Source organism: Silurus aristotelis (assembly GCF_946808225.1).
Source record: "Silurus aristotelis genome assembly, chromosome: 8".
NCBI lineage: Eukaryota > Metazoa > Chordata > Actinopteri > Siluriformes > Siluridae > Silurus > Silurus aristotelis.
Window position 1 is genome coordinate 16636089 of NC_139581.1, and position 71768 is coordinate 16707856.

The 71768-nt window shown below is 38.3% G+C and overlaps 4 protein-coding genes and 1 long non-coding RNA gene across 6 annotated transcripts; 4 read left to right on the plus strand and 1 right to left on the minus strand.

Moving 5' to 3' along the window:
• The first annotated feature begins 620 nt into the window (after positions 1-620).
• vps53 (VPS53 subunit of GARP complex) lies at positions 621-26619 on the plus strand. Its single transcript, XM_083549258.1, has 22 exons — positions 621-874; positions 1392-1472; positions 3532-3581; positions 3699-3765; positions 8252-8338; positions 8656-8771; positions 8877-8996; positions 14770-14848; positions 15076-15219; positions 15306-15448; positions 15970-16111; positions 16235-16330; positions 16869-16963; positions 17680-17922; positions 18249-18396; positions 19686-19768; positions 19903-19981; positions 20139-20287; positions 20364-20433; positions 20641-20778; positions 24907-25011; positions 25384-26619. Exons 1-22 carry the CDS (start codon positions 788-790, stop codon positions 25555-25557), a joined length of 2496 nt encoding a protein of 831 aa, XP_083405384.1. The 5' UTR covers positions 621-787; the 3' UTR covers positions 25558-26619.
• Positions 26620-27647: 1028 nt separating this feature from the next.
• rflnb (refilin B) lies at positions 27648-30789 on the plus strand. Its single transcript, XM_083549267.1, has 3 exons — positions 27648-28538; positions 29208-29302; positions 29404-30789. The coding sequence occupies exons 1-3, from the start codon at positions 28314-28316 to the stop codon at positions 29720-29722; spliced, it is 639 nt and encodes a 212-aa protein (XP_083405393.1). The 5' UTR covers positions 27648-28313; the 3' UTR covers positions 29723-30789.
• On the minus strand, positions 29458-31633 carry LOC310730360. The gene is made up of 2 exons (XR_014534824.1): positions 31162-31633; positions 29458-31094 (listed from the first exon to the last, which is right to left on the minus strand). It is a non-coding gene; the product is annotated as an uncharacterized lncRNA (long non-coding RNA).
• A 413-nt stretch (positions 31634-32046) lies between these two features.
• exo5 (exonuclease 5) lies at positions 32047-37395 on the plus strand. 2 transcript variants are annotated; one of them, XM_083547629.1, is made up of 8 exons: positions 32047-32316; positions 32808-32892; positions 33463-33713; positions 33816-33920; positions 34026-34198; positions 34908-35667; positions 35932-37030; positions 37106-37395. In XM_083547629.1, exons 1-6 carry the CDS (start codon positions 32241-32243, stop codon positions 35361-35363), a joined length of 1146 nt encoding a protein of 381 aa, XP_083403755.1. In that variant the 5' UTR covers positions 32047-32240; the 3' UTR covers positions 35364-35667; positions 35932-37030; positions 37106-37395. The 2 variants fall into 2 exon arrangements, with proteins under 2 accessions (XP_083403755.1, XP_083403756.1); XM_083547630.1 differs by lacking the exon at positions 37106-37395 and having other exon boundaries at positions 32061-32316; positions 35130-35667; positions 35932-35990.
• A 22802-nt stretch (positions 37396-60197) lies between these two features.
• On the plus strand, positions 60198-67459 carry abhd15a (abhydrolase domain containing 15a). The gene is made up of 3 exons (XM_083549261.1): positions 60198-61254; positions 63593-63945; positions 66205-67459. Exons 1-3 carry the CDS (start codon positions 60721-60723, stop codon positions 66752-66754), a joined length of 1437 nt encoding a protein of 478 aa, XP_083405387.1. The 5' UTR covers positions 60198-60720; the 3' UTR covers positions 66755-67459.
• Positions 67460-71768: the final 4309 nt, after the last annotated feature.

Sequence of the window (71768 nt, forward strand, 5' to 3'; positions counted from 1 at the left end):
GACAGTGCTGTATAATTATTGCCCTGAGCCAGGATAGGCTTTTTATTGGATCTTTCAAATGTAGATTTCAATAAATAAAGTAGTTACTAGAAATGAACAAATAAATGCATAAAACATTTGTAAAAATCTTACAGCACTTAAATTATATAAATCCAGTCTTTTTATGGATGAATGGGATTTATTTCAAGATGTTGAAAGATTCTAATTTGTGGGTAGTTTTGTGTTTTGTGTTTAATTTATGTTGTTTCGTTTTACTGTGTACTGTACTGTGTATGTTTAAAAAGCCAACTTGTACAATAAATTTTATATGATACCTTTTGAATAAAAAATATGATATGAATATACACAATAAATATGAATACACAAAAAAAATTCCTTTATGGAAAATAGCACTGTCAAGTCCTTTTTTTTGTTTCTGTTGACAACCATGTTTTCAAGTGCAATAGTGAGACACTTCTTACACTACTCCTGAACAGTTCTTCTCTTGTTTGCATTTCAGAATGTAATGCAAATGCAACGCAGCGTGGAATTAATTTTAGTTTTATATAAATAAATACTCTGCGAACTGATTTTCACTGAAGAGCGCAAACGTGTTTATGGGTTTTGCTGTTCCAGGTGAAATATTTTGCTGCATGTCACTGTAGAAAGATGACAGGACGCGCTGCGACTCCGCTCCTGCAGGTGGCAGTAATAACGCTTGTAACAAGACCTGAGCTGCAGAAGGGAGCAAGACGAGCTCTTCAGCATCACCGCAGAGCTACAGCTAACTGTCAACCGGCTCGATACAATGATGGAAGATGAAGAATTGGACTTTGTGGATGATTTGGACGCGATTTTGCACCTTACTCCAGAAGTGCAGCTTGCCATCGAACAGGTACATAATTTAGTTGTCACGGTGTTTATGTGTGTGTCATCCTTACTACATTCTCCTTGGATAAGCTAAGCTAAGCTAGCAGTTACTCCTGTTATTGGAAAAACTCAGCTTGTATATCAGTCATTTTATTCACTAGAGTTAACAGTCATTCTGACCATAGCGTCGAGAAAATAAATAAATATATCAGTTAGTTTGATAACTGTCTAAGCTGTAGTCATTCATTCATGTCAGCTGTTTAGCTAGCTTAGCTATAAGACTAGCTAGTTTGATATTATATTTACTTTTGCATATATTATCTGGTTGCATTTAGACAGAAGCTACTGACAGTCACTTTAGTATCTATAAAACACACGAGACCTTATAAATAAATTAAGAAGTCAATTATGAAAGACAAGATCCAACTATGCCCAAGCTGTCAGTAATGCAGCTCGTATAGCAATCTAGTTCTCACATGTCTTAATACATATATAGATATACATAATATAGGTAATCTAATATTGTTTTTCTTTATTTGAAGGTGTTTCCCAGTCAGGATCCACTCGATCGAGCTGATTTCAATGCAGTCGAATACATCAACACGTTGTTTCCTACTGAGCAGGTGGGTCACGTGATTGTCTCGGTCTGAAATGTGCCCAGACTGACAGCTTGCTGAAACATCTCTTATGTTTGTTGAATTAATCATGTGGATCATTTAAAATGCAAACTGCCTATTACTGGTTATTATACTGGAAATTATTAGTTTCACTGGTAGCTGTTTCTGTTTTTGTTTAATCACTACCTCTGGAACATTCATTCATTCATTCATTCATTCATTCATTCATTCATTCATTCATTCATTTTCTCCCGCTTATCCGTAATTCGGGTCGCGGGGGCAGCAGTCTAAGCAGGCCCCCGCCTTCGACTGCTGCCCAATCCTCACAGCACCGTCCCTTACGGTCCCTCCTGCAGGTGGTGAGCCCATGGGAAGAGACAAATTAAATATACAGGATAGCAATTCAATATGGAGATAAGTGTTTAAATAAATGTGTAAAAGATCTACATTTAAATTAAGACCTGTCAATATATTCTAAGTTAAGGACTAAATAAAGAGCTTTCATCTTGGATTCTTAAGTCTGCAATTTTTTGAACCAGGCTCTGGGATCTGCTAAATGCTGTAAATGTAAATGTAATCTTAATCAGACACAGACTGTAATACTTCATTTGACCTCTTTCAGTTGTTGCTCAAACTGTTGCAACACATTTAGAAGCACACAGTTGTGTTAAATGTCTTTATATGCTATTGCATTACATTTTCCCTTCACTGGAATTAAATGGCCCAAACATGTTCCAGCATGACAATGATTTTTATATAAAGAGTGACATCTGTTAAGACATGTTTTGAGAAAGTTCGAGTGAACCCGATTGAGTGTTCTGGACAGAGCTCTGGGCTCAACCCCACTGAACATATTTTGGATGAACCAGTACACCACCATTAACTCATAACTCTTAACCTGACGCTGGTGCCCGACTTCACTAATGTTCCTTTGGGCAGATCCATGCATCAAAATCAAATGGAAAGCCTTTCCAGAAGACTGGAACATTTATTTTAATAGAACGGGTGTTTAACAGGAACATTTGTGGTCAGACGTACATCGCTCTGGTAAATGTCGAAAATGTTAATAGCCAGGAGACCAAAACTTTGGCCGTATGGTGTAGATGCATGGCTCAGAGAATGCTGTTTTACTGAGTGGTCACAAACAGGCATTTTATCCATGAAGTATAAATTTGTGTCTAGTATTTTGTTTTTAATGACCTTGGATAAGAGTATATGGCAAGTGATATGATATAGTATATGAAACTTGACAGTAATTTTGTTACAATGTGTATCTTGTTTTAAGATCATTATCTGGTATATGAAAGATACTACTAGAGTTGTTTCAGTGTAATACAAAGCAATGCGAGTCAGTATTATACAAGCTTTTGGCTGGTTATCCTGCTGGTTTTTTTTCACCAATTGCAAGGGAAAGGGAACATCTACACCTAAATCAACAACAGATACATTCTAGAGAGTAAAAATCAGATTGTACATACACATATAGTATATTACACTGTACGAGGCTTTACATTTTTACTAATTTGATAATGTAAGATCTGTTGTAATGTATCTCACAAAGAATTTCTTTCCTTTTTTTTTATTATTCTTGACATTTGACAATTCAGACTAATTTTATAGTCTGAGACTTTCATGGATTTTTAGGAAGTCATGTTTCTTTTATTGGGACTGACAAGCACTGAGGAACAACGAAAGAAAAATGCCCAGTGCAAAAGGAAATGATTAACATTCCTAAATAAGAGTATAATAGTGATCAAAAATGACTTGCATGTGTTCTTGGGTTTACTGATACAGAAACACATGTATTGATTTAGCCGTAATGGTTTACCAAGTTTTGTTTGATACACGTTGTTTTAATTTTTGTGCACTGATTTGTATCTGAGAATTACACCCCTGGTTATGCCATCCATTTTTCTTCCCATCTTTTTGGCCACTAGGTTGTGCTATCACTCATCATTTCCGCAAGGACGGTGCTTAATGTTAATGAGGCATCGGGGAAAGTTCAATGTTAATTGTATTATAGACTTTTACCGAGTTAAGCTAATCTTGATCTTCCTTCAAACAGTCCCTGGCAAATATAGATGAAGTGGTGAACAAGATTCGTCTGAAAATCAGGTAAGCTTTTCATTTGCTTCATAAAACGATTATTGTCCCTTAAACTGATCTGGTTACCCTGGTGAGTTGCCTGCTGCTGTCTTCACTGATTTATGTTTTTTCTTTCACCTTCACCAGACGACTTGATGACAACATCAGGACGGTGGTGAGGGGACAAACTAACGTCGGCCAGGATGGCAGGCAGGTAGGTGTCTCATGTCCCTGTTGCAGTAGTTCACACCTCAGTCCCCTGTGGGAAAGATTTGTAGGTAATACCTATGCAGTGCAGTGAAAAACAAATGTTGGACTTGTTGACGTGTACTTTCGGCTCTCTCATATGAGCGAGCTTATATAAAGGGGCCTTGACAGAGCGTGTTTGTGTGAGATGATGGATTGTATTTTGGGAGAGAAGTAAGATGAATTGCAGTAGCAGAGAACTGTTAGTGAAGCTTGCTTGAGGGCTACAGAATGAATACAGAAAGCTGCTTTAGTCTGTAGTGTTGTATGTGAAATCACATCCTGGTGAGCTGCTGTCAGGAGTCTTCTGTCTGCTCACACTCATCTTTTTTTATTTATTTATTTTTATATTTCAGATATCATATATTTTAGATAAAGATCCTCTTTAGAGACATTTAATAATAATTTTTGTTCTCTGTGTTCATCTAAGCTTGGATTAGTCAGAGCTGTCACATATCCAGTCTCTCTCCCTCTTTTTCTTTCTCTCTCTCTCTGGACGAAAAAGCAAATTTCTTTCAGATTCTCCTGTTTTTCGGCTATGCTGGCATTCCACATTGTGGTTTGGTGTCCTGCTGCTTCTTGGAGCTGGTGGAAAACCCTGATTTAACACAGATCCATGCTCAATCAGAGCAGCAGGCAGAGGTGAAATGTGACACCTAATTGTGAGGTATGAGCCGGTGCAAGTGAAGACTGAGAGGGGCCTGGTGGTCGTCCCATAACCAGCTTACTCTGAGATGTGGAAAGTCAAGGTTTTGGAGTCTCGGTGCTGGTATCCCTCCGAGATGTTTCCACCGAGCAGAAGGAAAATCCCTTCTGCAGATGGAAATGCTGGATTACAGATGCAGAGGCCAGGGGCTGATGGAGAAGAGATGGAAAACACACCATCTTGTTCTTTGTTTAGTCTGAGAAGAATTTATCATTAGGGTGGAGACTTGTGCTTCTGAATCGCAGTCTCAGGGGCCTGCGTTATGATAATCCTAGCTGTGTGGAGGTGGTGGGAAAACATGTGTCCTTAAAGTGCTCAGAGATATCCAGATTTAAAAAGATCTTTCTCTATGGTTTTGTCAGGAGAGGGTCGATGAGTTGAGTCAATGAGAGTTCGGGCATAAGGGCCAGATAAGCAGTGACTCCAGGGTTGTACCACAGTCACGTCACAGATGTTCGCCTTGTTTTAATGCCTTGTGGACATCTTGGAGTGAGAGAAAAGGAAATGTGTTGTCTGATTGTGGAGTGGGTTTACTTTTTGGAAGTTATGGGCAGCTGTGCATCCCAGGAGAAAGCTGATTCACTAAATACCTTGTTTTGAAGAAATGCTTCAGTTACCCTGTATTCATTACTGTGCATAGATACATGTTCTTCTTTTCCTGATTAATGCTTGAATTTGTTTTCTACTCACAGAGATGTGACATCTGTTTGGGCAACACCTTTGCAATTTTTCTCTACTATATATGTGCCTATTTTGTGCACTTTATTACTGTCACTGGTCACTCCCATTGTCTAACTCAGGAAAAACTGTGATGCATATTATTTTCTTTGATGCTGTTTGAACTTCTTTATAAGAAGCTTGCCATATTGTGTTGCCAGATGGAGTTGGGGGTAGGGGCTTCATATAAGGGTTTTATGGCTGTCACAGAGCGAGTTGGGATCAGGATGTCTCATCTAGTCTCTGGCATGTGAAGCTGCTTATTAGGAATGCTGAAGAGCTACCCTACAAAAAAAATATATATGCAGAAAGTGTGTGGTTTTTTTTTTCTGCACACTCAGCCCTGTCTTTCTGTTTCAAAAGGCATTTTAGATGTAGGTTAGGATGTGTTTTTGCTTATTTGACTATTAAAACTATTATTTTTTCAGCTTTATGAAACAGATTGTAATAGCCAATAATATCAGACGATGCAATTTTATATAGTCAGATAAAACTTACGGTTGGAACACTGTTTGCTTTATGTTTAGTGGAGTTTTGCTTAGTGGTGTTTTCTTAAGTTGTGAAATTGATAAGAAGCTCTGTGGAAATCCCTGCCTTGTGCACTAACGGCTGTTCTTGAGCAGTTCACGTTTGCTGAAAACGTTGGTGCATAAACAGTCAAAGCTGTTTATCAGTGACTGAAATAATGTATCTGGATCGCTTATAACAGTTAGCAAATGAGTTGACGAAATAATGATATTCAATTCAATTCATTTTTATTTGTATAGAGCTTTTAACAATGAACATTGTCTCAAAGCAGCTTTACACAGATAATGTGGTGATTAAAAGTAAATATGTTCTTTGTAAGTAAGTTTGTCCCTGATGAGCAACTGTGGCAAGGAAAAACTCCCCGGGATGGCATAAGGAAGAAACCTTGAGAGGAACCAGACTCAAGAGGGAACCCATCCTCATCTGAGTTGCACCGAATGTCCATTTGAAGCAGATATACAATGTTGCGGGGTACAGTGATGATGATCAGAAGCGAACTGTATTCCTGAGTCAGTGTAGCAGACTGTTGACATTAACTACAGTCCAGTCCATCCTCAAAGCACCCGTTCTTACTCCGGAATTTCATGGAACCACCCAAGGCGTTGATATATGGTCGCATTGACATTAGTAGGAGAATCACATAAAGTATATGTCTAAAAGCATTGTTGGAGACACACACAATTGTATAGGTTGTCTTTGGATACGCTAGGATAACATTTTAACACTAAACACTGCCCCTGTATGGAAAGTGAGCTTCATAAACATAGGGTTTACACGAGTTGCACTGGAAGATCCTGAATGGCCAACTATAGAGCTCTATACTCTATAGTAGGCCATTTATACTATACTATAAAACTGACTGCACCTCAGGCATCCTCACTTTACATCAGTACCTGACTTTATTCATGTCCCTTAGAGATGAATCCACACAAATCTCCACAACCGAACTTCAAACTCTAATGAAACATCATCTCAGAAAAGTGGATGTTATTAGAACAGCATTTGTGGGACTGAATGTGGAAGGGGATGGTCAGATGTCCACAAACATTTGTTCATATAGTATACCTGTCAAAGGCAATAGATATTCTGCTGCTGTATTTAGTTAATCAGTGTGGAATTATAGACAATTTGTTTTGCAGAAACCACAGTTTCTTGCATGCACTTGCACAGTTTATTGCACTTGCACTGATTTATACCGTAACCCACATGCCATGTTTATTCATTCCACAGCCCTGATTTATTTTAGAATAATGAAATACATATGTTCAATATTTGTATTATTTTTTTACATTAACATACTTATTTGAATCTAAACTGCTGCTTTGGGATGCATTATTTTCCTCAAAGAACAGTAACGTTTTAACAACACCGTTAAGTCTGTTAAACCCCATTCTCATCCGCCAACACAATATTTCTCCATGGATAAAGAAGGAAGGTACACTCCCAGCATTAAGACTCTTACTCTGTAAATAAATCCTTTAAAATGCCTGACCCCTCCTCATCTCTTTATCTGCCTATCTGCAGTGCTTAACTCCACAGAGGTTGGAAAATGTTTTTTCAGTTACTGTCCTATGTTTACTTTATCAGGCATGCCAGTAGTGGTATAGAGTGAGAGACAGCTGAGTTAGAGATTTTCACTGGGAAGTGTCCGGAAAGCCTTCAAATTGTTTTGAGCTGTGTTGCTCTTTGGAAAATGTTCAGTCAACTGCATGTGCGACAGAATAAGGCTGTGTCCTCTTGTATTTTGAGGAGGATTTTAAAAGTGGTAAATTCCACAGGGCAGCTGGTGCCGGCTGTTAGCATTCCATCTGTCTTTGAGACTAAGTGAGAGCCAACCATCCAACTCCTTGTCAGCTTAGCCCTGGGCCTGGTAAAATATACTAGCAGTAACTGCCATTATTAAAAACCAATGGGGGTCTGTTGAAGGGACTTGCATTGTATTTGGCACTGTTTATAACTGTTAGTCAGGATATCATACCACTTCAGGACTATAATGGGCACCTAGTGGATGGGTTAGGTGAGTGAACATGTGGCAGGCCTAAATGCAGCTGCTGTACACTTACCCTTTTGGAATGTGAGGACAAACTGTGGGTAAGGATTTTTCATCAATCTTGCCATTTGGTTCTCATCTCCATGCTTGAATAAGTGAAAGACACTCAATTTAGAGGGAGGAGAAGGAAAACAACATAATCATCATTCTTATTGTTTCTTCTTCTGATCTTTGACTCATCATATTCACCAGGGATTGCTGCTGATGAAACAGTAAATTGCTTAAATGTGTTTTAAAAATTGAATTTGCTGTCCAACATTCAAAATACATTATTAACACTAAAAAAGTTATGTTAATTAAAAGAATCAAATGTGCGTTTCCAATCAAACCTTTACAGCTATTGTTTTAATGCAGCAAATTGTAATGACAGCAGTGTGACTGCAGTGAAACCATTATGCCCTGTCCAAGAGCAATCACAGATGAAGCGTCTCTGAACTTCTGCCTCTATTTCAGGCTCTGGAGGAAGCTCAGATAGCCATCCAGCAACTGTTTGGCAAAATCAAAGACATCAAGGACAAAGCGGAAAAATCGGAGCAAATGGTGAGTAAAAATAAGCCTTACAGACAGGAATCTGCTCAGGTCTAAAAAAATATATATAAATATTTATTATGTCTCCCAACACTCTCACTGCTGCTGGCTAACTAGGCAGGAAATTGTGACATCCGGTGACTTTCTTAAGCTGCAGTCATTTTAATCCTTGAGTTATACACTAGCCATCTGCATGTTAGCAGTGAACAGGTCAGAGGAAGGACAAGGTGTGGCTATCGTGACTATAGGGACTGGAGAACAATGGGGAGCCGCCTTGGCCTGGAATATGCTAGAGTCATCAGCTCTGAGATGTTTGTTTCCTTGCCCAGGTAAAAGAGATCACCCGGGACATCAAGCAGCTGGACCATGCAAAGCGTAACCTAACCACATCCATTACTACCCTTAATCACCTGCACATGCTCGCAGGAGGTGTGGACTCTCTGGAGTAAGTGGCCTCACTGTTTGCTATCTACTGACCAGAGAAAAAACCATATAAGTTTAAAATGTTTATTTTTTTAAATTGCTTAATAGATCAAGTTATCTTTTTAAGGGCCATGACACGCAAGAGGCAGTATGGCGAAGTGGCCAATTTGCTTCAGGGAGTGGTCAATGTGCTGGAGCACTTCCAAAAGTATATGGGGATCCCTCAGATCCGCCAACTGTCTGAACGGTGAGCATGCCCTTACAATCCGTTTTCTTCTCAAACCCCATTTTAACCCAAGTTGAAGACAGATCAAAGGCTGTGCACATTACAGGCTGACCTGAATTTAACAAAAAAACAAAGGTCCAAACTCTACATTTTATCTTACGTGAGACATGACCTAACTGTATATTCAGGCTATCGGCATGTTATCTGGATGAGCTAAAGGGCAGGCAGTGTTTATATGACTAATTTTCTGGTGTAAATCGCTAAATTGAATGATGGTGAGGGTATGAGGTTCCTGTTTATGTTTACCACAGATGCAACACAGGAAGGAAATCTGTTCCACTTGCTCTTTATTATTCCAGTTTTTCTTTTTTTTTTTTTCGCCCTCATTCTTTTAACAGTGGAGCCTTGTCTCTGGCTGTGTGGTGTAGTCTTTGTCCCTACAGATCGAGAAACTAGTGAAGACTGTTAAGGCTTATTTCACTCTTATTCAGCATGTCACTAATACTCAGTGCTTTCCACTGCTTGTTTATGTGGGGTAGAATGATAAAGCTGTTGTTTCATAAGTAACGAGCAAGAAAGGGTGTTTTCATGTGGAAAGTGGTTCTACAGAATGTTCCAGTGCCTTTATGTTTATCTGGAAAAGCTTTGGTTGCCCTACCCTGTTCTTATAGTTGTCCTTCCTCACCCTAGCAGTCGCTTCAGATATGTACAATACATGCTTCTTTTTACAAACTGTAAAAGTAGTTGAAAATATTTTTTGTACTGCTGTAGTTATATGAAACCATTCAAACGCATTAAACAAGATGCTTTTTCTGGCTTTGTCCAAACTTTACTTCTTAGGAGGTGGAAAAGTTGCAGTTGGATGGAGATGCTGCTGCAACTGGGGGTTTACAGTGTAAACATATTAGCCCCCTTTGGTGGTTGGGTTGTGCTTTTTTTTATTTATTTTTTATTCTAGCACACAATAAGGTTTTCCATGCTTTGAATGCTGAGCATGAATTGTGGTAAAAGATCAATGCATAGAAGCTGTTGATTGTGTTCTGCATTTGCTTTTCCGGCTACAATGCAGGATTATTTATTCCGTTCCCGAAATAAAAAAGAAATTAAATGCTTTCATTTTGAGGCGTTCCATCACCCTTAATAGAAATGGATGAAATGTGTGGTAAAGACGTTTGATCAGGGACAGCAGCTGTGAGTGCCACCACACTTCAGACACTGCTGGGTTTTGAGAGTATTTGAGAAAGACTCAGATTAGCAGACATATGCCCAACTGGAGTTCAGATGGTGTCTGGGAAGAGAATTTGGGCTCCTCTCTTTCTTCGTTCTTGTTTATTCTGGAAGGCACTTGTTGTTCCAGTGATGGGATCTGTCCACATCCAGCACCAACAGTCAGTTTTTAAATGAAACTGGAATCTCGTATCCACAATGCTATGATACTTCCAAACCTCTTTTATGTCTTTTTTTTTAACTTGCCATGAGCTTGGGATTTCTGTAACTGGACAAACACACCACACAGTTTTACACACAGTTATGCAACAACACCCCCCCCCCCCCCCCAATTTGATATTCTTTGTTTTTTCACATTGTTTATGATTGTTCTGTTTTTTTTGGGTGTATAATGGAAAGCAGAGAGAAGCTGAAAGCAGAGGAACCTAATTTAGTTACCTTTGTTATAACTGTGCCAAGAAAATAAACATGCAGTGGATGCATTGGATGATTTTTGGGGCAGTTGTTATTTTTATAATTATTATTCATTGTATGACTCATATCAAGTGTGGCTTCTCCATTCTTGAGCATTGCTTTCAGGTCAGTACTGTTCTGAAGAGCCAGATTCGTATCAGATTAAATTTGGCTTTTATTTTCCAAATCAATTCGCATAATCTATTGGCCATCTTACCTCATCTAGAAATATGTGATCACGTGCGGCGAATGAATCTAAAAGCTTTTGTAAAGTTTAGTGTTCTGAACCCAGCCATTAGGGGGGCACAAGCCAGTGTACTCTTAGTGCCGGTCCCAAGCCCGGGTAAATGGGGAGGGTTGCGTTAGGAAGGGCATCCAGCGTAAAACATGTGCCAAATCAAATATGCGGATCACAAATGGGAATTTCATACCGGATCGGTCGAGGCCCGGGTTAACAACGACCGCCACAGGTATCGTTAGCCGACAGGGTACCGGTGGAAATTGGGCTACTGTTGGCCGAAGGAGGAGAAGGAGAGGAGGAAGGCGTCTACAGAGACGGCAGGAAAAGGAGCAGTGTAGGAGAGTAGAGGTTCGGGTTGGTACTTTAAATGTTGGTACTATGACGGGTAAAGGGAGAGAGATAGCTGATATGATGGAGAGGAGAAAGGTAGATGTGTTGTGTGTTCAGGAGACCAAGTGGAAAGGGAGTAAGGCCAGGAACATTGGAGGTGGGTTTAAACTGTTTTATCATGGTGTGGATGGGAAGAGAAATGGTGTAGGGGTGATTCTGAAGGAAGCGTACAGTAAGAGTGTAGTGGAGGTGAAGAGAGTTTCTGATAGGGTGATGATCGTGAAGGTGGAAGTTGAAGGGATGATGATAAATGTCATCAGTGCCTATGCTCCACAAGTTGGCTGTGAGATGGAGGAGAAAGAAAGATTCTGGAGTGAATTAGATGAAGTGGTAGAAGGTGTACCTAGGAAAGAACGATTGGTGATTGGGGCAGACTTTAATGGGCATGTAGGTGAAGGGAACAGAGGTGATGAGGAGGTGATGGGTAGGTATGGTTTTAAGGAGAGGAATGTGGAAGGGCAGATGGTGGTAGATTTTGCTAAAAGGATGGAAATGGCAGTGGTGAACACTTATTTTAAGAAGAAGGAGGATCGTAGGGTGACGTATAAGAGTGGAGGAAGGTGCACACAGGTGGATTATCTTCTGTGTAGGAGATGCAACCTGAAGGAGATTGGAGACTGTAAGGTGTTGGCGGGGGACAGTGTAGCTAGACAGCATCGGATGGTGGTCTGTAGGATGGTTTTGGAGGCGAAGAAGAAGAGGAGGAAAGTAAGGTTTGAAAGAAGAATAAGATGGTGGAAACTGAAGGAGGAAGAGTGTAGTGTGAGGTTCAGGGAAGAGGTCAGACAGGGGCTTAGTGGTGGTGAAGAGGTGCCGGATGATTGGGCAACTACTGCAGGAGTGATGAGGGAGGCAGCTAGAAAAGTACTTGGTGTGACATCTGGAAATAGAAAGCAAGACAAGGAGATGTGGTGGTGGAATGAGGAAGTGCAGGAGAGCATTAGGGGAAAGAGGTTGGCAAAACAGAAGTGGGATCGACAGAGTGATGAGAAAAGTAGGCAGGAGTACAAGGAGATGCGGCAGCAGGTTAAAAGGGATGTGGCGAAAGCCAAGGAAAAGGCATATGAGGAACTGTATAAGAGGTTGGACACTAAGGAAGGAGAAAAGGATTTATACCGATTGGCCAAGCAGAGGGACCGAGCTGGGAAGGATGTACTGCAAGTTAGAGCAATAAAGGATGGAGAGGGAAATGTGTTGACTAGTGAGGAGAGTGTGTTGAGAAGATGGAGGGAATATTTTGAGCAGCTGATGAATGAGGAAAATCAGAGAGAGAGAAGGTTGGAGGATGTGGAGTTGGTGAAGCAGGATGTAGATAGGATTAGTAAGGAGGAAGTGAGAGCAGCGATTAAGAGGATGAAGAATGGAAAGTCGGTTGGACCAGATGACATACCGGTAGAAGCGTGGAGATGTTTAGGAGAGATGGCAGTGGAGTTTTTAACCAGATTGTTTAACAGGATTCTGGAAGGGGAGAGGATGCCTGAGGAATGGAGAAGGAGTGTGCTGGTACCGATCTTTAAGCATAGGGGAGATGTGCAGACCTGCAGTAACTACAGGGGAATTAAGTTGATCAGTCACACCATGAAGTTATGGGAAAGAGTAGTGGAAGCCAGGTTGAGAGAAGAGGTGACCATCTGTGAGCAACAGTATGGTTTCATGCCGAGGAAGAGCACCACAGATGCCTTATTTGCTTTAGGGATGTTGATGGAGAAGTATAGAGAAGGACAGAAGGAGCTGCATTGTGTATTTGTGGATTTAGAGAAAGCGTACGACAGGGTGCCGAGAGAGGAGTTGTGGTATTGTATGAGGAAGTCAGGTGTGTCAGAGAAGTATGTGAGGGTGGTGCAGGACATGTATGAGGACAGTGTGACGGCAGTAAAGTGTGCAGTAGGTACGACAGACTGGTTCAGGGTGAAGGTTGGACTGCATCAAGGATCGGCCCTGAGCCCTTTCCTGTTTGCAGTGGTGATGGACAGGTTGACGGACGAGGTCAGACAGGAGTCTCCCTGGACTATGATGTTTGCAGATGATATTGTGATTTGTGGTGAGAGTAGAGAGCAGGTTGAGAAGAGCCTGGAGAGGTGGAGATATGCGCTGGAGAGAAGGGGAATGAAAGTCAGTAGGAGTAAGACAGAGTACATGTGTGTGAATGAGAGGCAGGGCAGTGGAGTGATGCGGTTGCAGGGAGAAGAGGTGGAGAAGGTGGAGGAGTTCAGGTACCTGGGGTCAACAGTGCAAAGTAATGGAGAGTGTGTTAGGGAAGTAAAGAAAAGAGTGCAGGCAGGGTGGAGTGGGTGGAGAAGAGTGACAGGAGTGATTTGTGATAGAAGAGTATCTGCAAGAATGAAAGGGAAAGTTTATAGGACTGTGGTGAGACCTGCGATGTTGTATGGATTAGAGACAGTGGCATTGAGTAAAAGACAGGAGGTGGAGCTGGAGGTAGCAGAGCTGAAGATGTTGAGGTTTTCGTTGGGAGTGACGAGGATGGACAAGATTAGAAATGAGTTTATTAGAGGGACAGCACATGTAGGATGTTTTGGTGACAAGGTGAGGGAGGCGAGATTGAGATGGTTTGGACATGTGCAGAGAAGGGACATGAATTATATTGGTAGAAAAATGCTGAAGATGGAGCCACCAGGTAGGAGGAAAAGAGGAAGGCCAAGGAGGAGGTTCATGGATGTGGTGAGGGAAGACATGCAGGAAGTTGGTGTAAAAGAGGCAGATATAGAGGACAGGGTGGTATGGAGACGGATGATCCGCTGTGGCGACCCCTAATGGGAGCAGCCGAAAGAAGAAGAAGAAGAAGAAGAAGTGTTCTGCTGAACAGCATGAATGCCAAATCGCAATTTTTAACGAAAGCAGCCTGCTTTCATTACAAAACAAAGATATGATGTTCTTGCTACAAATTTGTTCAAAAAAATTTCTTCATAGCTGTGTTCAATAAATTAATGAGTCAGTTTGTTTTGTTAAAAGCTGCTCATAGTAAGCAGGAGGCTTCTTTTCTTGTACGGGGTAATACATTTATATTTACGACATTTGAGAGATGCCCTTATCCAGAGCGTCTTATTTATACAGTTAGAGCAGTTGAGGGTTAAGGTCCTTGCTCAAGGGCGCAGTAGTGGCAACTTGGTAGTGCTGGGATTTGAACTTGCAACCTTTTGTGCAGAATGCTTCTTATCCACTGAGCTGCCACTTCCTTTATTTAATTGAGCTTTTAAAAACCCATTGTTCTAAAGGATTTCTTGTGTCATACTATAATAATATAGTATAAGTACATATTTAGTTTCAGTCCTATGGTGCTTCATGCTGATGAAGGGTGGGTTTGGAAGTAGGATGTAATGAAGAGTGGCCTTTTCATTACGGGGCTATGTGATAAGGAAAATCCCACTACTTCCCCCAAAAATGATCCTACACAAGAGATTTTCAATCTGTGCCTGCGTGGGTTCTTCTTTTAAAACTAGTATGTCTTTCTTTCTTTATTCATAGAGTGAAAGCAGCACAAAGTGAACTTGGCACGCAGATCCTAGCCGACTTTGATGAGGCTTTTCCTGCACAGGGATCAAAGGTACTGTAACAGTATTAAAAATAATAAATAAATAAATAGGAGTCATATAATAAAAACTTGAATAATGCTATATAAAATTATACATAATATACTAAATTTGATTGATTGTATGCATAAAAGTCTCAATTTAAAATAGTATTTTATTCCATATATTTTATGATTGTTGTTACTGTTATTATTATATTGTTATCATTTACTCATATAATATGTGTGGTTGTGTGTAACAGAGGCCTGGGGGCCCTAGCAATGTGCTCAGAGATGCCTGTTTGGTGGCCAATGTCCTGGATCCTCGTATTAAGCAGGAAATAATCAAGAAGTTTATTAGGCAGCATCTCTCTGAATACCTTGTGCTCTTTCAAGAGAACCAGGATGTGAGTGTTGGGTACAGAATGTTCTCACAATCCGACTTCCAGTAAAAATGTGTATCTGGATTCTGACCGTTGCATCTTAAATGCAGGTGGCATGGTTAGACAAAATCGATCGGCGCTATGCATGGATAAAGCGTCAGCTAGTGGATTATGAGGAGAAGTACGGACGCATGTTTCCTGAAGAGTGGTGCATGACGGAGCGTATCGCTGTGGAGTTCTGCCATATCACCAGGTACGTGTACACCAGTTTTTAAAAGGATGCATTTTCAGTTCAACAGTCAACCTGTCATATATTTTAATTAAAGGTAGTTGATTGAGGTTTTTTAAAGGAATAAATGAAATGCTAGACAAACCTTATAATGAAGCATATGCAAAGAAAATGATTAGGTACATAATTGAACAGCTGAACTAACAGCCAGACTCTTTTTTTAGTCCTGTCAATTACACTCAGGCAAAGTACCAGAGTTTCAGTGGAAAGAATGTTTGATTTTGTTCCACTGTAGTTTTCACAGAAGGTATTGCTTCTCTCTTCATTGGCTTAAGCTTCAATAATTTCTATTCAGTCGGGCTTCATTTATAAAACCTAGAGCAGGTGGAACTCATTTTTAGCCTTATGGATTTTTCACCTTAAAATGCAGCCATGGCTAGTATAGTCAGTTTAACCATGTATGTATTTTGCCCTATAAACTGCCTGACCTGAAGCTCCACTCCACATGTGAGGTCTTGCTGATCACAGTGTGTTTTGTGTGCCAGGACTGAGCTGGCCAAGCTGATGCGAGCTCGTGCCAGGGAGATTGAGGTCAAGCTGTTGCTCTTTGCTATTCAGAGGACCACCAATTTCGAGGGACTGCTGGCTAAGCGCTTCTCAGGCAGCACCTTGAGCGACGGCCCAGGGGTAAGGCTCACAGGATGTTCCTGGCTTTGTTATCTGGGCCATGGTAGATTTCTGGAGCATAAAACCAGAGTCGATGAGGCAGAGAGGTTCTCACTTGTAAGTTTAATGTTCCTTTGTTTGCAGAAGAGACCTGAGACGCCCTTGGAGCCCACTAACCCTTTTCTGGAGGATGAGTCAGGAGAGGACAACGTTTCTGAGAAGGATGAAGATCTCATCAGGGTGAGGTTTTATCTTCATCACTCATTCTGTTCTTAGAGATTACATTTAGCGGTACGGTTTGTTTATTTTTAAGCATGTATTTACATTGTAAGGATGAATGGCAATAGTGAAAACATTTGTGTGAAGGGCAGCTGGGGCTGAGGAATGTATAGCAAAACACTTTGAGTTAAAAAAAACTCCATTTGGTGTTCAGTTTTACCCAAGTAAAATATAAAATGAATATTACAGTTGATTAAGGCAAACATCTCAAAGCTCAGGGTGATTTTACAGCTCACTGGTGAAAAATGAAAGCAGTTTACTTCATGTAATATTACATGAATTTAGATAATTATCTGCATTATAAGCATTTAGTTAAAAGCAGTAGTTTAAAGAAGGTTTTCTAAATTTAAAAAATTTAGAACGTTTCTAAGTCTTGCAAAATTACATTGTTGCAAATACACAAACAATGCAATTTCCTTTCACATTCTCTATCTTATCAGATATTCTGTCTAGTTGCTTCTTAGGAAACTTGTTTGACTTGCTTTCCTGTTGCTTTCAGCCGAAGAAGCCCAAGACCCCAGAAAACCCCTTCCATGGCATTGTTTCCAAATGCTTCGAGCCTCATCTCTATGTCTACATTGAATCACAGGACAAGTGAGTGCACTGTGGAGGCTATTACACCAGGACAATGACCCCAACACTCACTATAAGGGGCTTTTGTATCGCAGTGTAAATTGGACTTTTATTAACTTCCAAACTGGTGTAAGTGGTATTGCTTTCATCTGTTTTAAGCACGTGTGTTTACATCCTGGTTTTATATGTAATCCTGTGTCACCATGCTGCATATATTATTGATGTCTCCTTCAGTAATCCCTCAGCCGTCAATCCCTCATCCGTGTTTCTATTGCAACGTTTTCATCTTTCCATCGAGGCAAAAATGTTTCCTATGTTGACCACAGACACTGAAAATTGTAATAGCAGGAGAGCTCTGTTTCTCTGTCTCCGTTTTTATTTTTCTTCTCTTTCTCCTTTACTTCCATCTTCACTCTTTGAACTCACTAGAACTTTCAAAGCTCGAACTCTAAAGAGGGATTTGTCCATTCTTTTAATGGCACATTGGCTAAAGTAGACTGACCTTTTCTTGACAATGGCCTCCTTTATTCCAGTGCAAGCTGACCTGTTTGGCATGAAAAAATGGCCACATTCTTTACTTGGGCATTTGCTATCTGGTTACTGAGTGCTGAAGGGGATGACCCTCAGTGATGGCATGCACAATGTGCCCCTTATTCCACATAGTTCTCACACCTCTGCACATTGCCATTTGCGTTAATGGTGGTGTTACAGCTACCTATTGTTTGTCATTGTAACAGGAACCTTGGGGAGCTGATTGACCGCTTTGTGGCTGATTTCCGAGCCCAGGGTCCCCCTAAGTCAGGAACAGAAGAAGGGGGAGCTGTGTTACCCAGCTGTGCAGATCTCTTTGTATACTATAAAAAGTGCATGGTGCAGTGCTCTCAGCTGAGCACAGGAGAGCCTATGATTGCTCTCACTACCATCTTCCAGAAGTATCTGCGCGAGTATGCCTGGAAGATCCTGTCTGGGAATCTGCCCAAGTAAGTGACAGCCTACAATAGTGGACCCAGCCCATCATATGGTTTAACTTTGATTTCTTCTGTGAATGGCTTTTGATCCTTGCAGTTGCTTGAGCTATTCATGCACCAGTGATGGCTAATGCTCAGTGAACAAAACAATTTTGAAGAGCACCCTTTGTGCTGCCCAGCCAAAGAGAATATATACCATATATATCTCCATCATGGGTGGCTCACACTGTAATATAATTAGGAGGTGAAACTATATGGGATAAGCTTTAGAAAAATCTCTTGTGGGTTTGAGAAACAGAGAGAGTGATGTGTGATGTATGTGTGTTTGTGCGTTACAGAACAAGCAGTAACAGTGGAGGTCTGACCATCAGCAGTCTGTTAAAGGAAAAAGAGGGTTCAGAAGTGACCAAATTTACCACAGAAGAGCTCTGTCTTATTTGTAGTATCCTCAGCACAGCTGAATACTGCCTTGCAACCACACAACAGGTCATTAAACACACACACACACACACACACACACACACACACACACACACACACACACACACACACACACACACACACTACACCATATTTGCTTGCCTACAGACTTATGCTTGCTTGTTGAACATATATTTAGCATTTAGGATAGAATCCTATAGACTAAACCATTAAATATTTAATAGTAGAAAGAAACAATGTGATGTATCTCTGTTGTTTTTATGTAGCATCAGGGTTCTGGAGAAACATTCTTATTTCACGATGTACTGCATCAACTATATATGGCTGAAATGACAAGCAAAGCTTCCTGACAGCAGCATATTTTTGTCTGATGATATACAACAGCAAACAATGTGTGAAAATATTTGTTGTCTTTCAGGCTACAAATTTGTACATCCTGCCTATAAATTCATTTTCAAACATTTTCATATTATCAGTAGCTATTTTTAGTGGTATTAAAGTGACTTTGACGAATATATTTTAGAAATTCAAAAAGTTGCCAAATTCATGAGAACTCTGTGCATATCATTGGCAACAAGAAACCAAATTCAGTTCGAATTATGTGTATGTATCGACATTATGATGCTTGAAAATGCACTGCTGGATTGCACTGAAACATGAATCACAGGACAAGTGAGTGCACTGTGGAGGCTATTACACCAGGACAATGCCAACACTCACTATAAGGGGCTTTTGTATCGCAGTTTAAATTGGACTTTTATTAACTTCAAAACTGGTGTAAGTGGTATTGCTTTCATGTGTTTTAAGCTCGTGTGTTTATGTCCTGGTTTTATATGTAATCCTGTGTCACCATGCTGCATATATTATTGATGTCTCCTTCAGTAATCCCTCAGCAGTCAATCCCTCATCCGTGTTTCTATTGCACCGTTTTCATCTTTCCATCGAGGCAAAAATGTTTCCCATGTTAACCACAGACACTGAAAAATGTAATAGCAGGAGAGCTCTGTTTCTCTGTCTCCGTTTGCATTTTTCTTCTCTTTCTCCTTTACTTCCATCTTCACTCTTTCAACTCCCTAGAACTTCCAAAGCTCGAACTCTAAAGAGGGATTTGTCCAAGTGGTGGAACAAAACGTAATATTCAGGAAAATATTCAGGAACTGTTCATACATTATTCACTCAACACAGTCTGTCCTACTGTTTTATTTTATTGAACGGTCTTTGTTGGTCATGGATGCCTGGCTCTCACAGCTCCAGCTGAACATTCTAACATAGCAAAAGAAGTTACTAATGGTTGGTTCTTTTTCATCAGTCTAAGTGTGCTGTTTTGTCCGCAGCTGGAGGAGAAGTTAAAGGAGAAAGTAGACAAACCGCTCATGGAGAGGATTAACCTAACAGGGGAGATGGACACCTTCAGCACGTAACTGTCACCCGCCTAAATATATACAGCATACGAGTCTCAGAAAACGTGCTGCTTATCCGTATCTTTCGACGATGCAGTTCTTATGTCTTTAGGACATTTTTCTAGCTTTAATCGTTCTATTTGTGTGTCAGTGTGATCTCCAACAGCATCCAGCTTTTGGTTCAGGATCTGGATGCTGCATGCGATCCAGCCCTCACAGCGATGAGCAAGGTGTGTTAAAGACATGCCTCTGTTTTAAAAGAATTGATTGATCTTTTTCTCAAAATCGGATATTTATCCAACAGTAATGACTGATGTTTCTGTCGATTTGTTTGCTGGCCTAATTCTTCTAGTGCAATACTGAAAGTGTCTGTGTCTGTTCGTGCAGATGCCATGGCAGAGTGTGGAGCATGTTGGTGACCAAAGCCCCTACGTCACTTCTGTCATCATGCATATCAAACAGAATGTACCGATCATCAGAGACAACCTCGCTGCTACCCGCAAATACTTCACCCAGTTCTGCATCAAATTCATCAAGTCTGTAGCTGAACTCAAATAGCTTTTGTTTTACATAAAGAGCACTTGATATACATAACACACGTCTTTTTTCCAGCTCTTTCATTCCAAAATTCATCAACCACCTATTCCGGTGTAAACCCATCAGCATGGTTGGAGCTGAGCAGGTAAACAGAAAGCCACAGTGAACAGATTTGATGCTGTTTATTTTATTCATATGGTTATTGATTTACAAGAAATGGTTGCAGATTAATCAGGTTTTGTCCACTAAATATGATAGTTATATCATTTTTTTTCTGTATTTGTCTGTTTATTGGCAAAGTGATTTTATTAATTTCATTTACACTCCTTATTGATGTCATTTTTGTAAATAGCTTCTGTTGGACACCCATTCTTTGAAGACTGTTTTGTTAGACCTTCCCTCTATTGGCTCTCAAGTCGTTCGCAAAGCTCCAGCGAGTTACACTAAAATAGTGGTCAAAGGGATGACCCGGGCGGAGATGATTCTAAAGGTAATCCCCTCCTTGTATATATACTGTGTATATATATTGTTTACTGTTGGAAGCATGGAGATGTTTACCACAGATGCAGTATTTGCTTTGAGAATGATGATGGAGAAGTAAAGAGAAGGTCAGAAAGAGTCGCATTGTGTGTTTGTGGATTTAGAGAAAGCGTACGACAGAGTGCCGAGAGAGGAGTTGTGGTTTTGTATAAGGATGTGTCATGTGTCATGTATGTGGACAGTGTGACAGCAGTAAAGTGTGCAGTAGAAACGACAGACTGGTTCAAGGTGAAGGTGGGACTGCATCAAGGATCGTCTTTGAGCCCTTTCCTGTTTGCAGTGGTGACGGACGAGGTCAGACAGGAGTCTCCGTGAACTATGATGTTTGCGGATGATATTGTGATTTGTGGTGAGAGTAGGGAGCAGGTTGAGAAGAGCCTGGAGAGGTGGAGATATGCCCTGGAGAGAAGGGGAATGAAAGTCAGTAGGAGTAAGACAGAGTACATGTGTGTGAATGAAAACGAGGGCATTTGAGTGGTGCGGTTACAGGGAGGAGAAGGTGGAGGAGTTCAGGTACCTGGGGTCAACAGTGCAAAGTAATGGAGAGTGTGTTAGGGAAGTGAAGAAAAGAGTGCAGGCAGGGTGAAGTGGGTGGAGAAGAGTGATAGCAGGAGTGATTTGTGATAGAAGAGTATCTCCAAGAGTGAAAAGAAAAGTTTATAGGACTGTGGTGAGACCTGTGATGTTGTATGATTTAGAGACAGTTGGCATTGAGTAAAAGACAGGAGGTGGAGCTGGAGGTAGCAGAGCTGAAGATGTTGAGGTTTTCATTGGGAGTAAAGAGGATGGACAGGATTAGAAATGAGTTTATTAGAGGAACAGTGCATGAAGGATGTTTTGGAGACAAGGTGATGGAGGCTCAATTGAGATGGTTTGGTTAGGAAGGAGGAAAAGAGGAAACCAAGTAGGAGGTTTATGGATGTGGTGAGGGAAGACATGCAGGTGGTTGGGGTGAAAGAGGCAGATGTGCAAGACAGGGGGGTATGGAGACGGATGATCCGCTGTGGCGACCCCTAATGGGAAAAGTCGAAAGAAGAAGAAGAAGAAGATATATTGTTTACTGTTGATGAACATTAATGGAATTAGGTAGTAGCCAAGATATCAAGTACATGGTTAATTTTGTAGTTCTTAACAGTATTCCTGATGGAGCTTTATAAACTCTTGGTATCTTCTCAAAAAGCTTAATAAAACCTTTTTTTTTTTTTGTCCTAAATTTGCCAAGTATTGTTTAATTTGAAGTAGAAGCTGTTTATTTTCATAGTTTACACTCTGATTCAGGCATTGATTTTTAAACAGACGAGAAACATTTACATATCGATCATAGTCATTTATCAAAGTGTCCAAAGTGTTTATCAAAGGGAGGTAGTCCTTTGTGTCCATCTCTTTAAATTTATAATGTACTTGACTATGAAAAGTATAATTTGGAAATGCAGTTTATTTTTCAAGAATTCCCGTTTTACAGCTTTACCCTGCAGGCTGCTGATTTGACTTCCTGCAGAAAAGTATTTCATTATGAACAGCTCATAAAGGCCCTCATGTCTGTACACCGTAGAGGAGCTTCTTTCACAGCTATGTCCCTGGATTTTAATGAGCTCTGTGCCCAGGGCAGGAAGTACCTGGGCTCAGCAGGCCACTACTCAAAGTGTAACAGCTGCTCACACAATCCCTCTCAGAGATATTTTAACATGCATGGGTCCAGATTTGGTTCTTTTCCTAGTGTAAACAGAAGACCTAGTTAAATGTCGTGGTTCAATTTTGCTGGGAAAAATGTCCGTCTGAAGAAAATCAGGAACAGGCTATGATCGAAAAAGCATTAATTGCAAAAAAGCATGCATGCACACAGACACACACACACACACACACACACACACACACACACACACACACAAACACACACTTTCTCTCTCTCTCTCTCTCTCTCTCTCTCTCTCTCTCTCTCTCTCTCTCTCTCTCTCTTTACACTGCTTAGCTTTTATAAAAAATCTATTACATTTCTTTCTCTTTTACAACTTGTAAATTACCCAGTGCTTTCCTTCATTCAGGTTTTAATGTGTGCAAATTTCAATCAAAAGAGGTGTCTGGAAACCCCAGTAATAGGGTACATTTTATTATTGCCTATAGCCAGCTCACATACTACCTTGTGTTTGCTCCTCTCCCTGACCCCTGTTCCCCTGCCACCCACCAGGATCCCCTGGGACTTCCTGCTCTTTTACTCCTCTGCCTGGAATTTGGCCTTGATCTTCCTAATGTGCAGACTGGGATTAGCTTTAATCCTGCATTCTCATGACACACAGGCAATTTCCTAACAGATAATGGTTTAGTGAGCAGTGACATCTTGATATTAGGAAGTTGATTTAAAAATATCAGCTTCTACTGATTCTGAACAGGAATGTTTACTCTCGTACTGGTGTTGCCAAGGTTGTAGATTTCACTGCCATTGGAACTGCTGTCAGGGGATGAGAGTTGAACTGGTTATATTTGTCAAATTATATCGATGTAATCACATTTTAAAACACACTTTTAAATTGAGTTGTTCAATTAGGATATATGTTATAACAAGAACATATTAGGATCTTGCATAAATATCTTTATCAGTTTTAAATATAGCATTATAAAAATTTTTTTAAGAAGGTCTGATCATACTTATGAAATATTGCAAAATATAAAAATCTTGTTTCTAGACCAAAAGAGGAACAGATTTTTTGTTTAGTTGTGGATTGAGAGGTTTTTTTTTATTATGCTGGATGTTCTGTTCAGTTTGTTTGAAGTCCTGATAATGAATAGTTTATATGCATTCCTTTGGCATTAATGATTAACTTTGCACTGCCTCAGGTACCTCCTAGGTAATTGCTCCCATCTTTTGCAGGACTTTAGAGTCTGGTGAAAAAAAGTTATACATTGGTCTGTTGCTTTGTCTTCGCCAACTGATTTAGCGAGGGTTGATGTGTATATTGTGCTCAATGGACTGATGTCAGTTTTTATATGGCAGTGTTATTTTTTTTCCAGCGCATCAATGAGTTACTTCTGTGAAGCATTGTTGCTTCCGTGACACATTCACTGACTTAGGGTTGAAATGTGAGCCCACTGTGGTTGGAAGCTTGTGTTTAGCTTTCCTTATGATGCTCATTACAGAGCTAACACGGAGAATAATCTGTTAAAGATGTTCTCAGATGTCTGTGCTGGGAACGGGTTTGCTCCTGACCCAGAAGAGACAAGAAGTTAACAAAGGTGTTGCAGGCCAAGCATGCAGCCGGTGAGACGTGTCTGTTTTCCACAGTCTTTCTCCCCCATGTTGTTGCTCTCTCTGGAAACTAAACGGAAAGGCAGGCCTTAGGCCTCTCTCTATCTGTCTGTCTGTCTTTCTCACTTCTTATTCTCTCTCTCTCTCTCTCTCTCTCTCTCTCTCTCTCTCTCTCTCTCTCTCTCTCGCTTTGTTCCTTTCTCTCTCGCTCCTTTACAACATGCTAAATACAACAAGCCCCTTCAAGGCTTTTCATTGGCCAAGCTCCAGACAGTCACTAAGTAAATCACTTTGTTGAAGGGAGGAATTGTCATTAAAATTCCACAAAATCCACAGAGTTAAAATTTGCCTTTCCAACATTAACTTGTGCATATTTGGGAGCCCTGTCCCTCAAGGCATACATGAGTAGTAATGGAGGTTGGCAGGGAAAGAAATGTTGGGGGTGCTGTTCCATATCTTTTTTCAGTGTCTGTAAACCATGTGTTCTCCAGCCCTGTTAGAAATATGAATCTTTGAAAGTTATTCTCACAATGGAAAAAAAAAGTGGTTGATGGTATAGGAACATGCCTTATTTAACCTTTTTACTGCTTATTTGCCTAGACTCTCTCATTATAGCAAAAACAATTACCGACGAGGCTAATTCAGCTCCGTTCAAGCGTAGAGTAATTGCTCTGTTAAAAAAGGTCCTAAATATAACTCCTGAGTGTTGCTTTGTTTGCAATTTGGTGACTGTCTAATGCTCTGCTGCTCCCCATAGCTGGCTCATGTGGGAACGTTTAACCACTGAGACAGGACCAAGGTCTTTTCTTCGGTTTTACAGAGTTTTCTCTTCCTCAGGTGGTCATGGCCCCTCATGAGCCGTCAGTGGTCTTTGTTGATAATTATATCAAGCTTCTTGCTGATGGCAACCCAGAGACTTTCCAGAAAATTCTTGACATGAAGGTAAACCCCTGCACAAGTCACATTTGTACTTTTTATTATATTCTGAAGTTACTTAATGGTTGAATGAATTCAGAATTAGCTGTCATTATGTATTATGTACTCAGACTTTTATAGGGTCTGTCACTATATAACTGTCTAGCCTTCAGAATAAACTTAGGTTCACTTTCTCAATTAAAAACAAATGTATGCATAAATTAATTAGTCCCAGGGGTTAATATACCAGCACACAGAGATTGTCTCAATGTTTATTTATTTATTTTTTTTTTTTATTGTTGTTGATGAGTAAGTTCTGTCTTTACATGTGTAGCTTTCTCACATTTCTGTGTGTGTGTGTGTGTGTGTGTGTGTGTGTGTCTCTGTGTGCATCCTCAGGGACTGAAGCGCAGCGAGCAAAGCAATATGCTGGAGCTCTTTAGACAGAGGTTACCTACTCCCCCCTCAGGGTCAGATTCAGGGCCCTCTATGTCCTTCAATGCCCCAACCCCTGAGCAGGAGTCCTCACGTATCCGCAAACTGGAGAAGCTTATCAAAAAACGAATTCAGTGACCTTTTCTTCATCAGTGTATTACACAGGACTTGTTAAAGCTATATGCGATTGTGTCCCTCCTCCAGTGTCTTATCTCAAGTGGCATTATTCACACGCATAAAAGTTGATAAAAGAGAACATTCCCATATTAACAGGGATCAGCCGTCCTATACCGAAAACCATAAAGTAATGTTTAAAAGTTTTTATTCCCCTAATTAATTTAAACCCCATGAATCAAAGGTTGTTTGTAAAATTTCCTGTAAAACATTGCTACATTGCTGGCACGTATGAGTCATTTACCCATGTGTCCCAGTGTTTTTCCTTTTTTTTCTTTCTTATATAACACTAATGTGCAGGCTTTCCATAATGGCTGAATGCATGTCATTTACTTTGCACATTTCTGAAATATGTTTGCACTTAAAGCGAAGTGGATGGCAGAGAAATCCAGAAAAGTACCCTGTTGCTACTTTGGCAAAAATTCTTCCGGTTAGGGATCAGAATGATTTAAGGGCAGTGTTTCTCTAAATGTCCCCTTCACAATCACCATTACAATAAACGATCTTGAGGCACTTTGTGAATGGTGTGTGCTGGGGGACTCTTTGTGTAAATGGTAGTGGTCTGTAATTCACTCTGCAGGTTTAGGATTAGAGCCTAGGGCACTCTGTACCACAGAGAAACTAGGGATTTCCTGTCTCTCAATGGGATACAAACGAGTTGCCTTTCTTTCCCTCTGAATTGACATACTGTAAAGGTTCAAAGCTGTCGAGATATTTATCAGCACATGAACAGATCCTGAGTACAAAGGTTTTCTGAAACTCTGTGATGTCTTAAAGGACCTTACAAGGGCCTCTGATTAACTGTGGAGTCGTATCTTGTAATACTAGATTTAAGATATAAATATTATGAAACAAGGGTGAAATATTTATATGATATTCTGTCTATATGTGTTTGCCTGTTAATTGATTTCAGTTGAGAGATTTTTGGCATGTATAAGTTAGAGTGGGGCTTTGATCATCTCTGTTGTACTTTTTACTCTGACTACTGCTCTTAATCACACAAATGTCATTAAAGGCTTTTCAAAACTTTCTTTCTTAAAATAAATTGCATGTTAATTTATAGTTACACAGTAAATAGTGTAAAACCACACCATACTTTAACAACAGATAAGTATACTGTATGTACACTGTGTGGCCAAAAGTATGTGGACACCCATTTGTGGGTCTTCCCCAAATTGTTGACACAAAGCATGGACTTGTCTAAAATGTCACTGTATGCTGGAAATAAAGGACCCAAACATGTTCTAGCAGGACATTACCCCTGAGCATAAAGTGAAGTTCGTAAAGATGTGGTGTGAATGAACTTGAGTGTCTTGTGCAGAGTTCTGACCTAACACCTTTTGAATTAACTGGCATGCTGACTGAGCCTCAGGCCTTTTCAACCGACATCAAAACCTGACCTCGCTAATGCTTGATGCTTGTGTGGCTAAATGGGCAGATGCCACACTTCGAAACCAAGAGGAAATCTTTCCAGAGGACTGGAGTTTATTGGTGAAGAGAAACCAAATCTCAAACAGGATGTTCATCAAGTCTTATTGGGGTACGGTATACTGTCTATGAATTTTAAGTATTTCAAAGAAATACCCTGTCGGTTTTACATCATCATCTGCCTCCACCGCATCTTTACCCTGAGTTCAACAAATAGCAAGTTGTACTGTTCTGAGCAAAGAATCAAAACTCATGTAATGCAAATCTAAGAGCATTTGTGAGGGACAGTCAAAAAACTGGTTAAACAAATAACTATAGAACAAATTGAAACTTGTCCCTGTTACACTGAGTACAGTTCTTCTGACATGAGTACATGTTTTACTGCAGCTGAAGATCTTAAATATCAAACTGCCCAGCACTGGAATGTTTCTCGTTACTGTCACTTCCCTGATGTTTTGTGATTTATGCGTGAGCAGACTGAAGCTGACACAGTTCTGTGTTTGTGTGTCTACACCATGTACAATCTTAGTACAAAAGGTGCTTGATGGTATAGCCTTTTTTTCTATTAGGATGGAATTATCACTTAGAAAAATGCATGAAATGTGCCTTTAAAGCTGTGTTTTATTCGAGTTACTATTCAGTTTTTCCTCCCACACACAGTATGGGGCAAATGGTCTGGTAATCTCAGGTCTGAAGAGTATTTTTATTGTTCACACCCTGAGTTTGAGCTGCGTTATGAGATTCGAAATCTAGTCTTGAAAGGATATGATTTGAAAATTGTTGGAATGAATTAATCTATTTGACACTATATACTCGGAGGGGGTGTGATTGTATAGAAAGGGGGCGGGGATTGCACGGGGGCAGGGCTTGTGTTGCACTAAGCCGGGCAGTTTTTTTTTCTGAACCTCTGCCGTTCGGAGGCAGTTATAAAAGCGTTTCCGTTTCTCCTGAGCGTAAAACAATGAGCGTCTTTATAGGAGGACACGTTTAAACCCTCGGCAAAATCGGGACTAATGTATATTGTACGATTTGGGATGTAATTGATTGCAAGGCTGCAAATAAACGCAGGGGTGAGGCATATTTATGAATAACGTTGAACCTGTGATCATGTGCTGATCAGGTAATAAGGACCTCTGCACCCTTTTTCATGTAAGGAGATCTTCGGCAAGCAAATAAACAAGTAGTTAGAGATACAGTGGATTATAGGAACCGTAAAGGGAAGTAAGAGCAGTGAGACTGACTACTGAAAGCTGCAGAATTGAAGCCACTGATACTGTACTCAGGACCTGGCAATGGTCGGGAGACTTAATTTGCGCAATGTGTGTGATGATGACCTGCTGGAGATGAATCTGAAAGCTGAGAGACTGCTGGACAGTCCAGACTCTGGTCTGCCTCCAAGCCCCAGTGTGAGCCCGAGCCCGTGGCTGAGTGGGGACAGGAGTGGGGACAGGAGTGGGGACAGGAGCACTGCAAGCTCCGTGTGTGAGGACGAGAGCAGAGCTGTGACTCCTGCTACGGTGAGTTTCATACACTCTTTCTGTAGATGATGCTTTGATTTGAAATGAAACAACATACAAATATGCAGGAAATTGGATCTAACTGTTGATGATTGAGACTCACAACCTTCCTCCTGGTGGCACTGAGCCATTACATATATACATTATTAATAATCTATTAATAATCTCACTATAATATAATCTCTTATTTTAAAATGTAATCCTGCTATTAATACACTTTAGGGTTTTTAAAGAACTTTTTTAAAACATTACTGTATTATGTTTTGTTCACTCCAACAAATTGGACTTATATTTTGGACCAGTATTTTTTTTTTTACCTGGAATCCTTAGTGGTAAATAATATCGCCTGAATACCGCAGATTTAAGACAGAGGAACTGCTTCTGTAATCGTTTTATGAAACTCGAACCGAACATGTATGACCTTAAAGTACACCTGGAGAAAAGTTGCAAGAAATCCCTATACAAATAAAATGATCAAGCTCCAAGACTGTGAATTGAAATTGTAATTTTTTTCAGATTATAGTTTTTGATTGCATGTGATATTTTACTAAATACTTTTCTTTCAAAACATGACACCGGTGTATCTCTAAATATCTACACTTTTATTATACTTTTATTATTGTATAAAAAATAAAAATAAAAAACATTCCTGCTATTCCTTTCTTACAGGGTTCTCTTAAGATCATTAGAGGTGTCTCACAATTGCACCCATTTTCCTACGGTGAGGGAATTGAGCTCGATCCTCTGCCTCCAAAAGAGTTAAGGTGATGCTCATTTCTGCAGACTGGGACATTTTGTACATTTTTTCTTTTCGATTGTGTGATCAGAAATTCAGGCAGTAAACTCATGCATCTTATCTTTTCAGATACACATCGTCGGTGCGCTATGATTCAGATCGCCACTATATCCAAGATGTGTCTTTAGAGCCCACAGGTTTGGGCCTGGAGCTGTGCAGCCAGACAATTATAGCTGTTTCAGAGAGCACATGGAGACGATATAAAACCCAGTTGGTGTTCGAGCCTCGTCAGAGGGTGCAGCGCTATCGGACCACCACCATTGTGTACCCTAAACATGCCAGGACCCTGTACACAACACAGCTCAGCTATGATGGACGCAAGCTGGCCAAGCGCTTCCTGTCTAGTGTGGAATTAGAGGTGTCTGAATGTAAAGCCAAACAATCTTAAAGGAAGAGGGACCTTTTGGAAAAAGGCTAAAAACATATGTCCATCCTTATTCTCTAAAGACCATGTACATCATTGAGGGTTTTTAGAACCGAATGAGTGAAATTGCCAAACTATGTACGCTAATGGTTTCCTTAGTGGTTGGTTTTTAGAAGGATGAAGTATCATCCATCTGGAGAATAAGATAGGTTTGAATGTTACTGCTATACAAATGTATATTACATATTCTAAGTAACATTTGCTTCTCTGTCGGTTTTTACATTCTGCCCAGTGATGTTGATCCATCACATTTTAAAGTTTTATTGTAATATAGTAGTAGAGAAAAGCTCATAAAAAACACAAGTGTTGTAAACAGGAAACAGATACAGGAAGATAATGTAAGTGGTGAAACAGGAAAGGTCTGATAGAGAGTAAAATTCATTACAGCCTTTGTAAAATGTTCAGGATGTTGCTTATTGGGTTGACGTCATACTTGGTTGCTTCAGTGGTGTCTAAATTCAATATTATGTGCCTCAGTAATCTGTGGTTTGTAAATTGTTCTTTTGATATAGTGGGATAGTGAGATAGTGTAAGATGTTGCACAGTCATGAGGGTGAGAACAGGCATATGAGTGCCTGAAACACAAGATTGAATAAGATGTTCGAGGTTTTCTATGTCTACTACTGTAAGCTTACATTTAGGCTTTACTTTTTTACATTTCACATCACTTCTTCTTGATTTCACATTCATTTAGGTGTTTCTTTTTACAAACATTTCACATCAAAAATATGCTTGTTGTTTGTAGTTCTTTTAAAGGACACAGCTGCAGTCAGAATGAGGAAAGTTACGGTTTGTTCTAAGAGGAACGGAAGTGTTTAGAATGTTTGTGCAAACGTGAATTGCAGAACTAGCAGCACAGTATCATTGTTTATTTGCAACAACTTTACCTGTTTTACAGCGCTTTCAGATTAGTCATGCAAAGATCTAGAAATCATTGTTGCAGTATATTTATTTAAAGCTTTTTAAAGGTTTCAAATGTACACAACACAAGTACTTCAACTGTGCTACATTAAAGTTAAACATTGATTTAATCTTGGACTGGCATGTTTTTATTTTTTAAAGTTCTTGCTTAAAAATTACATTTAATAAATAAACAGTTTATATATTTAATATTATATTGATTTTGAGATGTTTGCTTCATACCAAATCTTGATTTAAATTACATTATAGCCAGCAAGGCTAGCACTTTTCAAATAAAGTAAGCTTTCTATTTAAAAAAAAACAAAAAACATTTCCCCTGGGCTCGCTCGCTCTATCTATCTATCTATCTATCTATCTATCTATCTATCTATCTATCTATCTATCTATCTATCTATCTATCTATCTATCTATCTATCTATCTATCTATCTATCTATCTATCTATCTATCTATCTATCTATCTATCTATCTATCTATCTATCACAGCCATACGATCATAAACTTTTTGTGGCTTTTGTCGCCTCCTACAGGTTAGGATAAAATGACACCTTGTTGAAATATTCGATTGCAAATACTCATGTAAATTTGCATCTGCTTATATAAGTAACATCCACAGTTTAAGCTGCGCATTTTAAAATGTAAGTAGTATTTTTTGGAAAAAATACAGACGGTGAGGACGTGGTAGATAGGTTATATTTTATTCTGTTTTGCTAAATACTATAAACTAAAACTATAAACTTTCAGGTTTCATCATTTAGAAATTATGCTTTTTGTATGACGTCATGGAGTCTAGTAACAATTTGTATGCAAATCTTTGTAGATTAAGTTAAAAAAAAGATAAAATATGTAATATCCTCACGTGAATATCAATTGAGACCGTACCATTACAGATACACAGTGATCTCCAGATGAAGAGAAACCTAAAGCTTTTCTCTATCTAATAAAGCTATATAAAATATAGAATTTTATTTTAGTACTTTGTATATATGTATATATGACACTAATACAGATGCTTATTAATAAAATGACGCATACATTTACACATCTGCAGAAATATCTAGTTTTAGGTTAATTTCCAAAAAAAAAGGTAATGTGGGATATATCTAAATTAATCTTCTCATGGTAACGAGCATGATTTAGGCCACTAAAATATCCCAACAATAGGGTTTAAACTGTATCTGGTTGCATTATTGGTTTACTATTTTGGTTACACATGTAAAAAAACCAACAACAAAAAAGTAATACAACTAATAAAGTTAATAGAAAAATAAATGTTTCATTAACACAATTAGCGCAATCAAATTGCTATAAAACAGAAAAAGAACAAAACATTATTATTCAGATGTACTGTGTGAACACACTGTAAGCCACATGGGCGTGTTCTTCATTCTGTGGGCGTGTGGAAGACTATGTCTGGGCAAGAACCTCGAAAATAAGCCGAAATAGGTGGAAGAGATGTTGCCGCGAATACATTTAAAGATTGTACTATAGGACATTTTATGGACATGAATGGAGTAATATCTCACTGGGTGAATTTCCACTGATGCCGGCGTGAATGAGATCATGGAGCATGAAGAGGACTGGGGCAGCATCAGCGACTCTGATCTCCTGGATATTCAGTCAGAGCATTTCTGCACGGGTAGATTATAGCTGTTTATACGGAATTGAAGAGAATTGTACATCGTGTTAAAGCCTTAATCTGCGTGCATATGTGCACAATTCTCATTAAAGTATGAACCTGTCACTTTTTTCTGTATATTAAATGTATCGGTTTGCTTATTCGCAGCAAGTTAACAAATCTACATACAGTATTATGTTGAATATTCTGCTGCGCCATTAAAAAACAATTGTAATGCATTCGTAAACGTTAGATGGCGCTGGTGTACAAATTTGTAGGCGCGATCAAACGACTAATCGCATGATTGATGTAATAAAATCTTGAAAAAAAAAAACCTGAATGTAAAACTCGCATCTTTTTTTTTTTTTTTATTTATTTTTTTAACTTACATGGTTTTAAACAGCTTCCAACACAAAACTTAATTAATACATCAATCTTAAACAATACATCAATCTTGTTACTGCAGTTGCTTGCATTAATTCATTAGTATCATTATTTTTGTAAAATTTCAGAAGTATTTTCTCAGCCATCCTGCTCGAGTGCCACTGGAGACACACATAATAACAGTCCCAGTGCTCTCACAGCATCACTGCACACGTAAGTCACCATTCTTTACTATTTTGCATAAATCAATATACACAGAAAACCATCATGACTCTGATCTATTGTTATATATGCCCTCGGAAATATATAGACAGATACTTTAAGGATCTGTAAATATTGCATAGGGTGTTTGGGCACTGAAGCTCATACCAAGGATCTATTCTTGCACTGGAGAGCGGTGGGCATATCACCATAGACCATCATCTCAAAGAAATGTTTTCTGCATCTTGTAAAATTTATGCCATGAATTTAGACTCTTCTGAGTGCAAAAGGACGCCCAGTATTCCTATAGTGTTCCTAATAAAATATTCGGTCAGGGTAGATTTAAAACATTTAGAAACCTTACTACACCTTTAACAAATCTGCTCCTGACGATGAGGCCATTAACAAACCTAATGTGGTTGTTGTGAGAAAAGATAACAGTAAGTAGCAGTGCAGTGAATTCTAAGGATCTAACACAATCTTTCTTCATTCACAGCAGTTTTACATTTGAGGAATGGCTCTGCAATACCCTAATGTAAATTGCTTGATAAATATTGAATGTGTCTCTGTCCTGAAATTCAGCATGGTGGAGAAGTTCGAACAGAGTCCTGTTAAAAGAAATGAGGAGACGGGTGTGAAGAGGAAGAGAGATGCTGACGACGACCGTATCCCTCCTTTGCGTTTTGGGAAGCGTTACCTCGGTGTCAGTCTGCTGTCTGAGCAGACCTGGTGTGAGAAGAAAGTAGTATATGGCATCCTAAAACCCCAAATCAGGAAAAGAGAAAAGCAAAGAATTGAGGTGCAGACTGGTACTAGCATTCATCTAGCAAGAGGTGGGAAAAAAGCATAGCACTTTTTTTTATAATATATTATTATGAAAAGTGTTTTATACCTTAGTAGTATATGTTTCATACTGTATATTTGTGTTCACCAAGAGTTGGAGGTCCATGACATTGTACCGATTTCAATTCAATCTCATGAGGATGCTGTGTCTATTAATCTGATCAACATGTTAAGCATGATTCCATGTTTTGAGATGGGTAAGTAAAAAAAAAAAAAAAAAAAAAGATGTAAAGTTCAACATAGAATGTTAAGTTAGATTTTTTATCCTGTATGCCCAAACACCTGTTTTTGTGGGGTATTAGGGCTGTGTGTGCGTGAGTTTCCAGTGTTTGGTATAGTAGAAGGAGTGTATCTCAAGGGTGTCATTGATGAGCTGAGTTATAACCAGAAGGGGGAGCTGGTGTTGAAGGAGCTGAAGACTCGCAGGCAAAACTCTCTGCCTGGTGCTTCCCAGGCTCACAGCCATCATTTTCAGGTGTGTGAAATATTTTCTCTCCCACAAGCTTTCTTTCTTAGATCGACCTGCCATGCTATAAATAACCCCAAGAGCATTATAGTCCGCCTTCAAGGAAATCAGCAAAATTATTGTATACATTTTTTATGATCATGATAGAATAATAATTGCCATTTGATCAGTTCACAAATTTGTGTAATTAGCATTCCTGTGTTTTACATGAAATCATATTAATGGTTTAAATATTAATATTATGTAAAATAATAAATAATGAGACCAAACCTGAACATTAGCCAAGCCCACCAGCAGCTTGTTTGTTGAGTTAAGAGGACTACACACAAAGAAAAGCACCAGTTATAATGTTAAATCTAGTGGTAGTTTTTTTTTATCCATTTAGAATGTTTGTGGGTTGGTGGTTCAAGGGGTGTTATGAAGAAATTGGTTTATTGTTTCTGACAGGAGAAAACAAATGTATTTTCAAATTGATAAAGAAAAGATTGCAAAGCCTGCATTTCTTAGTTATTATCCTAATAAAAAACAGAACCCATTTGAGAAAAACCCCATGGTCTTGATCTAAAGAAGGAACTCCACATCCACAAAGTCAATAGCTACAAATGACATGGAAAATGAGCTGATTTGATGAAAACACTGAAATGGACTACTATCTTTTTTGCAATTGCCTGTGTTTGAACACTTGTGTTTGACTATCTTTACTGTGCATGTATGTTAGGTGGGCTTGTACAAGCTTCTGTTTGATGCACTGGTAAGGGGGGAAGTGAAGAAAGAGCAGATTCTGGAGCATCTGAAACTAAGAGTCTCACTGGCTCTTGGAACTGAGGTCATAGCTCGCGCTGCAAAATGTGGGATCAATATTACCACGTTTGGTGAACTGCTTGATGCCTTCTTTCTCACAATGTCCTGTTCTGATCTGCCATGTGTCGACGTGCTTCAGCTGGAGTACTGTCACCAGGCCTCTACCAGCATCATTGACAATGTGTTGGTGCCGTTTGACGAGTCCCAGCTGAGGGCAGAGCTACAACAAAACCTGGAATACTGGAGAGGACAGAGAGAGCCAAAGGGGGTGGATATAGAAGAGGCTTGGAAATGTACATGGTGCACCTTTGTGGAGATCTGTGACTGGAAGAAAAACAGATCTCAGGTCCCTGAGAGTTTTCACATGAACTAACAAAGTTATTAAGCAACGTCCATGACCAATTATCATAACAATGTCTTTTATATATTTATGATTTTGAATTGTTGTGTTTTTAGTAAGCATAAGATGTTAATCCTATTTACTGGAATTTTTAAAAAAAGTATTGAATGTAGATACAAACATAATGTAGCATTTATTTATTTATTTTACAATGATTGTTTAAAACATAGTGATAAGAGAATTAATCTATTAAACTGTCTGAGGGTCTTTTTAATCAATTTTAATTATGTATGTTTAATTTAATCTTGATATGAGTAATCATGACAAATAAAGTCAAGTCAAGTTTATTTGTATAGCGCTTTTCACAACAGACATTGTCTCAAAGCAGCTTTACAGAAAACAACAGTGAAGGTGAATGGTGTGCGTTTGTCCCTGATGAGCAGCCGTGGCGACAGTGGCAAGGAAAAACTCCCTTAGATGATATGAGGAAGAAACCTTGAGAGGAACCAGACTCAAAGGGGAACCCATCCTCATATGGGTGACATCAAAAGTTTGGTCATAAATCTTTCAACAGGTCATAAATCTTTCAACACAAAGACAGTCTTATAACAAACACCCAGAACATTTACCTTTTAATTAAAGTGGTTGCTTCAGAATTCATCTGCTCTGGTAATGTTTCATTCATCAACATCTGCCAATATCAAGGGACAATGCATTTTGTGAAGACCTTCCAAACTGTACTAAATACAGTAGATATTAATTAAGTTCTCACAATCCTGTTAAATTTGCAGGTTTCTGTGGTGTGAAATATAAAACCAAAATAAATTGTCAAATATTTCCACCTTTTGTAGCACGCAACAACATTCAAATCAAATTTTCGGGAAAATAATACAATGAAAAAGCTAAAAAGTTGGTTACATAAATGTGCACCACTTCAGTAATTTTGTTACACATTTTGCTTGCAATACAGCACTGTTCGGTTTTGAGTCTACAAACTGAGCACATCTTGATTATATTCTGCTTGTTTTATTGAATCAGGTCTGTTAAATTGCAGGAGGATTTCATGTGCACAGCCCCCTAACATAGTCACTGGTTATGGATAGTTTTTTTTTATCAGAGCTCTGACTGGTCCATGCCAAAATCATCTTTTAAAGCAATTTCTTTGTAGACTTGGATTTCATTTTATTATTACCATGCTGCGGGATGAACAACTTCTTTATAATCATCTAGATTTTGTGCCAAAATGGATTGGTATTTGGAGCCTGACTAGCTACACAGTCCCTGATGCTGCCACCATCATAGGCTGGGAGTTTACTAAATCGAAAAGAAGAACACTGCTCTATATTTTACTTTTGCTATAGACCTTAAAGCTCCACAGCAATACTGATTAACAGTGTACCTCAGTGCCACTAGTTGTGGTCGTTGTGATCACCATCACTGCACCACACAACATAGTTTATCTATAATAAATGGATATTCGGTGCAACCCAGATGAGGATGGGTTCCCTCTGGAGGATGGGTTCCCTCTGGAGACTGGTTCCTCTCAAGGTTTCTACCTTATGCCATCTTATGGAGTTATTCCTTGCCACCGGCTCGCTCATCACGGACAAACTTACACTTGTAAAGAACATTTTAATAAATATTTTTTACCACATTATCTGTGTAAAGCTGCTTTGAGACAATGTTCATTGTTAAAAGTCGTAACGGTCGTAACACGATGTGGTCGTAGGCTATATTTACAGAACTGTGAAATGATGCCGGTTGTGGTCGTAAAGTCGTAAATGGTCGTAAGTTGCATAGGTCGTATGTCGACGACAACCTGTATTGTATATAATTGTTGCGCAGTGTGGTTGTTGTTGCTGGGAGGGGTCTTTTTGTTGTTATTGTTGTTGTCTTGTAATTAAATATGAACCCTTTTATTATGCTTGAGAAAAAGACTGGAAATAAGCAGCACTCTCAGCACTGTGTGTGTGTGTGTGTGTGTGTGTGTGTGAGACTGCCTCTGACAGTACATAAGCCCCTTGAGTTTCAATTTGCTGTGCATGGACTTGACCTTTATTTATTTTTTTAAAAAAGGTAACAAATTAAGTAATCCCCCGTTTATCGCGGTGGTCACGTTCCAAATCCAAAACTATTCTAATTCATACCACCATGACCCACTTCAGGGAGCTTCTGAGGATGAATGATAGAAATTGCAGCTGCATTGAACAATGCTTTGTTTGTCCTGCAATTGTTTGATTTTTTTTTTTTAGTTATGTCCCATGTGATAGTCCATTTAATCTTTCAACAGACGACCTGAAACAGATGACCTGTGAATTTGTGGTAAAACCTCAAATTAAAATAAGTACTAATAAAAAAGTAATTAAAATAAATACTGCACCTGCATCTTTGTTTGTATATTTTTACTTTGTCTTCATTTCAAAAGTAGCTGTATTCACTTATATCCTTTTAAAACCTGGTTTTGTTGACCAGTGCTACAAAATTGAAATTTCTTTTGCATACACACCTAAGGTTATAGAGTTAGAGTATTATAGAGAAAGTATAACAGTACAAATGTTCATCTAAAATGTTTAAACATTAAATAAAATGTTTAAAAATGTGTGCCTGCATTATTGCTTTTAAAGTTGAGGGACTTGCGACCAGTGAACTCTGGAACAATACATTTTTATCCTAATTTATCTGCAACTTAAAAGGTATCCATATAGAGTACATGTAATAAAGCAGCTTTGTTCAATGCCCTGGTTTAGTGTACATCCAAACTTTGCGATCTTCAACTCTTAATTCAGTTCAGTTAAGTTTTATTTGTATAGCACTTTGCAGAAATAAATAAACTTTTCCAGTTTAAGTGGTCCTGTGCCTACAGCAGTCTCAGATTCCTGTTCTTGTCAGACAGGATTGGAAGTTGATGGGATGTATGCTGTTTTAGCTTATCCACCTAATCAATTTTGTGTTATGTATTCTGAGATGCTTTTCTGATCATTACTGTTAACGAATGAGTATTTTTAGCTACTGCAAACTTCCTGTCCACTATAAGCAGTCTGGACATTCTCCTCTAACCTTTAAGATGGTGTCCAGTGTCATTGGATGTTTTTCTCAGTTTTGTTCACACCATCCTAAAGGTGTAAAATTTTACAGACAGCTTCTAAAATACTTAAAACAGACTGTCTGGAACAACCAACCATGCCACAGTCAAAACAACTGAAATAAAATTTCTCCATATTATTATGTTTGATGTAAACATTAACATTAAGTGCTTGATGTATTATTATATGCATTGAGCTGCTGCTATATGATTGGTTGATTAGCGAATTGTATTGTTTGTTAAATTTTCTTAAAATGTTTGAATGTTGGAAAGAGACAAATAAATTAAAGAATCTTTGCAGAAACCATGCAGAGAGAAAATGTTTGCAAAATTTCTTAAAGTTACGATATTTTTTTATTGACTGAATCAATGTTACATTAAACCAGTTTCTATACAATGTCTACATTTTATAGCAATGTCATCCATTAGGTGGGGGTATTAGTCTTATTTTACTTTTGACATATAAACTAGACAAAGAATAAACTAAACAAAGAAAACAGACAAATAAAATATTGCCATATAATAAAGCCCATTACAAAATTGTATAATGACCAAATAAGGACATTTTCTGTCTGTGTGTTTTGAAGAGCTTGTTCTTAAATACTTTATGACATTTACTGCTGACATTAAATTCATCTAAGACACTAAGTGGTGATGTGGGCAGGAAATAAAAACAGTGTGTGTTTATTCGCACTAGTAACCAAATCTGGAGAGAGAATTTGAACTGGGGTGTTCATCAGTGATAGTAACTAAGTGTGGTGATTGTTATTTTAAGAGCTTTAAAAAGTCTGTCATATGAGGGGAAGACACTTCTCCTGTCTATAATAGCTTCAGCCAGGGGAGGGTCACAAGCTGAAAACATACACTCACATAACTGAAACACTAAACTGGGTAAATATTATCGAGAATATTACTTCTAGAGTGTCCAGTTACATGCAGATGTTTCATGCCCTAAACACAATGTGCATAGCTACAAAATTCTGAAAATATGTGAACTTGTTTTCCACTTACTTTTTTGTATTTGATCATTATTATTTCTGTATTGTCTTGTTTAAATAGTGGTTTTTACTGTTGGTCATGGTATCTGTAGACATATTTTATATTTAAAGATACCACAAATTGACTCAAATTAATGCTTAAAAACCCTACAGTTCAAGTTTCCTTTTATTTATTAAAGTAAAAGCTAGATCCTTTTAACCTTTACCCCTATCACTGGACTCTTTGGTCCCTTTGTGTCCCTTCTGCCTCTGCCAGAGGATGAAGGACATTACTGTTAGTTTGTTATCTGCTGCTTGATAAGTTAAGCGCAATCACTGCACTGTTTGTACCTTCCTTAAAGTTAAAGAAAATGCTTGGGCAAACAGAGGGCCATGCAATTCAGGCTCACTAATGAAGTCACTCAGGCACTAATGACCCGTTCATTCAGGCTCCATAAAAGCTCTCCTGCTCACCACTAAACACTCCACAAACACTTGCTCACCTGGCACATAGAGGAACCACCATCTGTAATGGCCTCCGATGTCCTCCTCGCTGAGAACATTAAGCTCACTTACTGCCTATAAACTGCTGAGAGAAGAAAATGTGTCCTCTACATATTTATCTACAGGGAAAAGGAATGTGCAGCAAAAGTAACTACATGAGCACAGAGAACAGCATGAATAATGTCACTATGAATGAGCTATATAAAATTTTAAGGAAATTTAAACTGTTGCAATCCTCATGAGAGAATTGCTGAATTTGGATGACGTAGTTTTGGATTGTTATTTGTTATATAAATCCCAGTTGGTGAATTTTTCATTTGGTTTACAACAAGAATATTTTATTTAGTCCTTTGGCACAATGTAATGAACACAAGGAAACAAATTTCTGACTGACCAAAATCATCTGTAAAGGAAAATAAATAATACAGATAGAGCACTGATCTAGTTAACCAATTGACCTTATTATGATGACATTGATTATGAATAAGATAATGCTAGACATCCACCCTGGTGTGCTTGGAGAGCTCTACACTATCCAGACATGGGAAAACTAAGACCCATAGGCTATCAAGTCTAAACTGGAAAAATGCCCTAATTGGGGGCCTGCTATAGAGCCAAAGCTTCAACGTCATTCCAGCGTCAGTCTGGTGGTGGACATCCAAGTGACTTGTCTAGTAATAAAATGTGTTTCAATATGCCAAAAACACATTGAGCAAATCGTCATCTGTAACCAGTCAACATCCAGCGTCAACAAAATGAATACATAAACCAAAACTTTTAAAATTTTTCATACTTTCAACATAAATTTCAACATGGATTAAACTTTGTACATATTAAACCAAAAAAAACAGGAAAAATGTTAGTATTTTTGATTAAACATAAGCTTTTACATGCAATGGATAACAAACCCATGTACAAATATACAGAAGAAACATCTAGTGACTTTTATTAATACAACAAATGTTTTACTGTTCCTATTAATAATTTAAATAGTTCTGGATGTTTTCATAGATTTTACTGTTGGATGAAGTGAACTGCTTAGTTTGTGCTGAATCACACACGGCTATACCACAATGTTTAATATTTCACCAAATATAGAGAAAAACATACGATATTCATTTTGTCTGTTTGTGTGTGTGTGTGTGTGTGTGTGTGTGTGTGTGTGTGTGTGTGTGTGTGTGTGTGTGTGTGTGTGTGTGTGTGTGCGTGTGGATTATTTACAAATTCAAAATGTAAAGATTTGACAAGTACTAGTGTTACTATCACTGTGGGATAAACTATTAATCTAGAAACATATCAAATAAGGTTATAAAAAATAATGTTCTGCTGGGTAACATCCCATTATTATTACAAATTTATTATTAAAAGAAGAATACCAAGTAAACCAGATAGAGAATTGCTAAAATAACCAAGAAACAGCCATAATCTCAATTATGTCTCTTTTGGTTTCAGGGTGTATTGTTAAAAAATTTCAGAAAGATGAAAGGGGGGGAATATTTATGCGAGCCAGAGTAGGTTTAACGTCATGTTTAGCTGGAGGAAGTGTACAAGAAAAGATGTGACCATGAAATTTGGTTTGACTGCTTATCTATCAGGTAACAGACTGAATTCAGAGATGTGCATGCATTTGGCTATGTAAATTTGGATACGTCAGATACTGCAGAATACAATACCTGATTTCACGGTCAGAGATACAGTTTATACGGCATACAAATGTACAGTATCTAGATGAATCTACAGTATGTATCAGAGACACATCATAAATGGTTCAAATACTTCAACTTCTGAATCTGAATCTCTCACAATCAGTTTAGGGTCTTTCTCATCTTTATATCACTTTGTCCAGATAAGTAAAAACAACAACTTTTGAAAGCATACAAGCAGAACATTACGTGTTTAAATCAGGAAAATAAAATCGAGATTACCGTAATTTCCGGACTATTAAGCGCACCCTAATATAAACCGCACGCACTGAATTTTACAAAGATTTTTATTTTGAACATAAATACGCCGCACCTGTCTATAAGCCGTAGGTGCCTACATTGAAACTAATGAACTTTACACAGGCTTTAATGAAAGACAGTGTCTGTAACATGACTTGTATCTAAACAGTAGCCTACCAAGAAAGTCATTGTTCACTGTCTTCCTCCTTCCTTTCACAACTATTTCTCTCGGGAGTTTATCTTTTGGCATCGTCGTGCGTTTAAAAATCACCATCGGTGAAGCTTTTCTCCCGATGCCGTGCAGCTCAGAACACAGGTGAAGTGCGTTTTTTCATACCCGGTTGTTTTCAGCGTGTTGAATGATTCGCCTGTTGACAGTTCGAGTGAGCGGCAGGTCAAACGTCAGAGGAACATCATCCATATTTATGATGTGGTGCGGCCCGATTCAGTGGGAGCGCATCTGATTTAAAGATTTATATTGGTTCAATTTCATTGGTCTAATGTTATGGGGCTCAGTTTTTTGTCTTGAAGTTTGTGAAACCGGGAAAAACCCAGGAAAAATCCATAAATTAGCTGCTTCGTTGTTTCAGCCGCGGTGTTCAAATCGTGGGAAAAAGCGGCTTATAGTCCGAAAAATACGGTATTAACCCACTAGATAAGGCTTTCTGAGATGTTTGCTTTTGGGTTTTTTAAAGTCATTGTGGCTCATGCTGTGTGGAAATAAGGATGTTGCTATGTTGCATTCAGAGAACTGCATTTAGAATAAGTAAGAGACCTGCAATAAGTTTCTGTGTGAAATCATCAGTCTTATATAATGCCAATTAGTGAAGGCAAATGCAATACTAATAAAAAAAGAAATTATGCATCAGAGGATCCTACTGCTCATGATTCACTAAGCAACATATACATTTTTTTTTTACTGTATGTGTATTTATTGTGCACAATTAATTACTTTCAGAACAATCAATAAATAGAGCGCATTAATTACGGCTGTTGAAATGTGTGGTGATTTAATGAATGGCAACTGAAAAATAACCCTGCAAGTCTGACACAGAGATGCTCTTATGTGAGCCTTCTGCTTAATGTTGCTAAAGTCTTTGAACAACATAGAAAGAAGGGCCACCTTTCTTTTTATGTATCCTTCTCTCTCTCTCTCTCTCTCTCTCTCTCTCTCTCTCTCTCTCTCTCTCTCTCTCTCTCTCTCTCATCCACACACACACACACACACACACACACACACACACACACACACACACACACACACACACACACACACACACACACACACACACACACATTTACAAAGACCATTTCCCCCTGATAGGGATTCATTAGCTATTTTTAGCATAATGTAAGTCTGATCTCTTTGTAAAAGGCAGAGTGCACCTCTCCATTAAGGAAATGTACCAAGAAAATGTAATTTATGAATGAATAAAAACACAGCAGGAACAGAACACTAATTGATGAGGTGGTATTGCGTGCTCTGATTGTTCCCTTTTGAAATTCACCTTCCTTTCCAACCATCAAATGGAACAACAAATCAAAAGATTTCATGGAAATGCAACATATGGATGACTTACATTCTGTTTGAATAGGAATTCATTTCTGTACAGTTTTATAAGCAAAAGGTATTTTTTTAAGCAAGACATATTAACTATGGTGTCTAGAGTCATTTATTAGTCACAATAGTGCACATGTTCGTGTCCCTGAAACACCCTGTTAATGTCAACCTTTGTGTATTTGGACAGAAAAGAGGTCCTTTGCTATAAAGCTCTCCTACAGAGCTTAAGCAAGCTTTCCTGACAGCAATTAAGATCAATTACCTTTAATGACAGCATGCAACCATGACTGCAGCCCTCAAACAATTACTATCATAATTGTACGTGCTACCCTTTGGTCAGATAGTACCTGTAAAATGAACAAAACAAGCCAGAAGAAGCATCATCACTCAGCTGGAATTACTAAAAAAAGCCTTGTGTGGTTAAATAAACTCAATGTTCTTTTGTGTTCTGTAATAAAGATCCTAAGACAAAGGCACTGGTTACTTTCTCACTTTTCTCCCTCATCACTCTATATGATGGTGTTCCGCAAGCTGTTGTGTGCACATAGTGTGTCTCTGGTGTGTTGATGTGGCCTTTATGAGATGTTCTCCCTCAGTGTGGGGGCCACAGGTGGAGACAACAAGGTGACATTTATAGTTAAAAACAGGAAGTTGTGGGTGTGTGTGTAGTAGGGCATGCACAGTGTGGTCATGTACATTAAGCATATGAGGAGAAGGAGGATTAGTGACCTACGGTATTAGTGACCTCTTTTTTCATACCAGCTGCATATAGAATTTATTTCCCACCTGCTGTGTGCGACTTGCAAATAAATAATAATAAGTGCCCTCCTGATAGTATGCAGTTCAAATCTATAACAATTCAAACTTTCTATCAGTTCCATTAAATATTGAAATATGGCAAAAAAAGGAAACACAATGAAGAACAGATACATAAAAAATAGTAGGGGTGAGTTGCTGCTTCTAATAATGAATTTATACTGTACATATACATATTTTTATATACATACTGTATTTATATTTACATTTAATGATCTATGATATCAAAGTTCTGTGAAACAAATGAGTTCCTGTTATTACTCACATTACAGTGAAAATCAGTTGTTCCCTGACCAGTATCTCTGCTTCGACAAAAAAAGACTTTAATGCCAGAAAACTTGTGTTTATCTCTGCTTTGTTTTAAAAATGAGCATCCCCTTACAGAAACCTCACCCAAAGTAGCACATCTTTTCTAAGATTTCTATGAAAAATCCATAATGCAAACTAATATTACAGTTACTATTAGTTACTAATATTACCATTTCGTAGATTTAAATTTAAATGGAGAGCTATCCAGGATAATGCTAGTAAATTATGGCGTGCCACAAGGGTCAGTGCTGGGACCCCTGCTTTTTACAATATACATGCTTCCATTAGGAAATATTATTAGAAGGCATGGAATTAGCTTCCATTGTTATGCTGATGATACCCAGCTATATATTTCATCCAAACCAGGCGATACAGCTCAATTAGCTCGCATAACTGAGTGTGTTGAAGAAATAAGAGATTGGATGACCCATAACTTTCTGCTATTAAATCCTGATAAAACGGAGATTTTGCTCATCGGCCCAAAAAATAGTACACAGAAGCTCCAGCATCTCAGCCTGCATTTAGACGGTTGTTCTGTAACTACTAGTTCAACGGTAAAAGACCTGGGAGTTATTTTAGACAGCAACTTATCTTTTAAAAATCACATCAATCAAGTTACAAAAACAGCCTTCTTTCACCTTAGAAATATTTCTAAGCTAAGAAATATGTTATCTATATCTGATGCAGAGAAGCTCGTCCATGCGTTTATGACCTCTAGAATAGACTACTGTAATGCATTACTAGGTGGATGTCCTGCATCATTAATAAACAAGCTTCAGTTAGTTCAGAATGCCGCAGCAAGAGTTCTTACTAGGTCAAGAAAATACGATCATATAACCCCAATCTTATCGTCCCTACATTGGCTTCCTATTAAGTTTCGAATAGACTACAAACTACTGCTACTCACTTATAAAGCACTAAATGGTTTGGCTCCCATGTATCTATCCAGTCTCTTAACACGCTACAATCCGTCACGCTCCCTGAGATCTCAAAACTCTGGGCTTCTAGTAGTTCCTAGAATAGCAAAGTCCACTAAAGGTGGTAGAGCATTTTCACATTTAGCTCCTAAACTCTGGAATAGTCTTCCTGACAGTGTTCGGGGTTCAGATACACTCTCCCAGTTTAAGTGCAGATTAAAAACATATCTTTTTAGCAAAGCCTACACATAACACACATCACACACATCACATCACAACCTTGTGCTCCAGAACATCTGATCACATGCACATTATCAACTTGTGCTGTTAATATCATGAACAGCAGCTACGCTAATTCCTCTCCACTGCTTCTCTTTCTCTCCCCATCCCGAGGCTTCCTGAGGTTTGGCCAGCTCCAGTCACGTCCCACCTCGTGAAGATTATGGACCTATGGATGATCATGGAGAAGTAGATGCCGAGTGTTTAAAGGCCCTGGCATGGAGAAGCTGATGCTGGATCTATGATGATCACAAATTGTTCTGTATTGTTGAAAGATTTATGACCAAACTTTTGATGTCACCCATATGAGGATGGGTTCCCCTTTGAGTCTGGTTCCTCTCAAGGTTTCATCCTCATATCATCTAAGGGAGTTTTTCCTTGCCACTGTCGCCACGGCTGCTCATCAGGGACAAACGCACACCATTCACCTTCACTGTTGTTTTCTGTAAAGCTGCTTTGAGACAATGTCTGTTGTGAAAAGCGCTATACAAATAAACTTGACTTGACTTGACTTGACTTACTACTATCAAAATGCTAACATTTTGAAATGAAGACCTATAAGTTGTAATCTAAGCTGAACTTTATTAATGTTGGGCTGTTATAGAACATGAAACAGTGTTGTGGAAAATAATTGTATTAGGAGAAGTAAAGGTTGGACAAAAAATACATAAGTACATTAATATCTGTCTGATCTTCAATAAATATGTCAGGATGGTAGACCAGTTATGCTTTTTAATCATAGTAATGAGGCAGGTTAATAAGAAAACTTTATACCATTTCACTTTTAAATTTTTTATACCAGCACATGGACACTAATGACAATCACTATCATACTTCTTCTTCTTTTGGGTTCTCCCATTAGGGGTCACAGCGGATCATCCGTCTCCATATCCCTCCGTCCTCTACGTCTGCCTCTTTCAACCCAACTACCTGCATGTCTTCCCTCACCACATCCATAAATCGCCTCCTTGGCCTTCCTCTTTTCCTTCTTCCTGGTGACTCCATCCTCAGCATTCTATTCCTCATACAATACCACAACTCCTCTCTCGGCACCCTGTCGTAAGCTTTCTCTAAATCCACAAACACACAATGCAACTCCTTCTGTCCTTCTCTATACTTCTCCATCAACATTCTAAAAGCAAATAATGCGTCTGTTGTGCTCTTCCTCAGCATGAAACCATACTGCTGCTCACAGATGGTCACCTCTTCTCTCAGCCTGGCTTCCACTACTCTTTCCCATAACTTCATGGTGTGACTTATCAACTTTATTTTCCCTGTAGTTACTGCAGGTCTGCACATCTCCCTTATGCTTAAAGATCGGTACCAGCACACTCCTCCTCCATTCCTCAGGCATCTTCTCACCCTCCAAAATCCTGTTAAACAACCTTGTTAAAAACTACACAGCCATCTCTTCTAAACATCTCCATGCTTCTACCGGTATATCATCTAGTCCAACCCGCTTCCCACTCTTCATCCTCCTAATTGTTGCTCTCACTTCCTCCTTACTAATCCCATCCACTTCCTGCTCCACCATCTCCACACCATCCAACCTTCTCTCTCTCTCATTTTTCTCGTGTGTGTATATATATATATATATATATATAAATATTTTTTATTCTTACCTTTACCTTTTCATACTTTATAGACAGATTATATTTTATATATTTTTATACTAAATTGTATTAACTTTTATGTTACTTTGCTCTTTTTATTTTTATCTTTATATTGTATTTCTTTTTAATGTTTACAAGTCAAAAAAGCATTTTACTATATGTTATGTGACAAATACAATTTCAGTATGAATTTTAATTTAAATATAAATATATATATATATATATATATCCATTATGGTACAGCACACAAACTAATGCATGTCTTTTTGGCTCAAGCCACAAAGTTTCCTCATTTCTCATGATCGGCCTTTGTTGAGAGTTTAGTTCAAACCTTAATCTTTTACATCTGATCTAACCAATCTGTTCAGTACACCCTGTTTAGTTACGAGAGATGTTTGAAAGGGTTTAGAAACAAACTCTGCACAAAGCAGAAACTCCTGTATTGTTGCTCAACGGTCTAAACTCTGTACAGTTAACCATGATTTACAGCTCTGAAGAAGGTATGAGAGTATGCTTCCGCAGTGTGAAAGGTCTGATTGGGCACTGCAGATCACCTCAACAAGAAGTGTTGTGTACATCCAGTGATGCAGGGAGGCAAAAATCCACAGGACTCTATCAGGAATGGTATTTATAGATGCCCTCCCAACTGAGTGGAGAAGGGAGTGCATATCAACCATGACGTCAGCGTGAGGCTCTACCAAAAGGCCAGAGAGATGGATATCCAGATGCCCTTTAGCTCAAGTTCAGCACACAGTCATTATAGTCTTGTGTTGTGTTCTTGTGTCTTAATTAACTTTTTTTTATTGTGTTCAGTTTCCTTGTGAATTTTAGTTTCAGTATTAGGTTTGTTGGACATTTCTACATTATATACATTTATAACTTATAACTTATTATGGAACATATAACTTCAGTTTTTAGTACACTAGTCCGTGCTGGATGAAATCAATACAAAGCAATATTAAAGCATTTTTACCTAAACTCTGTTCAATGCTTCTATGACACATCTGCAATTATTTTGACATTACCTTATCCTGAGAAAAGAACAGAAAACTTGTTTGGTCAAAACTCATCCAAAGTACAATAAAGAACACAGAGTTGTTGAAACTGTTTAACTACAGAGCCACTGTTAAACTCATGGTATGGATCAAATATTATAGAAATTTGTACATTACATTATGTAGTATTAAAAGGAACAATAAATACAAATCTAATTCTGATTACTTACAGTATAGTTTGTCTATATGCAAAGTTTGTTCTGTCCATGTGCAATCGGGCCAATTGTAAGACAATATTTTGACTCTCATTTCTGTGTCGATATCAAATAACCGAAAATGATTTGCCCTTAAGAAAGCCTCAGTTTTGAAAGGATGAATTACATGAATTATAGCTCTAAATTAGTCTATTAATTTAGTTCAACAGTTCAGAAATGCTTTCCACAGAAATTAGTTTTGCAAAAATGTTTATTGATTTTCCTTAGTCTTCAATTATAAGTGACTTTTCAGTAAACATTGTTGTTCAAGAAACAATGAAGTTGCCTTTGCATGCAAATGCACATATTCTAAGGATGCTGTAGATAGATAGTGGTTCGAATAAATATTGTAATATATGTTCAAAAAGGACCTTTTCATTGCTTTGATTAATTAATCTTTTAATCCCAGGCTCCACTTGATTGAGCCTAGGAATTCTGAGGTAAAGTTGGAATATAGTCATGTGAAAAAATATTATTACTGTATATGGTATGACTTAAAATAAAATAGTTTGGGTCTATATTTGGTTCTGAATGGACCCATGTACACCAAAGGGTACTTTTCCCATATCGTTGACATATAAATCAGGTGACCGGCAATGTTTCTGTTACTTAAGGCCAATATGAGCATTGGAATTGACGTGTCTCATTTGCATCATGTTCTGCTGGCAGAGTTGTTTTTGGCATAAATGGAAGAGTGTGAGTTTTCAAAGGGGAGGAAGGGCAGAGCAGAGCCATGTTGCTTATGGACTGCAGCCAGTATCTCAGAAGACACTGGGTCAGCTGGAATACATCTCAATTACAGGGGGAAAGTCCATTGACGCATGTTTATAGTAATGTCTTGTATGTGCCATAAATCCCTTTAAAAAAAATTCCAAGAGAAGTGAAAGTAAATACCGTGTAAAGAGGATACACACAAGGCACGTAATTAATCCTTCTGGCTTATACATTATTGACAGACCAATTTACTTTTTAAATGAATCAAAAGATGGCACCAGGCTTTTCATTAATAGTGAGAGTATTTAAACATCTTTCAGGTGTGTATGTAACTGTATATCTTAAATACATATGTTTTTCTTGACAGGTCACTGTCAGACAGTTTTTCTCATGATAGTGATGATATGTGTTTCAGAGAGACTGAGCGAGACAGAAAGTCTACTCTGTTAATCCGTGCTGAATGTTTCTTGGTTAGAAAGCTTCTGAAATACAGCTAGATTTGAATATAGAATCTGTGATGTTATTCATCTAGATGTCTGTAATACTGTATTTATCTGCAACACCACAAATTAGGACAGATGTAAATTGCTCTTGTTAATAAAATAACAAAAGAAAGTGATTTTACATTATGATGTTAAAGGAAAACACATCAGAGTGCTAACTAGTATTATGTAGCCAACTAGCATTAAGCAAAAGACAAAATTGTACTTTGTATTTAATGTACTAACTATAAGTGAGAGCCTTCTAATCATTTTTAAATTTGAATAAAATATTAACTAAAAGACTTTTAAATTACATGAGCCAATATTTTATTCACAATAGAACATAGAGAACATAACAAATGTTTAAAATGAGAAATTTTACACTTTCATGCACTAAATTAGCTCATAAAAAATGTGATACCTGCTACAGGTCTCAAAAAAGTTGGCATGAGGGAAATAAAGGGTAGAAAAAGCCAGAAATTTAAAAAATACTCAGCTGGAAGAACATTTAGCAACTAATCAGGTTAATTGACATCAGGTCTATAACATTTTTAGCTATAAAAGGGATGTCTTAGAGACTCTCCAATCTGTGAACAAGTGCTTAAAAAGATTGTAGAATCCTTTTAATAACAACGTTCCTCAACGTCAAATTGCGAAGGCTTTGCAAATCCCATAATCTACAGTACATAACATCATCAAAAGATTCAAAGAGACTGAAGACCATTGTTGGTTGCCCGTAAACACAATCCGGCGTGCCATCTGCAGATCTCAACTAAAGCTCTATCATGCAAAAAGGAAGCCATATGTGAACATGGTACAGAAGTGCCGTCGTGTCCTGTGGGCCAAGGCTCTTTTAAAATGGACAGTTTTAAAAAGTGTTCTTTGTTCAGACAAATCCAAATTTGACATTCTAGTTGGAAATCACGGACACTGTGTCTTCCGGGCTAAAGAGGAGGAAGACCTTCCAGCGTGTTCTCAGCATTCGGTTCAAAAGCCAGCATCTCTAATGGCCTGAAGGTGCATAAATGCATATGGTATGGGCAGCTTGCATGTTTTAGAATGCACTATGAATGCTGAAAGGTACAGTATGTAAAGGTTTTAGAGCAACATATGCTCCCCTACAGATGACATCTATTTTAGGGAAATTTTTAGCAGGACAATGCAAATCCACATACTGCAGCTATTACAACAGCATGGCTTCGTAGTAGAAGAGTCTGTTGTGCCTGCAGTCCAGATTGTTCACCTATATGGCGCATCATTAAACAAAAAATACGCCAAAGATGACCACGAACTCTTCAGCAGCTGGCAGCTGGATATACGTAGGTTGCCAGCTGTTGAAGAGTTGGTGGTCGTCTTTGGTGTATTTAGCAGGCCTCTAGACCTGTAGCAGGCCTCAAATTAGAAATGAGCTCATTTTGTGCATCAAAGTGTACAATTTCTCACTTTAAACATTTGTTATGTTCTATATGTTCTATTGTGAATAAAATATTGGCTTATGTGATTTAAAAGTCTTTTAGTTTTCATTTTATTCAAATTTTAAAAACGTCCCAACATTTCTGGAATTCGGGTTGTACCACGTAAACATATCAGAAACTGAAACTTTTTTCAACACTATATGGCCATAAGTATGTAGATGCTTTTCAAGCATCCCATTTCAGATTTAGTCCTCCTTGCTGTTATAATAACCTCTTCTGTTCTGGAAGAAATTTTTCCACTTGCTTTTAGGGAATATCTGTGGAGATTTGTACTCATTTAGCAACAGGGACCTCTGTGGGATCTTGCACTAATGTAAGGTGAGGAGGTTTAGGGAGCAGACATTGTTCATCCCAAAGGTGTTTGGTGTGGTTCAGGTTAGGGCCTTAAATTGTCCCACTCCAACCTTCACAAACCATGTTTTTGAAAAATGTTATTGACATTGGGGCATTGTGAATGGAAATCTTAATGTTCAACATACACATTTTTTTTAACTGTAACTGCCCATGCTGTGTTTTTTTCTTTTGCCTAAACTAAGGCTTGTAGTCTATATGGCCTTAGTTATAATGTTCTGTAGCGTTGTATTTGGAGCTCATGATTTTGCATTGTTGATTGTTTTCCATCAACATTACGCATTTTCCTTTCTTTAATACACAACTCATATGTCAGAAATGATGTCTCTGTGTGAACCACCACTCTGGGGAGAGAGTATGCACATTTCCAGTAAAGGCACAGTACAATTTTTATTGTAGTGCCCATTTAAAAAAGCATGAAATCAGATTGCAAGCACTGCTGTTATATTGAGAAATAATTAAATAGTCATTCAATTCACAGTAAAGTAGAAACTAGGGTTTTTGACCCTAGGATTGACTTCTAGATGAAATTAAAGTAAATTAAAAATAATTGCCATGTAATGCCATGTAAATTAACCTCCACAAGTGGTGATACTTTTGTCTTTTGTTTGTCCTATACCCATAACACAATGCCTAATGATTTATAGGGACACGAGGCACAGGCACTGGGGACATTAAAGCATGAAAGCATAATGAACAATAGATAATAACTGAGGCTACTCTAGCTATTTAATGCCTTGGTCTTGAGTAAATGAATCTGATAAATGCTCAAAGCAATTAATGAAGCACATTCTATTTATGGCCTGTATTTGTATTTAGGCAGAAAGCTCAGACCTGAGTTAATTCAGTCTTGTAAAGGTGCTAGGTGTAACTGCTAGGCGTAACTGCTAGGTGTAAGATTAGACCACCTTTGCTATACAAAGCTATTATGTAAAGTCTGTTGTGTCCTACTTCATGGTTCATCTTAATTTTCAGCCACAATTGACTGACCCGCTGATGTACTAAGTACTTTTAAGCATGTCTGATGCGGTCATCTACTTACGGAAATGTTATGAGAATAGAACAATTTCCCAAATATATTTGAGTTTGAAAGACATAGATCATAGAGAAACTGGACTCCCTCTCTGTACCTCTTTCCCCAATAATCTTTCATAAGACCTGAGCTGAGATCTGAGAAGTCATATGACAAAAACATATTAAAATTTCCTTCAAACCTAACCCTTCTGTGAGTTGCTTTTCATTGCATTTAGAAACAATATATTTTATAGTGGTTTTATTTTTATTTTTTCTATTTTATCAAATGAATCACACTGCAGCTTCAATTGAGTTTATCTAAACTGATTTAAGATATAGTATCAGAATGACTTTACACTCATTTAGACATGCACAGATGCTAAGCCAGGTTTCCTTTTGAACAAAAAGGCTTTGTATCCAGACGATGATGTGGCAGGGATTTTACGTGACCTGTAAGAAGTACATTTATAAAAGCTTCCAGACGTTTTGGGGAAGTGGGAAAACAGGAGGAAAAAAGACATAGTAGGGATATGTCAGGAACCACAGGGACATGCTTTTGAACTTGAAAGTGGCTGTACCATTATAGATTTATCAAAATAATTGGCTCCTGTCACTATGCACTTGTTTGCATTTTTGCTGTAAATTAATATAAAAAATTATTAACTGTACAATTTAGATTACAAACAATATGTTAATGTTAAAAAACGAAGTGAACTTTTTAAAAGTGTTTTAAATGCACTTTAAATAAAAAAACATGCTTTATAGCAGCAGTCTGCCTATTACGTCCGCTGAAAGAATGCTGGCAACACAAGCCTGTGTGGTTTGGCATGGCTTCATCACAGAGGGCAGCACATTACTGTCAGCATTACATAAGGCAACAATGCTCAATTGGTGGTCTCATAAAATGTTGGTGGGCCATACAAGGTCTTGCATAAGTGCAGTTATTTTGCACCAGTGTGCAACTCAGACATCTTTTCGATGATGAAAAGATTAATATTTTTGACCTCCATTTTATACACATTTACTTTGCTAAGAGCAAAACATTAATAACCTAGTGAAGATTAAAAAGTCTCAAGGTGAGCAGTTGGTGCACCAGTCTTTATCTCAGCAGCTTTTCCTCCAAGTTGTTTTATCCCCTCGTTATCAGAGCATCCCCATTTTGGCTGTTCATTGACAGCATTTCAAAACCCTGCTCTGTTTACTGTGCAGTAATTGAGCAAAAAAGGAACTGAGAAGAGGAACAGATATACACATGAACAGAATGCTGTTCTCCCAGTGCAGTGCTGCTAAATAGCAACATTTTTCTAAGAAAGCACCTGAGCGAAAATAACAAGCTCAGGACCTGTACAGAGGATATGCTCACTCACTCTCTCACATGTTGCCTTGTTCATTCTCCCATTGTACCTTCTTTGCTTCCATTTTTCCATTAAACTACACTTTGAGAAGCGCTGTCAAAGCTTTTAGGCTGCCCTATGTACATTAACCCAATGAACAATCCTACAGCTGATGTATAAAGTATGACTAAAGTGGCCATCAGGCAATTTTCATGCATCGTGTGTGAGAAGCAAACAGGCGTAAAGAAAAGACCAATTGCAGCTTGTTCACCAGACCCTCCCTGCTGTCTCTTTTTTCTTTTTTGCATAATATACCACATGCCTTTCTGGCCACATATTCTGCTGGTCAGCTACTAACAAGCTCATGCTTTACCAAAGGTTAATTAAAGGTTACCCAGAATTTAGACCATAGACATTAAATTGCTCACTGATGCCATTTACAGGGTTGTTTAACAGCCAAACTCTGCCCTCAATGACACAGTGGAGAAACATGCTCACATCACCATGGCAACCAACACCACAGTCACACTGCATGGCCTGGCTTTTACTACATTTCTGCAGGTAAACCTGTAAAACTTATTTTTAGATGTAGAAGAGAGTAACAAGTCATACTTCCTGTTTTTGTGTGAGACTGCCAATTGACTTTCTCTCTTAATAAATCAGTTTTCCACAAATGTATAATTGGTTGTAAATTTTTTTTTTATTATTAATCAATTATGTAGTTACCTGCTGAGAGCAGAACATGGCAGTCAGCTAAACTATTAAAAGGTGTCTGTCTAGAAATCTTACAAACTTACTGACAAAAAGCCACAATGCCAACATGTTAGTAAATGTAATCAATCATAAGATATTGACAGCAGTGCTAAAGTACCAAATACATTGGCGTTGAAAAACTGAAACTGTTTATGGCTCATTCATTATGGATCTAATCTGGAAGTAAAGGATCTGGATTTCAGAAAAAAAGGTGATTTGTCACAATGTGACAAACTATTGTAAAAAAACACTATTGTGTTGCTAACGATGTATAACAGTATTAGATAACATTAAATACTTTTTCTGGGTCAACATCTTAAGCATGGTCCAGTTGTTGACCCTGATTGAAGCCATTGCAGTGCAGTTGCTTTGTTGTATTCATTTATCAACTTTTTGGAAAATGAACTAGAGGCCCAGATTCCATTGGTTCCTGTTTGTGCCAGATCTTGTTTTTGAATTGGAAGAAAGAAAATGCTCAATATTAAAATGCTAATGCGTGCACTGGCTTCAGCTACCTTACTACATTAGATGATAGATATTTGTGGCATCCAGAAATCCACAGAGGCCAGTGTTCTTATTGACAATAATACAGAGAGGAGAGGAGAGTCGCTGCGAATTATACTTAATCTATATTTAATGAACTGCAGCGTCTTGTTGCACCACATCATAGTATAAAGAGAATAGCAAGAGGCAGTAAAAGCATCAAAAAACATCTTGTCATCAATCTTTTTTTACACTGCTACATTGGTCTTGACAGCCAGACTGTGCAAGGTTGAATGGTGCTAAGGGGAAGTCCTGTAGGAAAGATAATTCACCACACCATTTAAAAGCAACCTGTCATACAACAGAATTATAGTGACAGCTTTACTGCCATGTATGGCAGTTGGGAGAAAGGAGCTTTTTACTGTGCTTTCTCATAGCTCTACAGTCTAATGAAGATCACTGTTACCTTGACCTATATATTACAAAGTCAAAACTGAAGACATAAGACACTTATTAAAAAAAAATAGTTCATTGAATTGACCTATTTTCAAGCTTGTCAAATTTAAGGAAAAGAAAATACAGAATAAAACAACAGGAATTAACTTTGGGAAAAACACGTGAACATTTCTCATAATTTAAAATGTTGTGTTTATAACACTGTATGTGTTATAATAAATCTCATATTAATAACAGACTTGTGATATATAATTAATGAATAAGAAAATGGCACAAATGTTCCATCAAACTTTAAAACAAGTGTCCGGAATATAGATTAACCTGTTACAGGTCTCAGTTGCAGGTCTCCTTTTTTTTTTTGCATTACAAGGCAGGAAGTATAAGAAGGACAGGAAAAGAGACACAGAGGATGTGGTTGACTCTGTTCTTGCTTCAAATTTCACAGTGAGTCACTGTAGCATTAGCTGATTCACTCTGCCACATGTCTTTACATAGCTACAATCACAATGAATGCCAGTTTATTACTATTCATGGTATAGCAGCAAAGCTAATATGTGCATACATATTGTGCAAATGTTTACACTACAACATATGTTACTGTTTAAGGTACAGCAATCTTTTAAAGAAGGCTGAAGTATCGAGGTCAAAAAGCCATGTCCTTGGAGCTGAATGAGTTCAGCATTTTGGTAGTGTTTATTTACTTATGGTTCAAGACCATGTCGTTGTAGAGTTGAAGTGTGTCTGGTGCTTGACGTCATAGTGCCTGCTTGACCAGAGATCTGTCTTTTACCTCCCCCTCTTTATGAGGCACTTTATATTTGAATAGTCTCATTAAACAATGCCAATAGAGCTAAAGTGTTCAGGAGTTAAACGGTATGGGGAACATTCAAAAGTCATTGCCCTGACTGTACTGTACAGCCTGGGACTGAGAGATTAGATATTGTTGCCAGGGTGACCATGCTAAACCACGAAAAAAGCAAAAGAAAAAGACAATCCTGTCTTACACATTAAATAGATGGTAATGGGATCGCAATTTCTCAACTAAGAGAGACAGAGCCAGAGTGAGAGTCTTATTGAGTTAGTGTGAACCCAAAACCAGGAGCTCCCTCAATGTATTCAGCTCAGCCACAGCTGGTTTCCATTAGGAACCGGCAATGAGACCTATCAAATTCAGGAATTTAGCACACCGAACATGCAGTCTGAAGTACAGTAAGTCGGAGCTGAAACCCATGTGCACCTCCCCTAAAAACAAATAAAAAAAAATAATATTTGAATATGTTCTATTGGTTTGCTTGATACACCATCAATGTTGTTGTGATTTAAAAAAAAAGGAAAACCAAAATGTGTTGCAGTATAGCTATATAATGTAAAGGAAATGTTGACTGCCTGTGCCAGAGATTTTTCATCTATAGTACATATGGCACATATGCTATGATTCAAGTACTTATGTAGTATAATGTTCATTTTGGGACTTTCTTTGGAGTCAGTACTCAAGCAAGGAGCCAGCTTATGGCCAAACCTTTGCAGGGAAGTTGACAGAGGAGCGGGAAGTCAGCAACATGACTCTGTGTTACCACTATGTGATCCAGTAATCTAGTACAGAGGTCAGCAATGGAACAATACAAGGTTCTCTCTTTATGTGAAGGAAAGTACTTCATCAACAGGCAAGATAATGAGAACCAAGCTCTTGACTTGAACCTTCCAGGTTAGAGCCTCCTAAAAAAATTATCTTTGTCTTTTCATGTCTATGTTTATCCCCACTGTCTTCCCAAGGACTTTGCTGTTGATCCGGCCTCCTTCACAGACCATTCTTAAGCCCTTCCTGTTCAGTGTAGCAACATTAATTGTCACAGAATCACCCGAAAATACATCAGTGAGTCATGTTTGATTTTAGATTTCCTGCAGTAGTTCCTTAGGGAACTATTTCATGAAGGTTAAAGATGGCAGCAATAACTCAAAACCTTTCTCCCTCCCCCTTACAAAAGACTCAACAATAAACACAGCGCACACACACACACACACACACACACACACACACACACACACACACACACACACACACACACAAATGCTCTATAGATCATAGATACATAGGTATATTTAAAATCTAATTAATATCCATTCTAATTCACATTCTGGTGCACAAGAAAATCAATTCTGTTTACAGTATGATGCTGAAAGTGTTAGGAAATGTTTTAACAAAATGATTAATAAAATGTTAAACAGGGTCTGGTGTTATATGTTTGTTCACTAATTCTGTTGCCTGGATTGTCCTGTATTTGTAATAAATAGACAGAAAAGGAAATGGAAGATATTTTGGTATCTATTCTCAAAGTACATAAAGAACAATAGCTGTGAGGCAGCCAGCCGTCTCTCACTGCAATACGCCCAAGTGGCCCAATGCCACCTATGGGATACTATTGTTACACTATAAAATAAAAGCAGACTGAGACATGGCATGATACTAGATGCACACATGTTTGTATGAGACTATTATAAAAATTGCAGTATTTTAAACCACAGAAATGCTATAGTAACTTTCTATAGTAATATAACAACTCTGTACAACTGTGGTAAGCAGAAAAGCATCTAAGAATGAGGAAAAGGTCATTTAGACCATGACATGATTGTTGGTGGCAGAACGGCTAGTGATAGTATTTCTATAACTGCTGGTCTCCTGGGATTTTTTCAACAGTCTCTAGAGTTTACTCAGAATGGTTCAATAATGAAAAAACATCCAGTGAGCAGCAGTTCAGCATACGGAAATGCTTAGTTGATGAGAGACTAATGAGAGTTCAAGCTGACAGTAACTCAAATAGCAACTCTACAATTGCGGTTAGCACAAACGCAGTTAATCGAGGACAACATGTCAAACCTTGTTTATACATAAGCAGTTTATTTTAATGTTATTGTTGACCATGTGTCATGGTCACAATTTACTCTTCTTTTGATGGCTACTTTCAGCATGATAATGCACCGTATTATAAAGCACAAGTCTCCTCAAACTGGTTTCATGATAATGAGTCTTCAGTGGCCTTCCAAGTTTCACTGGATCTGACTTCAACAGAACACCTTTGGAATAGAAGATTCTGCAGGATTGTGAGATGCAATCATGCAAAAGTAAGCCCTTTCCAGTATTACTATTAATGTTCTTAAAAGTGTTTAGTGAGTCTATATTTAAATAATTATTCGGAATTTTTCTATGTAATGTTTCTACATTCATTCAATAGCACAATTAACAATTGGGAGAGCATGTAAAGCCATGAGAGCTCATCCCTGAAGAGTTTACAAAAAGACTCAGGCATAATTGCAGCCAATTGTACTTTGTGGGGAGAAAAAAACTTATGTATAATTATGAAGATACAGAATGTTATATGGATTAGAAATTATTAGTTCATGCATCTGCAAGAGAATGTGTCGCTCACAGCATTGGCAGTATTTCTACATATTAGTACTCTGAATCATGAACTTATATTTATGTGTGTACAAGACAGAAAAATCAAAAACGGACTTTCTCAAAGATCAGAAGTCGCTAGTATATGTGTACATTTAGTTGTATGGCCCTTTAAACAATTAACATTGTCCCAAAGCAGATTATTAAATATAAGGTGTAGGCCATAGTAAGGGTACAAATATCAAATTAACTTTAAAGTAAAAATTATGTATGAAGTATTATATGTTAAAGTAAATAATCACTACATTATTAAAAATAAATTAAATTAAGCTCTTTACTTTTGACATAATTTAACCTTGCATGTTTATTCAGTGAAATATAACTATTCTCCCATACAACATGGAAATAGCACAAACCTACAGTTCTGTCTTTTGCTTAAGTTGTACTCTTTTAAATGTTTGTTTGCTTTTTATTTCACTCCTTCAAAGGAATATTAAGCATTGTAAAGTAAACAATCCCTTCCTTTTTTTTTTTTAACAATCCAAAGTTTTTATGTTTATTATAAAGCTGAGTATGTGTTATAGAATCTCCACTAAATAAAATATCAGCACCTATAGAAGTCATAGATGCTGCATGAGTCTACAGTCTGGGCTATCAAGAATTCAGCCCCAGCCTCAGTTCTCAAAACAATAAAACGAAACAAAAACCTAATATTGGTGTTTCCTGGATGCAGTACCTACAAACAAGTATAATATTTCAGACAAAGCCACTGATCATTCCTGTGTCGCGTTTTCCCTGATGCACTTGGTATTGTTGTTTAAATCAGACCATTGCCCTAATAGAAACCTCAATTTAAAATCATTTATATGTTAAAAAAAATAAAATAAAATAAATTATATATATATATATATATATATATATATATATATATATATATATATATATATATATATATATATATATATATATATATATATATATATATAAATAATTTCTCAAACACATAAAATGTACAATATTGCTAATGTAAGGTGCAAAATTGCAGTGTTTTCAAATCGCTACAGAAAATGTGATGTCCCGCCCTTTATATTTAATGCGATTCAACAGAAATGTTTATAAGGGACTGGATTGAGCAATAGCATGCGTATGGCGTTATACACATGCATATGCTCCACGGTGGAGAGAAAGGCGCCTGCTGCTGGCTTTAAAAACGCTGACAGCGTGAGAAGAGCTCGTGCACTCAGCTCCAGCAAACACACGTACACACACACACACACACACACATCCCGCTGCATTTCAAAACCTAATGGCGCCAACGCTGGACGCTGGTTTAATTTAAAACGCTAGTTTTTGCCGTATGGATCCCAATTAAGATCAGACACCATATAGATATCACACTAGTTTGATCAAAAAAATAAATCGCTCCTAATGGATGAGTTAGGACAAATAAAAAAGGGCATCGGTTTCGCAGAAGTTGTTTGAACTTGCAGGAGCGCACTCGCGACTTTTCCTCACGGAGCACTGAGAGCATGGAGCGCGCTTTCATGATGGAATGGATTTAGAGCTTCGGCTTTTACGCTTCTGGTGATTCAGTGACTGTTTTTTTTTTTTTTTTTTTTTAGAACCCCACCTCCTCTTTCACCACCGCTGGATTTCTGTCTTTTCGTTCAGAGAAGCCGTTCAAATGCTGGAATGGATCGGTGCTGTTTGTGTCCTCCTCTTGGTGGCCACGGTCTGGCCAGTGCTCAAACATTTGGGATCATTTTTCCGGGGGCCTGAAATCGCACTGGGAGAGAGGAGCGCACCGGAGTGTGCAGCTGGGACGGAGCCTGGTAAAGTGCAGGAGGCGGCAGGTGAATCATCATCATCATCATCATCGTCAGCATCAGCATCAGCTCCTGTCGCCTTAATCTGCAAGCCCTCGGCACTCGCTAAATACCTGCTTAAACACTGCGCGAGCTTCTGCAAATACGTGCCGTACCCGGCGTGGCACTGGCGGACCAGCTCGTGTCTGCAAACGGTTTGGGGCGCTCTCTGGCCGCACGACTGCGCCGTGCATTTCATCCGAGATTATCTGCAGCTGAGCGATGACGGCCTGGTAGCTCTAGATTGGGCTGTTGTTGGCCCTAAAAGGAGAAGGACTTCAAGCAATTCCTCCAGCCCTATCCTTCTGATCATTCCCAACTCTTTTGGAAAACTAACCAGAAACGTCTTGACGGTAATAAAATTGTGTGTATATATGTGTGTATATATATATATATATATATATATATAGATAGATAGATAGATAGATAGATAGAGAGATAGATAGAGATATCAGTATCAGGTCTCACCATTGTTTATAATAAGGGTAATCTAAGTCAAGTCTATGTCACCCACAGCAGTTTGTGATCTATGGCATGATCAGTATGATTGTGTTATGGTTGGCTGACCTTTATTTTGTTTTCCTGTTGTTTAATTAATCAAAAGGCACTATATATAGTCTGTCTGAGGAATCCTAAAGCAGAACATGGTCATGCCTGAAAGCTCCCAGTCAAGAAATAATCCTGGTAAAGTGCATATCCTCAGCATTTTAGAAACATCAAATGATCTATCTTTTGTAATCTATAACATAAGTGGACATTAGTGCACACTCCAATTTAAAATGCATGATTTATCCCATCATCCCTTTCACCTATATAAGGTGGATCATTGCTGCAACAGATACTGGAGATACCCTGCTGCGTGTGTTTATTTGATTTGGACAGTTGCTGTACTTGCATCATAAGCCTGCAGTCTTTACAAAGTGAGCTCAGAGCCTTACAGACTCCTTTAATGAAATGATATGCGGAAATATGCTGTGGATGTTGGCATGCACCATACAATGTGGCAAGAGAAATAGCAGGATTTGTTTAGTTTTTTCTCACCAGGAATAAGCATGTCAGTAAACTGGACTCTAATAATGCCTCCTGTATTCAGGGCATGAGTATTTTAGTCATTGTTGCTCCAAAGTGCCAATTAAGCCTTTCCTTATTAGATGATGATTCTCAGTGTTTTGCTTTCAGAGCTAATAAAAATTGAAAAAAAAAGTAGAAATGCAGGAAGAGTAACCTTATCATAATTAGATTGCAAGATGAGGAATGTCTACGGCTGTTATATTTTGTTTGCTCCAGGTTCATGCTCAGCACAATTATTATCAAATTGGTGTTTGATACAGTGCTATATTCAGCTCCAAATAAATGTTTCAAAAGTGAACATTATTTCATTTTTTTGGTCCCGAATTAAAATTAGTTATTTGACAGGATGATGACATACTTTATAAAAAAAAAATCATGCTTCAAGGCTCACTCATTGAGCTTTGTTTGTCAAGTCAAGTTTATTTGTATATTGCGCTTTTCACAACATTGTCTCAAAGCAGCTTTACAGAAATCAACAGTCAAGGTGAATGGCGTGCATTTATCCCTGATGAGCAAGCCATGGCGACTGTTTCATACATACCTTTGTGTACAAATCCCAATGACATGAGTGTAGTGACGTCTGAACTTGGCTCATCTTCCCTGAGATCTTATCGATGCCAAGAAAGAAAGCAGTAAAGCCTGGTTGTTTGTGTCTTTGTGGTTATATGATTTACTGCAGTCACGTTACATAGATTTGAATCACTTTCCTTCTTTGAATGAAACAGTGGATACTGTTACACAGGCACCAGTAAAATGCTATTTCTGGCATAGCATTAAAATCTATTTTATTAGCTGAAAATATGGGATTTTTTAAAACGGGGTGTTTACAAATCAATATAATCTAAGCGTGCTCTATTATATTAACTCCCTGACTGAGTTTGTTAGTAGTGGATTATTTCAGATGTTCCTTCTCTGCCTTGTTTGCATGCAAACATGCACTCTGCTTCATATCCTGCACTGGTAACCCTTGCTCATACCACAAGGTATTATTTTGCATGTATGAAAATGCTGCAGCTGTGTTTCAGGTATAGTGTTATTGTTATAGTGTGATCTATGATCATAAGTACTACAGCCAAAAAAAATGACATCTTTAGAGGATATTGCTTTGGTCCTGAGACTGTGATAGACTGCATCTTGTTGTGCTTTGTACTATGATGAAGTGAGCAATTAGAATTGAAATCCAGAATTGACCTCATTTTGGCTCTTTGACTGAATACTTGATTTTGATGGCTCCTCTGGCTTGTTAACCATGTGAGGAATTTGGTGCAAAGTTGCAGTGCTGCTTGTCTGTGTCTTGAGCCTCTTTGACAGAATTCCCCATGTGCCTGATTTACACAGGACAAGTACCGAGCATCGACTGCAATTACACAGCCTGCCAGTTTGCTTGTTTCAAATAAATCTGGGTCAGTATGCATCAGGATAAAAAGAACGTTTCAAACGTGCGCACGCTCACACACACACACACACACACACACACACACACACACACACATATGCAGTAGAATATTTATTTTCTCATGGCCATAAAACTTTTATATATGGAAGAAACTCATTCTTATGCCTCTTAGACCTATCTCCCACTGTGTTTGGCATGTAACGATGTGTGCTTTTTCTCCATAGCTCTGTGAGGCAGCTTTAAATCATGGCTACCTCCCTGTGGTGTTTAACCGGCGCAGCCAGAATGGTACACCTCTCAGCACCATCAAACTACAAGAATTCGGTGACCCAGCCGATCTACGGGAGGCGGTACGCTACATCCGCTACCGCCAGCCTGTGGGCCGTCTCTATGCTGTGAGTGAGAGCACTGGCTCAGGCCTACTCCTGTCCTACCTGGGCGAGTGTGGCTCCTCCAGCTACATGACTGCTGCCGCCTGTCTATCACCCATCTTTCGCTGTCAGAGCTGGTTTGAGAGCGGTCCCTGCTGGCCCTTCCACTGGGTCCTCCTACTCTATCAGAAGGTCTGCCTTAGCAGGTATAGTCAACTGAAACACTTTAAACACACCTACTCCACTCCAGGGTTTTTCATGCATAACAAAATGCACTAAATGGTGGATATCTTATTGAAATGCACTGTGTGTATGTGGACACCTGACCATCATACTTATAAAGTATGTGCCTATACTGTACCTTTCTGGGAAGGTAATGTTACTATTCGCTAATACCACTTGTTTTCATGGTTAGACAGTGCATAATTAGATTTGTATAATTTTAGGGAGTTTAAGTTCAGCAGAATTGTAAAATAGGTACAAAAGCAGGTGCTGCTGTTGTGACATAAAAGTCAGAGAGTAGTGTCCAACCTTCACATTTTAAAAAACTAGGTTTCCTCAAATTCTTTATAAACACACACAAAAAAAGCTATTTAATTAAGTACACCCACCTTATAGGTGCACTTTGTAGGCATACGATTATTGATTGTATCCCATCTGTTGCTATGTGCAATTTTCCAGCTCCTCTCTACCTCATCCATCAGTGTTAGTGAAACTGACCAGATATTATCATCTGGTTGGTGAACTATTCTCAGCACAGCCATGACACTGACATACTGATGTGGTAGCACTTTTTTTTGTTTTTGTCATAGCATGTTGAGCTCAGTGTTATGTTAACAGAATCCACAACCCAAAATAAAGTGGTAGATGATTTTTCATGATAAAAAAATGCCCATAAATGATTCTATTTATGTTCCATGTTAATCAGTTTTTTATATTGTCAAATAATGCATTTATTTGCTGCTTCTGGAATATCTACAAACACTGACCAGGGATAACATTATGACATTATAACAATATGACCGGTGAGTGACTAACACTGATTATCTCTTCATCATGACACCTGTTAGTGGGTGGGATATTATTAGGCAGCAAGTAAACATTTTGTACTCAAAGTTAATGTGTTGGAAGTAGGAAAAAAGGCAAGTGTAAGGATTTGAGGGAGTTTGAAAAGGGGCCAAACTGTGATGGCTAGAAGACTGGGTCGGAGCATCTCCAAAACAGCAGCTCTTGTGTGATGTTCCCGGTCTGCAGTGGCCAATATTTATCAAAAGTGGTCCAAGGAAGTAACAGTGTTAAAGCGCTGACTGGTTAATAGGTTTATTGAATACACGTGGGGAGCTGGACAGTGGACTGGCTTGTGTGGTCCCATCAACAGACAAGCTACTGTAACTCAAATTGCTTAAGTAGTTAATGCTGTTTATGCTCAACGGGTCAGGATTGTTTTGCAGCAAAGGGGGACCAACACAATATTAGGCATGTGGTCATAATGTTATGCCTTATCGGTGTACATCCATACACATTGCATCATTTTTTTCAGCTGAATTGTGTAATATGGCTGAATATGAATTATTAATTACCTCTGCCATCTTATGGCAAAAGTGGGTTATGCTTTTTATTTTAGCAGTGCTATTAAACAAATAACAAGTGTATACCAATAATTATCCCCACAACCTGGCTATATCTTTATTCATACATTCATGTATCGTCAATATTCACTTTATCCTGGTCAATTCCAGGCCAATTCCAGGAACACTGAGATGGGAATACACCTTGGATGATATGCCAGTTTACCACAGGGCACCATACACACATTCACACACTCATTCCCCCTCAGGAGCAATTTAGTATAGCCTTTTCTTGCCAAGCCTGGGAATGAAATATGTTTTTGAATGTTGGGTGGGAACCAGAGAATTAGTAAGGAATAAAATTTGACCTGGCATGCTGTTAAAAATAATCATAATAATACAAAAATAAACATCAATGAGATGGTGTGATGGAACACGAAACCGTTACTGTTACCACCACAAATTTGATCACATTCCAATAAAAAAGCACATCCTGAAGCTTTTCATTTATCTTATTGTCATTTATTGTTACATAGAATATAAATAGTCTTAGAGGCAAGTTCCTGTTACCAAAACACCAGTTTCATGTTACTTTAAAGCTCTTAATTAAGCCTTAAAACCAAATACTGTACCTACTATGAGCAGTACACGTATAAGAGATGGTCTGAGATGTGACTATATGTCGGAGGGAAGTTGGCAAGTTGTGTATTGGAACATATATACAGATATATTCGAGCACTGTATACTGCTATGTTAACTGACGATGTTAAACTGCTGCTATTGATTTTTGTTTTGCATCAGGTTTGGCTCAATAGCAAATTGAATGAGGTTAAATAGAGAAGCCTGCTTTTTCATCTAGACATAATCTTTACTGATTGGGTTGAAATTTTCCTACAGGTACAGAACAGTGCTGGGGGAGCTGGTCCATATCGACAGCCTGTTCTCCAGCCGCTCGCTCAGGGCCATGGAAGAAACACTGTTCTGTCAGTCTGGTCTGAAGGAGGCGCCGAGCGATGGAGCCTGGGAGGCGTACTGGGAACGCAATGATGCATTAAGGGACGTGGATGAAGTGGCAATTCCTGTTCTGTGCGTGTGCAGCCGCGACGATCCGATTCGTGGTGACACTCGGGCCACACTACCCTTGGAGCTGTTCGAGAGCAATCCTCACTTCTTTTTGCTGTTGACGGAAAGCGGAGGCCACTGTGGCTTCTCCACTGCCAATGAAGGCCCTTTGCTCTGGAGCCACCAAGCCCTTCTTGAGTTCTTCAGGGCTACCAGCGATTTCTTTGCCGCTGAAGAGCGGGCCAAGTTAAACGCCAGGCGTCGTGATGTGAACATGGGTGCCAAGGCTTTCCGCCATTGCAGCGTGAGCACTTCCAAAAGGCTACCGGTCTGCTCACACAACATCCACACTATCTACAACTGGCAGAGGTCTTACACCAGATGATTATTACAGACATACAGCATGGAGGAGTTTTTTCTAAAGAACTAATCCTATCGCAACATAACAGGCATATATCAAAATGTTGGTTTGTGGCAGAGTTTGGAGATATTTGTATTTTTTGAGACTGTATACGTGAATGAATCGAGCACTTTACAGTAAGATAAAGAAGTAGTCATGTTATCAGGGTTTTATGCTCCACAATTTACATGGTGCTTCCAGTATCTCATTCCTTAATCTATTCCTTATGCTCATCTGGATGGCGGGTGTCTGTAGCTGATCTCACTGCCATTACAACATCCTGCATGTCAAATGATAAATGCAGAAGTTTCCATGAGGTAATGCTCTCAGTATGTGCAGCTTCTGAAAGGTGTAGTAATGAAGCTGTAATGTTATCATGAGGCCATTATGTTCATGCTATAAGTCTGTATGACTGCTGGGATATTTATAATTGCCTTGTTGTGTGACGTCACGTTGTGTGTAAGTACTGAGATCTTGTTGAACACACTAAGGTTGCAGGGTTGTGGTGTTCTTCTTGGCAATGGGTCAAACTAGCTTTTTGATTTTTCACGGAAAACACTGGTGTGCCAGCCTTTTTTTTTTTTTTTTTTTCACAATTTGTAACACATTATTATTGTCAAATCTGTTTATTTGTTAAATTATCTAAATGCTTGATGCAAGAAGTTAATTAAAATAACTAATATGAAATAATCTACTTGAGATTCACATTTCTTTGATTTAACAAACTGTATTTTAAGTGATAAAACAAAATGACTGCATCAGGTGATTATTTTTCTAGCCAGAACTCATTTCAGTGATGACTTTGTTTAAATCAGACGTTTCTAGATCTAGACTGAAGTCAGAGCAGAGTAAATGGTTGTGAGCTTGATTGGATGTGACCGTCTCTGTAAATTACAGTTCCACTGCTCCCATTCTGTCTCCAGTATATTTTTGTGACTCCTAATCACTGCACTTCCTCTTTTAGATGCATATAAATTACCTGTCAAGTCTGCTGCATAGTTTTATTAAATCAGAACACTACCAGAGCTGTGAAATCAATCTGTTTTGTATATATTCTATGTATATTTAGGTATAAAAAAGAATTGCTCAAATGACCAGTGCCTAGAAGAAAAAAAAGGTTAATTTGATTGGCTTTATTAATTTGCCATTGAAAGAGAAGCTAGCATTGCTGTCTCAATTAACATGAGGTTACAAAATATATTTTACCTGAATATTCCACTGCCTCTTTAAATCAGATCACATTAAAAAAAAAAACGAGAATGGGAATCTTTATGGCTTTGTAAATCCCACTTATTTTCAGTCTGCAAGTAAACATGCATGGGCTGGATATTTACTATTAAAAAAGGGAATGGCTTGTGACATGCATTGCAGAAAAGAACTGGCATTACTAATGACTTTTTTGGAATCTGTAGTATGCCTATAGTGCCATCTAGTGGAAAATCAAACTGCTTTCAAGAAAAAAAAATCAAGCAGAGCAAAGGGGTGGATTAGTGCTGTCTGAGAATTATTATTATTTTTGCCAGACATTGGTCCAATATTCATCTTAATTTATATAAACTGTTTATTCTGGCATAGGAAAAGGGAAGACAAGAAGTATGAGTAGAAAATTGTTGGAGTATAGCAAAAGCCTTTTTCGTCACACATCTGGCACCTTCATATTCCAAGTTCCAGGAACCAATTCAGTTTATTTTCCTTAGAACAAAAAACACACTAGTGCTCTGACATCCTGTTTAATCCTTAAAGGCACCATTTGTGGCAAGCCCATTCTCTACTGACTTAAAAGATGAAGTAATGCACTGTGTTTCTCTAGGCTTTTGTGTGGTTTTAGAGCTATAATATATTCAGCAAGGTTTGTTGAGGCTTTGTTAAGAATTGACGCTTGTGAGACTTTCTAAAATTAAATTTTCTTTACCCTTTGCTTAACCTCATCAGATATCCCAATGCTGTATAGTAAACGTGTTTTTGGTTTAATTAGATTTTTTATTTTTTTTTCAGATTATTGTGTACGTCACAAAACTCATGTGCAATTTAACTTCTAGCAAATGCTGTTCATCTCCTTTACCATGATACCATGGTTGTAAATTAATTTGCGTGAAGTGAAATAACGTAACTAAAATGCTTTTATAGGGGTGGTAGTTCAGTGGTTAAGGCATCTAGGTTACTGATTGGAAGGTCAAGGGTTCAAGCCCCAGTATTGCTAAACCGCCACCCTTGGGGCCCCTTAGCAAGGCCCTTAATGCTTAGTGCTCCACTGGCACTGTATCATGGCTGACTTTGTGCACTGACCCTAGCTCCGAACATCACTGGGATATACAAAGAAAGAATTTCAGTGTGCTCTAAAGTGTATGCATCATATGTATGTATAAGCAATGAAATCCAACCAGGGTATGACACGTTGAAAATGATATAATATTTAGTACTTGTATGTAGTGGAAATGTTACGAATTAAACATCAACCCACACTGTGAATACATGCACCACATGACAATGTCTGCCAAGTTGGATTTTCAAACAGCTGAGGAGTTTTCAAAACATGCCTTCACTTTTATAAATTTAGTCATCATCTGCTCATTGAAAAAAATTTATAAATAAAATAAAAAACATAATCTGGAAACCATTGACTATAGTTGATTGACTATAGTATAGATCTCAGTTTCACTGTTTAAAGGGGAATGTCAGATTTTTTACTTAGATCTTAGGTTTAAAATAATAAAGCAGTGCAGTAAAAGGTCTGGGCTTTATTTGCATTTATTTCCAGTCCCACTGGATTGTTTTTTACTTCACAGCACTGATGATGCCTGTGCTATTTTACCTGTAGCGAAGGCTGTTCCTTGTTTCCACTCTACCCAGTTGTGAATATTTCCAACTCAAGCAGCAAATATTTGCTGTGGCCTTTGGCAACTTTGCCAATTTCCCAACACGAACATGACGCAGACACACTAGGTGGGGTCATCTTAAAAAATAATCTCTCTCTCCTATTTAGAAGAGCCAGTTAACTCCTTTGCCCTGGGCAGGACTTGCACAGTTAGTGGGAGATGTAATGTAATGTGACGTGTCTGGCTGGGCAGGAGAAGACCAGATCAGTGGAGAAATTGGAGCCAGAATCTTACATTCCTTCTCTTTTGACTACAGATGAATCACATTTTACAGCTGATTGAGAAAAGAAAAAGGAGCTGGCAGTGCTTAAACAAGCTGTCTTGCTCTTTCCGTTCCCAGCATAGAGAAATTGCACTCCCTTGTGGAGATTTTCGTCAGATTTCTTTTTTCCATTATACAGATTTGTGCCTGCATAGCATGACTAGTGACTGACAGCAAATGAGCTTCAAAAAGGTAAATTAGTTCAACAGGGCCTTTAGATCCTATAGGGCAGTTAGCAAGCAGCAAGCAGTGGTCACTAATCATTAACTTAATCATTAGCCTGCAAACACACTGCCTAATGAAATTGCAGCATTAAATTATCCAATCACCCAATCAAGTGACAGAAAATCTATGCATAACTGCCTGCTCGTTGTTCAATCTTTATTTAATTTAATTTCAATTTAGGTACAGAATCTGAAACACTTGCGTTTAAGTGTTCCTGATTTACTAAAAAACTTGATGCAGAAGCTTGCACATCCTCTCAATTTTGTCCTTGAGACCCCAGAAAAAGCCGGAACCCTGGAGAACGAGACAGGCGTCTGGCCACCTTGACCTCAGAAATGCACCTGCAGTCTTAAGTCCATAGGTCTGCAAGTTTCCATTCCTAACATTAAAGCTATGAAAAGTACAGCACATACTGTATCTTGTTCCACTGAAATGTTATGTCTTATTATATCCGCATGAAAAGACCTCAGAGTACTACTCTGTACTGCATTTTTCACCACTCCCAAAACAAAACAAACTCTAACACACTAACACACACTCAGGCACATTCCCTTGCTAAATAGCATTAACTACCTTTTATTTTACTGCTGCATGTGATTGGCCATTGCATGGGGAAAAAATAAGTCTGAATGCACAAACTGTACAGAGATCCAAAAAGCATACAGATACATTTTATTAAAAAAAATAAAAAATAAAGTGATTTTAAATCAGACACACACTCTGATGCAGTACAAATAGAGAGGTGCTCGGTACATAAAGCTTTATTTATGAACACTGATGTTATTTACTTTATTATGCAATAAGTTTCTGATTGTCTTACATGATTGTAAACAATAAAATAAATGTGGAAATAAAAGGTATTCAAAATACTTACGTCCACATGCAGACACACACACACACACACACACACACACACACACACACACACACACACACACACACATTAATAACATATTCCTTTTCATTAGTTAGATGTTTTTTATGATCAGCGTTTTTCAGATAACTTTGCCTTTTATGTATTTAAGTGGGACAGGAATTTGCCCTGAGCAGAGATTAATCTCCAGCATGTCACACTGTAACCCCACACCCTGACAGTAGCCTGAGGTGCTTCTGTAGTTCAATTCAAATAGATTTTATTATTATTTTAATTCCTATCAGTTCCACAACATGGGGGTTAAATGCACAGCTCCTCATTATAATGTACATAATATATAAATAATAAAACATGGCTGGACATAGTTTTACAGAACAGCACATCCAACTCTGTTTCTATAATCATTCTATAACAGCACATCCAAATCTGTTTATAGTTATGTTTAGTGCTGTTTAATGTCAGTGGAACAAGGTGGGTCCTGTTATCACCTGAATTACACGTAGTAGCACCAGTTTGTTTTTTCTCTCTCAACAGTAAGACAGAAAAGATGCAGTTTGCCAAAAAACTGCAAAGTCATCTGTCTTAAAGACCAGCCTGCACGAGAAAACAGAAATAGCTTTACCTCTGACTGTTGCAAAGTCTAGACATTAGAGACTCATGAGTTAATGTATGGATACCTGATTTTTTTTTGTTCCTCAAGGTGTTAGCAAAACGTTGGAAGCGCATAATTGTATAAAATGTATTTGGATATGGAGCTTTGCA

Excerpts from the sequence above, each read along its gene's own strand:
- vps53 (XM_083549258.1), top strand. The coding sequence starts at position 788 with ATGATGGAAGATGAAGAATTGGACTTTGTGGATGATTTGGACGCGATT. Across the intron at positions 875-1,391 it reads TGCAGCTTGCCATCGAACAG|GTGTTTCCCAGTCAGGATCC; the intron begins GTACATAATTTA and ends CTTTATTTGAAG. Across the intron at positions 8,997-14,769 it reads ATCCGCCAACTGTCTGAACG|AGTGAAAGCAGCACAAAGTG; the intron begins GTGAGCATGCCC and ends CTTTATTCATAG.
- rflnb (XM_083549267.1), top strand. The coding sequence starts at position 28,314 with ATGGTCGGGAGACTTAATTTGCGCAATGTGTGTGATGATGACCTGCTG. Across the intron at positions 28,539-29,207 it reads GAGCTGTGACTCCTGCTACG|GGTTCTCTTAAGATCATTAG; the intron begins GTGAGTTTCATA and ends CCTTTCTTACAG. Across the intron at positions 29,303-29,403 it reads CTGCCTCCAAAAGAGTTAAG|ATACACATCGTCGGTGCGCT; the intron begins GTGATGCTCATT and ends TTATCTTTTCAG.
- exo5 (XM_083547629.1), top strand. The coding sequence starts at position 32,241 with ATGGAGCATGAAGAGGACTGGGGCAGCATCAGCGACTCTGATCTCCTG. Across the intron at positions 32,317-32,807 it reads GTCAGAGCATTTCTGCACGG|AAGTATTTTCTCAGCCATCC; the intron begins GTAGATTATAGC and ends GTAAAATTTCAG. Across the intron at positions 32,893-33,462 it reads CTCACAGCATCACTGCACAC|CATGGTGGAGAAGTTCGAAC; the intron begins GTAAGTCACCAT and ends CCTGAAATTCAG.
- abhd15a (XM_083549261.1), top strand. The coding sequence starts at position 60,721 with ATGCTGGAATGGATCGGTGCTGTTTGTGTCCTCCTCTTGGTGGCCACG. Across the intron at positions 61,255-63,592 it reads TAACCAGAAACGTCTTGACG|CTCTGTGAGGCAGCTTTAAA; the intron begins GTAATAAAATTG and ends TTTTCTCCATAG. Across the intron at positions 63,946-66,204 it reads CAGAAGGTCTGCCTTAGCAG|GTACAGAACAGTGCTGGGGG; the intron begins GTATAGTCAACT and ends ATTTTCCTACAG.